At 38.7% G+C, this 72089-nt stretch overlaps 1 protein-coding gene across 1 annotated transcript; it reads right to left on the minus strand.

The window, feature by feature from the left end:
- Positions 1-4662: 4662 nt before the first annotated feature.
- On the minus strand, positions 4663-55675 carry ghitm (growth hormone inducible transmembrane protein). Its single transcript, XM_028795487.2, has 9 exons — positions 55546-55675; positions 42904-43059; positions 25848-25950; positions 18107-18218; positions 14142-14283; positions 12354-12462; positions 10178-10366; positions 9261-9432; positions 4663-5383 (listed from the first exon to the last, which is right to left on the minus strand). Exons 2-9 carry the CDS (start codon positions 43033-43035, stop codon positions 5299-5301), a joined length of 1044 nt encoding a protein of 347 aa, XP_028651320.1. The 5' UTR covers positions 43036-43059; positions 55546-55675; the 3' UTR covers positions 4663-5298.
- Positions 55676-72089: the final 16414 nt, after the last annotated feature.

Raw genomic sequence — 72089 nt, forward strand, 5'->3', positions numbered from 1 at the left:
TGCTCTTTGAAAGTTTAATATACAATTAATGGATACTTTAAAATAAAAGTGTGCTTAATGTTTATTAGGAAAAAAAACTCAAAGGCACACAAACATACACAAAGTATGACATTTTTTGATTAGTTTGCCAAGGCACAATGAAAAGGATAATTTGATGTAATCATACATAGAAGACATTAACAAACAGATACTACCGTGTTTTCAAACAGTGTGTTGTAGCACAGTGGTGCACTGTGAGAGCTACCCAGATGTGCCACTGAAATAACAGCATAGCACATCTGGGTCTGAACAAGAGACAGACAATCTCCTCAGGTTGGCATAAAAGCAGTTCTACAATCGTTATGTTGCAGACACAATCCTCAAAGCTCTTCAGACATGTCATCCTGGTTGCTACAGTCCATCTGACTGGATATGTGGTCACCAGTGAGTCTCACAGAACTGGTGAATAGTGGGCATACAAGCTGCCTCTGAGACAGAGAGGGGTGGGCAAAGGGATGAAGCTGTTGGGAGATGCCACGAAAGTGCTCACTAAGTGCTGTGTCTGTGAACCTTTACATATGAGCTTCTTTTTTTTACCGGTTTCTCCAATATCACAACCCCTTCGGACGTTGTGCATGTGTATGAGATATATTTGTGGTTAGCAGAACAGTAGATTTTGGTTACAAAAAATGTGCCACCACAGAAAAAAGGTTGGGAAACACTTAGATATTAGTTAATCAGAATGACTAGGACCTGTGTGTTTCTTTCTCTACTCATTTTCTCTGGGTATTGAAGTCATATTACAATGACAAACACTTAAGTTTATGCAATTGAGTTTAGAGTACATGTCCTCATTACAAGTTCTTGGACAATTTTGACATGAACTGGACATTCAACCCAACATATCAGCCAATCCAAATTCACTTAGATTCTTCAACAAAAAGAGATGAGACTTGAAGGTCCTGAAAGTCCAACTCTATCACATTAACTGCTAATTTATTCCATTTCCATGTGTCTATGGTTCTTTGTGTGCAGAAAATTGTTTGGCTTTGTTGGTATTTTTAAAGTCAGTTACTTCTTTATAAACATGGTATACTGTATATGCATTTGCCACATGAAATTGTGTTGTAAAGTTGAGCAAATTAAAAAAATAAAATAAAAAAAAACATAATCCCGTCCTGGAGTTAGCTTTGGCCTACTCCATTACCCAGAATCGGACAAAGTGGGTTTCAAGCACCTGAGAATCAAGTGATAATATTTGGAATATTTTGTTACAAGAAATAAAGAAAACATTAACATACAAAATCCATTTTGCTCCTCAAGTACTGGTTAGCCAACACCTAAAATGTGCTATCCTTTCCTAATGCTTCTCGAAAGATATCAGGGCACCAGTCATAAGAATAACATTAATCAGATGTTACTACTCTGCAAAAAGAAAACCTGTATTATGAACTTTTAAGTTTAAAACAAAAAAAAAAAAAAGTAAACATATGTAATATATGGGATTCTGAGGTACATTTTAAGTTCTCTAAATGCAGGGAACTCAAAATCAGAAGTACTAGCACAAATTAAATGGTGTTCCAACAGCCAATAATCATAAAAATGTAACGGCCGACCCCTTATCCTGCCAGCAGCCACATTACCAGGTCCTGTGGCCTGGTTAAATTACTGAGGTAAACCTAAATCTACCAAGACGTACCTCTCACAAATAACATTTTCCCTCAATCGATGGTTAAACACGAGCAAACAATATCCAAATGGAAATCAAGTGCAGTAAAATATTAGATGTAATAAAATGAAAAATACAATAATACAAAACCCCGGCAAAATATATATATATCCTTCCACCAGACCACCAAAGTGAAAGGCAATATATATACATACAATAATACAGTTCATCCAGAAAGTATTCACAGCGCATCACTTTTTCCACATTTTGTTATGTTACAGCCTTATTCCAAAATGGATTAAATTCATTTTTTTTTCCTCAGAATTCTACACACAACACCCCATAATGACAACATGAAAAAAAGTTTACTTGAGATTTTTGCAAATTTATTAAAAATAAAAAAAACGAGAAATCACATGTACATAAGTATTCACAGCCTTTGCCATAAAGCTCAAAATTGAGCTCAGGTGCATCCTGTTTCCCCTGATCATCCTTGAGATGTTTCTGCAGCTTAATTGGAGTCCACCTGTGGTAAATTCAGTTGATTGGACATGATTTGTAAAGGCACACACCTGTCTATATAAGGTCCCACAGTTGACAGCTCATGTCAGAGCACAAACCAAGCATGAAGTCAAAGGAATTGTCTGTAGACCTCCGAGACAGGATTGTCTCAAGGCACAAATCTAGGGAAGGTTACAGAAAAATTTCTGCTGCTTTGAAGGTCCCAATAAGCACAGTGGCCTCCATCATCTGTAAGTGGAAGAAGTTCGAAACCACCAGGACTCTACCTAGAGCTGGCCGGCCATCTAAACTGAGTGATCGGGGGAGAAGGGCCTTAGTCAGGGAGGTGACCAAGAACCCGATGGTCACTCTGTCAGAGCTCCAGAGGTCCTCTATGGAGAGAGGAGAACCTTCCAGAAGGACAACCATCTCTGCAGCAATCCACCAATCAGGCCTGTATGGTAGAGTGGCCAGACGGAAGCCACTCCTTAGCAAAAGGCACATGGCAGCCCGCCTGGAGTTTGCCAAAAGGCACCTGAAGGACTCTCAGACCATGAGAAAGAAAATTCTCTGGTCTGATGAGACAAAGATTAAACTCTTTGGTGTGAATGCCAGGTGTCACGTTTGGAGGAAACCTGGCACCATCCGTACAGTGAAGCATGGTGGTGGCAAAATCATGCTGTGAGGATATTTTTCAGCGGCAGGAACTGGGACACTAGTCAGGATCAAGGGAAAGATGACTGCAGCAATGTACAGAGACATCCTGGATGAAAACCTGCTCCAGAGAGCTCTTGACCTCAGACTGGGGCGACGGTTCATCTTTCAGCCGGACAACGACCCTATTTTTCTGTAACCTTCCCAAGATTTGTGCCTTGAGACAATCCTGTCTCGGAGGTCTACAGATAATTCCTTTGACTTCATGCTTGGTTTTTGCTCTGACATGAACTGTCAACTGTGGGACCATATATAGACAGGTGTGTGCCTTTCTAAATCCTGTCCAATCAACTGAATTTACCACAGGTGGACTCCAATTAAGCTGCAGAAACATCTCAAGGATGATCAGGGAAAACAGGATGCACCTGAGCTCAATTTTGAGCTTCATGGCAAAGGCTGTGAATACTTATGTATATGTGATTTCTCAGTTTTTTTATTTTTAATAAATTTGCAAAAACCTCAAGTAAACTTTTTTCACGTTGTCATTATGGGGTGTTGTGTGTAGAATTCTGAGGAAAAAAATGAATTTAATCCATTTTGGAATAAGGCTGTAACATAACAAAATGTGGAAAAAGTGATGCGCTGTGAATACTTTCTGGATGCACAGTAAATTCTCCCTTGTCCCTGCTCACGAATAACAAACACACAATACAAACAATGACAACGAATGATTACTGAAATTATAATGAACGTGAAAATAAGTCCAGGTAAATAACTGTCCAAATTACTGATAGCTGCCCCAAAATGTTTGTGTTTGATTGTTCCGAATGAAATACCGGAACATTCTCACTGTGATTCCTCAGCGATAGTGCAAAATAATGTCCAACCCCGGGATTTCTGGCAATGAATGCATTGCAGTAATCCAGCTGAGTAAGAAGCAAACTGGAAAAATGTCACGATGTGAATAAAGGCAGAAATTGATGATTAGTTGCGGTTAGGTGAATCTCCTTCTCTCTCCTCTCTTTTTTTCTTCTTTCCCTCCTTCCCGTTTAAATAATAATGAGCCGGATGTAATGGAAAAACCTCCGGTTCTGACGTTTCCAGGTGGTCGCTGCCTCCTCGCAACAGCCTTCCCCGTTTCTTCTTACGGGGACGACATTTGAACAAACACATACTTGTTTAAATGGGGTGACGTGATGAGATGCAACAGAGTGCAAACACAATAAACAACAACACTTATCTGGCCCTGCTACAAACAGAATTAAGCTGGCTTGAGAATGTTCTAATAAATGTGCTCCTCCAATATGTACCCATTCTAAAATATTGGCCTTTGTAAACATTTAAGGTTTGCCAAGAATTATGCTTTATAACATGGGTTCATAAGTCTTGCTTTTAAAATGTATTAAAAAAAAAAATATTAAATATATATCTTCTCGCACAAAAACATTAACTATTATACTGTTCAAGACAAGACATCTACCTCATTTAAATTCTCTGTACCTTTATTATAAGGTTAAATTTTAGTCAATAAACAAAGACTCTTAATATTTGTTGAAGCTTCTGAATGTCATTTTTGCACAGATCCAGAGTCCCACCTAGCAACACTCTATAAAGTTAGAAAGCAGCTCTGCATTAGGCATGTAAACCCAAGCTGAATTACTACTAAGATCTATGACAGTCACATTAAAATGGATAATGACAAGAAAGGAGTTTACAATAAAAATAAAAATGAAACTCAGAGTGATCAGTCCATATATGTGTGGGAAAAAGTAAAACCAGCTAAATGCTATAAATGCTAAGCTCTATATTTGTTAATACAAAAGCCTTTCAAAATAAAGAAAATAAATGGTATTAGGCACTTCTTCATAAACAACAGTAATCAAAAAATATTACTTATTTTATTTCCAACACACAATAAAAATTAAAGTACATACTGTAATTTTACAGATGTAAATAAATCAACCTAAAAATCTTAATGAATGCGTAACACATTCAGACAGAAAACATGTTAATATAGCTCAATGAGTACAACAGGTAACTTTAAATAAGAACACTGTTTAATAGACTTAGTTGTTTATTATACAAAGAAGAAAACTAGGTATTAATTGAAAAACAGATGATGAAAGTTGCATAGAAGATGGTGATGGAACATATAGGACACTGGATTAGCATTTACTCTTGAAGACAGTTTGCTACTCTCTCTCACTGAACTGCATTGCCAACTATATCATAAACAAAAACAAATGGACAATATTTAATTCATAAGGTATAGAATAATTATATACATGTCTGGTATTTTATGTGTGATTTAACTTTAAATACACTACAAATTTAAATGAATGACTTCGTTTTTGCTTTGTTTTTCAGTACATAATAATATAATTAAACAAATGAAAAAAATATTCAACATTCTCTTCCCAATGACAGCATTGCTAAAATTGTCTTATTGAGAATGAATGGCAAGTCCCAGATAAATTTTTTAAAACTTTAGCATTTTATTTCCTTCTTGAATTGCTGTTTGATAGAATGGTTGCAACTCTCATGAATATATTCAGGGTGTCAATGTAAATTCCCAGGCACCTAGAAGAAACACAGTAAGATGGATAATAAGAAAAAAAAATGGAACCATACACAAAAATCATAATTGAATTTACATATAAAGTGTAAATTTACTTATAAATGTACTTATTTTTACAAGTAGTAAATTTAAACATATAATCACAGATATGTGCAAAATACTATTACATATAAGAAAGACCTCTACAGATTTTCTACTGTTCATGCAAAGGTAAAAAAGGCAAAGAGTGCAAAGTTAAAGAGTAAGGCAAAAAGTTGGGTAAAGAGGTCCAAGAAAGCACCATATTCCAAAACTGGAGCCTATATTGGTAAAAATAAACTTCTTCCAAGTGGCAGAGTGGGTGAAAGAACTGATGATGCAGAAGTAAATATTGCAATAGTGGTCAACTAAGAGGTCATGGGGGCAAAAGGGGAAAAAAGACAAATAAGAGGCTACTATATATTAGTAGGGAGACAATCTATAAGAGGCTACTATATATTAGTAGAGAGACAATCTAGTTAGTACAGCTGTTTCACTGCTCATGTAGAATGGATCTGAGTTGTGGCCCATTCTGTATATGTGTGGAGTGTGCATAGTCTCTTGCTACCCTACTGCATGGCAAATACAAGCAGTTTGGGTCTTCTGATGAATATAAATTAACCTTGCTAGAGCAAGTGTGATAATCTGGCAACTCAGCCTGAGATGGCTACTGCTTCCTGCGTAGTGCATAACACTAACCTTCTAAATCTCCACAGATCTCTCCTATTGACTATAGCTGAGCCACACAGCTTTGATAGGAAAAAAAAGTTGCAGCTGAAAAGAAAACACCCTAAATGATCATTTTTATGCTGAACATGGTGAATTAAGGGCCTATAATCTCAAATGCCTGAATTGAATATCTGTGCCTTTCCCCCTCATTAACTTGTCAAGAATTCTGTCTACAATTCAAATACACAGTATAATGGAAACATACCTTTCCTGGTTATTAAAATTATTTTATTTAATCACATTTTGACAATTTGAATGGATAACAGACATGAATTATGAAATACAAATTATGTAAGAACTTTTTTTTTCTTTTTTCATGGACCTTTTTCACATCATTTGCCGTTGACCAGAGTTTGTCAACATTGGGTCTCGTTCAACTGGAATCTCTGTTATGTCTCTTCTCCATAAAAACATGAGATTAAAAATTTTTCACAGCCATCACTACATGGGGTAACAAAGAAAAATATTTCTACATGGAGCATTAACTCTTAAAAGGTGCAAAAATTTCTCCTAACTCTGCAAAATGCATTCAAGTCTAAGGAGAAGGAGAAACTGAACTAGTTTTAAACAGATTATAATGGTGCAAAGGTACTTTAACTGTTACCGAGGTATAGGGATCGTCTGCCAACTCTAGTGGATTGTTTATTTTATCCCAAAATGTGACCTAAGCTGCAAAACAGCAGTGCTAACTGCTTCCCTGAGATAAAATTATGTCACATATCAGGCTGCATTGTTGTTTTCTAGATTCAATTCAGACACAGAGAAAATAAACTTTTACACAGACAGAAGTCAGAGAAATGCTGGATCAACGTTGGCCATGCACAAGTCTCATATCTCACAGGAATAAAAACCTTTACAAGTGATTAATTGTGTGATGCAATTGGCTTAACCTGTCTGAGATGCCTGCATCAAGCAGCCCCGCCCCTCAGCCATGGGATTGCTGTTTAAAGGATGCCTTTGAATTTTTTAAGGAAGACACAAATAATAATAATAATTTAATTTTAATATAATACTTTCAAACTTGCTCAAATTGTTTTACATAGACAGTGGGGAACCACTTCAATCACCACCAATGTGCACCATGCAGAAGGATGATGCGACGGTAGCCATTTTTGAACCAGTATATTCACCACACTTTGAGCTATTAAGCATTATGGGTGTGAAAGAAATCAAAAGGGACAGACAAGGGACCCATCTAGTCCCTGGAATCTTCAAGTAGGGTGCTGGAAATCTTTGCTGATCCAAAACTCTGAAATAGTACTCTTAATGATAGATGGGGGTCTGCCAGTTGGGGATGCCGAAACTCATCAACTGGCAGAAGGGGCCATGTCCACCAGCAAACTGGGTAAGAGCTGAAGAGAGAACTCTGCTGGGGGCCCATTTCAATGCAGTTTTAGGGGTGCCTGGGAGGGAGAGACCTCTTTCACTCCAGCATCTGGGTGATGGTGGGCTGGTAGAATATGCTAGCAGGAGAGGTAGGGGAGAGCATGGAAGAAAAAGAGCTGCACGCCATTCACCTCTCGAGGTGAACCTCTGCTCTGTGTTCTGCAGCTGAGGATTGGTTTCCACTGGCAGACTATCAGTGTTACATACAGTAAAACCTTGAATTGCAAGTGACTTGGTCTGCAAGTGTTTTGCAAGATAAGCAAAATTTTTCAATAAATTTTATCTTGATAAACGAGTGAGGTCTTACAATACGAGTAGTATGTATATGCTTTGTCTGCCGAAAGTCGTATGTTCCCAAAGGAGCTGATGGTGGTTCTCTCTCTCGCTGTGGGATTGTGGGTAATCGTCTCCCATGTTCGGTCTCAGTCGGCGTGCCTCATTCGTACAGTCAACATCCATATGCATGTATCCTGTTTAATATAGCATTGTGACCACATGTGTGCGTAAAGAATTTTTTTATTTTGTGTGTGAGCTATGAATCTGTTTAACGACAATGTAACGTCACATTTCTGCGAAATCCTCAAAAGGAGGCAAAAGCAACTGTCATTGGATAGGTTCCTTGTTAAAGTCGCAAAAAAATGAAAAAGATCCAGTGAGCTAACAGATAGCACAATAACCTCCTTTCCCCTCTCTTGTCCCCCTTCACACCAGCCAAGATTCTTTTCAAAAGTAAAGTGTAGGTTAATTTCTTTTATGTATTTTTACTTTATATTTTGTATTTATCATTTTTATATAAATATTTTTGGGTTGTGGAACGAATCATCTGAGTTTCCATTATTTCTTATGGGGAAATTCGCTTTGATATATGAGTGCTTTGGATTACAAGCACGTTTCCAGTACTAATTATGCTCGCAAACCAAAGCACCACTGTACTCAGGAAGCTGGCTCATCCAACATTGGCTGTTACAGCTCTGTGAGATCCGGCTGACTTTGTGAAGTATCATGGGCTGTGGGGATACGAAAAAAATTCCCTAAGTCAGCCACATTGTGAATTTTAAGAGAAACTTTAGCCAACAAGGTCACCAACAAATTCAATTCGAAGTACACTTTCAATTAATTTCGATGATCAACACTGTTCATTAACCAGTATCAATTATACACTTGGCACTTTTTTGTAAAATGTGTTATTTTTCAGCACCATAAGCATTCTAACACATTCTACTCAATTATTGATAACCAGTTATTTGCCATTTACCACTACCTAATTTTGCTTTCTCTGCTGGGAGAGCCTGGCCAAATATGTGAGAGGTTTCCTTTTTGGATAACACTATGAAAGACAATTCTTTCTCTCTGTGCTTTACAGGCACTACTAGAAGCTACATACTGCTTTTAGCATAGAATGCAACTTTGTTGTTGCAGTACCAGAGAGTACAACCAAAAATTTACAGGGGAAAACAATATAGTTTTATTGCATTATTGTGCATATGACTTGTAGCACTTAACAAAACTTGATAGTTGCGACCAACCAATTACAGAGGACAATATACTGTTATGGTATCATTACATATTTTTTTCTGTTTTGTGTGTACCCATCTGGATGCAGGACTCAACTTTGGCTCCATTTTAAAGTCTGAATCCGTAATGATGCAGACAGAGGATCTTGATGCACCAGAAAGTGAACAACTATAACTTAATAAACAAATAATTGATAATTGAAATGTAAAGTTTTAAGTTTACTATACTTACGAATTGATTGGGTCATACTTCCTTACACCGTAGACAGGGTAAGACTCAGCACGCTTTATGACTTTCTGGGTGTCATATAACAGGAACATGCCAAACAAAATCAGTCCTCCATAAACAGCAATTGAATAAACCCCAGCTCCCAATGCAGTAGTTGGAGGCAAAAACATAGATCCTAGAAACAAAAAGCAGCACTATTTCAATATTACTGAAATCTATTATTTTCAAAAAAAAGAAATACACTGTACAAATGTCTACCAAAACAGAAAGATTAAAAGGAGAATATAAATCAAATTATTAGAAGCTGATACAGTTTAATGGTGATGACAAAAAGAAAAAAAAACAGTATCTGAAGACAATACTTTAGTAATGAGCATTGTTCCATCATTATGGTGAGCCAAGCCACCTTTGGCGGAAAGAAGTTGCTCTGTAATTCTAATTCTCCGACAGTATGATTTAGCTGAAGAAAAATAATTCATCCCTGCTACCATTTCATTATGTATTAGACTGTTCAAAGCAAGCCGAAAGTAGAAATGAACACTCAATATTTTAACTACACATTTGGTTGTGTATAAACTGTTTACATTGAGATAAACTACCATTTCTATCTACACACTCATTTACAAATTACTTTATCTTCCTGAATTTTGCCATCAATCTATACAGCAGTATTGCCAGTGTGAGTAAAACAGAAAATGTTTGGTAATGATGCAAAGTCAGACCACACCTGACTGAATGACATATATACAGCTGTGGTTTGTAACAAAAAATGGCAAAATGTTTAAAAACATTATTTCAAAACCTCAAATTTGTTTCCTAATTAGACAAAAAATTTGCATTAGTGTGATACCAATCATTGCATACATTTCTTGTAAAATGCTAGTTAAGTAAAGACATAACATGTTGTTCTTATAACTTACCAACTGATGATGCAAAAACCAGGCCCAGTCCCACAGCCAACGGACCACCCATGTTTAAGAATTTTTCACTGGGTGCACACATTGCCACTGTAGACAAGCCACCAACAATACCTGCAGTATACCAAGCTGCTCTGATCAACAATGGACCACCAAGCAAAGTCAAGGGAGCCACAACAGCACCCATTACACCTAAATGAGATAACAGTTGGATAAAAAAAAAAGTTACATCTTACAACAAAAGACAGTGAGCACAAAGTAGAAAAGTATTACAAGTGTACCATTGTGACTTCACTGGGCAATTCTGCATATTTTTTTTTTTGTGTCAGAATAGCTAGTGTTCATGCCTCATCTGAAGCTTGGGCTGGGGATGGATGTTATTTACTTCACAGCACATGAAGGATTAAATGTACTTGGCTAATTTAGAAGTATAAGTGACACATTTCCAGTATTCAGAAGTTGCACTGTAGCACCTGTGTTAAAACAGGTAATTATACGCAGTTAAGCGTACACTCACTGATATCAATTAATCCACAGAGGCAAGAGGAGTGCATGAAGACCCCAGGCAGACTCTGGTACTGAATGAGACAGTAATGCTAGATTTGAGCTACATCCCTGTCTATGTTAAAGCATCTGTACTAAACTTTAACCTGATTAAAACTAAATGTATACCTATAATTTTTATTCATTTCTTGTCACTTGATTGCCGGACAAGACAGCCAGCAATATCTTTGTAAAATGACACAATAAATGTATTTTTTTATGGTGGAAATAAGCTTTTAAATGACCCATTGCAGACTTTCACACTCCAAAATTTTCAAAGCAAACTTATCTTGCTCACACATGTAACAGTGCAGCATAATGTAGCAAACTTTTGATTATCACCATAAAAAACTTAACTTATTAATATATATTATTAGTGCACTGTGTTTAACATATGACACTGAAAATGATGGAAATGTTTCACCAACTGCAAATTACCATCCCTTTAGAAAAAAAAATAAACTGTGTTTTTAATAATAATGTCAATCATTTGTGACCTGGTATAGAGGCAATACCTATGTATTTTTTCACAAATGCATTCGTGCTGATTTCCACTTACTCCTTAATCATGAACTTACTATCTACTCTTCGAAAACAGACATATAATGGCACAAGATATTGTCTTTAAAAGGACACATGGCAGCTGTCCGTATTAAGTAAAAGTAATTAACCAATGTTAAATTCTGTAGATAGATAGATAGATAGATAGATAGATAGATAGATAGATAGATAGATAGATAGATAGATAGATAGATAGATAGATAGATAGATAGATAGATAGATAGATAGATAGATAGATAGATAGATAGATAGATAGATAGATAGATAGATAGATAGATAGATAGATAGATAGATAGATAGATAGATAGATAGATAGATAGATAGATAGATAGATAGATAGATAGATAGATAGATAGATAGATAGATAGATAGATAGATAGATAGATAGATAGATAGATAGATAGATAGATAGATAGATAGATAGATAGATACTTTATTAATCCCAATGGGAAATTTATATACTTCTAAGACTATGTAAACCCTGAGAGTTACCTTAAGCTTTTTTTTTTCCAATGCCTTGGGGTAAGGCACAAGACTCAAATGGTACTGATCATTTTGCCTCACATGCATTAAGTACATAAAATGGTACATTACACAAAGTAAAAATCTTAACATGGGAATTACTAATGGTGTGACATGAAAATAAGTAAACTTATTTTTCCACATGTACATGGGAACTTCTCCATGAACTTAACACCACTCCCGATATCCTAGAGAAATGTATATTAACTGTTTGCTAAATACAACTCAGGACACAATGTGTTCACATCCACTACCATGGATTGACATTTTGTCCAGATCCAGTTCCTGTCTTTTGTCTCGTGATTCAAGCATAAACTCCAGTCCTTGTGGATTGATGTGAATTAACCAGGTTCAACAATAGGTGGAAGCATATTTTCTTATTTGATTTTACAACAGGTGAACTGTACCTTTTAATAAGCAATTTGGTTTAACATTTTTTTGGCATTTAATGATACTTTAGGATTTATTTCTGCATCACACTGAAATACAAGCACGACTTTTTCAAAAGAACAGGAACTTAGTTTGGGAAGGCAAAGTGTCATTTATCACTTACCTGCATGCAACATCCAGGCAAGGTGTTTAGTTCCAGGGTTCTGGTCATAAGGTATTGACCTAACTAACATACCAGCTCCTATCATTGCAGCAAATGTTGCTCCAATTGCCTACACACAAGCACAAAAATACAGTATAAATTAATCAGATCTTAAAGAATAAATGCAATTATAAGCAGAAAAAGATCAAGCAAAACTCTTATAATTCAGCTTCAAAAGCTTTATTAAATGTTCAGTTTTTAAAAAAACCTTAAAAGAAAATAGTTGATATTGTACTATACTGTATTTAAGGTAAGGGGTGTTCACTACTAATTTTACACACACATTACATTCATTCATCTTCTGAATCTGCACCCTCCAATACAAGTTCACAGGGGTTAGATCCTTTCCTTGCAGAACTGAACACAGGGCAGGAGGTCCCTTTGGATGAAGTACAAGTACATTGTGGGATACACTAATTCACATCTTCCTTTTAATACTAAGAGATGTCCGATTTAAATTATTTGGATTGTAAAATAAACCTGGAATATCTGAAAAAGCCCAGGGAAACATGGAGAAAATCTATAGATGCAACACAGACAGTGCCTGGGAAGGGATCTGAAACCAGGATTTTCAAGAAGTGAGACAGCAGTTCTAGAAACTGTCATTGTGTCATATATAACATTTTTTCTCAATAATATCCAAATTCTTAAATAGGCAAAGGTTTGCATAAAACCTTGAACCATAAAACAACAGCATATTTTAACTTACTTTATATAATATACTTGAATTTTATATTTTCTACCATTAAAAAATGTTTTACACAGTAATTATTAGATCATAAACAAAAATAAAACATTAAGTAAAAACAGAGCAAGTAACATTTCATTAACTTATTTATGTATTAAAGCAATGTTATGCACCACATTATGTGCATGTGAAAGATAAAACAGCCAACTGGACTTGATAATTGTGGCCAGTTGCTTCCTGTATTTATTGACTGCTTGTCACCGCAATACAGGGGAGTAGAACAAAACTCCTCAGCTCTATCACATTTGGGTTTTGAGAATGAACCGATTACTTTAAATCCCATCACAAAAAAAATCAATTAGCTTGTTATTTGCTGCTGTTCAGCATTTGTCATTGGGAGGACTATTGTAACAGGAATGCTGTTACCTTTGTAAGTCATAAAAACTTGAGATTAACAATATTTCTCAGTCATCACTACAAGCAACGCATGACAATTAACAGATGAAAAAAATGTGTAGTTTTTCAGATGAGTAGTACTTGGAAGTTTTGCTTTACTGTTTTCGGTCTGTCATGCATTTTATTCATTCTTACTTTTTTTTTTTTGGCATTCTAGATGTCTCAGAGATAGGCTCCAGTCCTTCAACAACCATGGATCAAGTGGATTGGACAATGTAATAAGTTTTAATTTAAAGATGCATTTAAGATTACATGGCAGAAAAGGTACAAGAAAAGATTAGTTCCTAAAGAATAGGTAATTTGACATCAGCTGATCAATAAGCAATGAGTTTATATTTAGTTTCAAATTAAATGTGAATTAGCTATAGCTATTAGCTCAAAAACAACACATCACTATAGCCTTATTATCTGTAGGAGGATGTATTTTGTGAAAGAATTTTCTGTAAATTTCATGCTTCGAGGTGTGCACTGACTTCACAAATTATGTGCATAAAGTAAACAATGCTAACATGATCCAAAAAAGTATTTTGTTGATGCAATACTTCCCCCACCACTTTATTACTGTATACATGAATGGTTCAGATGTTTATAAAAAGAACACTTACCAGCCAGGATCCTTTCATCATTAAGTTCATAAGCAATGGTGACCTACTGACTGCTACAGCTGATAAGGCAGTAAGGCCAACACTTCCTGCAAAGTACATGTAAGTAGACTGGATTCTATCTTTAACATACTGAGGCCAAATGCTAAAGAGAAAAATAGAAAAAAAAATTTTAAAGAAGGAAAGAGGGATTTTTTTTTTTTACATTTTTGAATAATTAATATTCCATTCTTTAAGTAAAAAGCAGTAAGCAAAGGCCCAAATAGCTAAACAAGGGGCTTGCTCTGAATGTGAACCCCATTAAAAATAAATGGGCAACTATGCCCATGCTTGTTCTGCCTCCTACATAATAATATTTTAAGATTTTTCCTCATGATTATATGAGTGATTTTATGAATAGGATTTATCAGTGATTAGTAGAGAAAAAGTAGTATGCAATCCAACTACAGCTCTATATCATCAGTAGGCTTTTCAGTTAAATCATGCCTAAAGTCTCTTGTATTTCTATTTACTTACTAAAATACTGCATTTCAGTAATGAGATAATTCAGAAATAACAACTCTTTATTGAATGAATTATGTAGTAGGAATTTAAGTGTCCCTGAAGCCTACGAAAAAAGTCATAATCCCGGGCCACCTTAAATTCCTTCGCACCTCTTCATCAGCGCCTTTGTTTTGCAAATGTGTCAAGCAGCCTGTTATCCCATCCTCCACTGATGCAGCTGAAGTCGTACAGAAGATTCTCAGAGCTCAAGGCTGTTTATTTGAGTGTGAGGTTCCTTATATTATTTACCCTGTACAATTTATCATCATTTGAAATACATACATTCCATGTGTGTTCCGTGTCTACGATGATCTATGTAAACGTAGGGTGACAGAAAATGTGAGGCAGGACATGCTGAACACAAAACTAACACAGAAACCTTTTTCATGTTTTAGTAATAATTGACAAATTGTTGACATGAAGTGATGTGTGAAGACTGAAGTCCAAATATCAAATAAACATGTTCACAAAATGTACAATGTAAAACAAGTGTGCTTTTATTCAAAAATGTAACCAAAGAAAAATAAATTGGGTTGGGTATAAAGCAGTATGTCCGCTTGGTGTAGTGGTAACAACCGCTGTCTCATAATCAAGAGTTGCTTGTTCGATCCCGGGTCCTCCCAACATTTACCATTTTGAGTAGTGAGCTGCTATTTTTATTACTATTATATAATAAAAATACAGTAATCCCTTGCTATATCGCGCTTCGACTTTCGCGGCTTCACTCTATCGCAGATTTTATATATAAGCATATTTAAATATATATCGCGGATTTTTTGCTGGTTCGCGGATTTCTGCGGACAATGGGTCTTTTAATTTCTGGTACAAGCTTCCTCAGTTGGTTTGCCCAGTTGATTTCATACAAGGGATGCTATTGGCAGATGGCTGAGAAGCTACCCAATCAGAGCACGTATTACATATTAAATAAAACTCCTCAAATATATTGTGAGCACAGGGGCTGTTCGCACCCCTAGAGCAGGGGTAGGCAACGTCGGTCCTAGAGTGCCACAGTATGTGCAGGTTTTTGTTCCAACCCAGTTCCTTAACGAGAACTCAATTATTGCTGATGAAGCATATATTGCTTAAGTGACATTTTAATGCTTCATTTTAGTGGTCTCGCTTGTTAAGGTTCTCCAACCTTAATTGCTTATTTCAATCTTAAACTGCTGCATTCAGTGTTTTAATTGCTCCTTATTAGCAATAAGATGTAAAACAGGGGTAGACAATGTCGGTCCTGGTGAGCCGCAGTGGCTACAGGTTTTCATTCAACCCAATTGCTTAATTAGAAACCAATCATTGCCAATCTCAGACCTTATTTAATTTTATGGCTTGTTAGTCTGTGCAATGTAAGGCTATTATATCGTAGATTTTTTTCCTTTCCAAGGATATCATCCAAATGATTTGAAGCCTAAAACAGATCATTTTCAGTCTGTCACATTTTTCTATTAAGTGTTTTATTAAATCAAACCGTGCATGATGAACACACACAGATGTAATTGGAAAAAAGCTAGCTGGAGAACTGCTGGCTGCTTTGTCTTTTACATCTTATTGCTAATAAGGAGCAATTAAAACACTGAATGCAGCAGTTTAAGATTGAAATAAGCAATTCCTTAACAAGCGAGACCACTAAAATGAAGCATTAAAATGTCACTTAAGCAATATGTGCTTCATCAGCAATAATTAAGTTCTCGTTAAGGAACTGGGTTGGAACAAAAACCTGCACATACTGTGGCACTCCAGGACCGACGTTGCCTACCCCTGCCCTAGAGGATACGGCCGCTCCTCAAAAAACGCTGAAAGATTACCTTCACATTGCTCCCTTCCTTGCTGGGCTTACATGTGGCTGCTTTGTCAAGCGATATGCTTCCCGCTGGGCGCTTCACATACTTAAAAGATCAAACAGCACATATTGATTTTTGATTGTTTGCTTTTCTCTCTCTCTTGCTCTGACATTCTCTGCTCCTGACGGAGGGGGTGTGAGCAGGGGGGCTGTTCTCACCCCTAGACGATACGGACGCTCGTCTAAAATTGCTGAAAGATTACTTTCATGTTGCTCCCTTCCGTGCAGCTGCTTTGTCAAGCAACATGCTTCCCGCACGGTGCTTGGCATACTTAAAAGCTCGAATGGCACGTATTGATTTTTGATTGTTTGTCTTTCTCTGTCTCTCTCACTTTCTCTGACATTCTCTGCTCCTGACGGAGGGGATGTGAGCAGAGGGGCTGTTCGCACACTGGCCTAGAGGATATGGACGCTACTCTAAAAAATGCTGAAAGACTACCTTCACATTGCTCTCTTCCTTGCAGCTGCTTTGTCCGGCGGTGCTTCGCATACTTAAAAGCCAAACAGCCCTATTGATTTTTGTTTGCTTTTTTCTCTCTCTCTGACATTCTCGGCTCCTGACGCACACTCCTTTGAAGAGGAAGATATGTTTGCATTCATTTAATTGTGAGACAGAACTGTCATCTCTGTCTTGTCATGGAGCACAGTTTAAACTTTTGAAAAAGAGACAAATGTTTGTTTGCAGTGTTTGAACAAAGCTCCTGCCTCTCTACAACCTCCTGTGTTTCTGTGCAAATCTGTGACCCAAGCATGACAATATAAAAATAACCATATAAACATATGGTTTCTACTTCACGGATTTTCACCTTTCGCGGGGGGTTCTGGAACGCAACCCCCGCGATCGAGGAGGGATTACTGTATACATTTGATTTGAATCTGTAACAGCCGGTGTAAATTTATGATACAAAAAGTGTGTTATACCACGACTTATTTGAAAATGAACAGTGTCAGATCGGGGGGAGAAGTATTCAGTCATGATCACATGCCCCCCGATCCTGCCTCACATTATCTGTTATCCTACATTTACACAGATTGTTCTAGACACGGAACACACATGAAATGTATGTATTCCAAATGATGATATATTATTTACCCCCTACAATTCAAGACAACTCACACACAGACTTGAACTCTGAGAATCTTCTGTGCGATTTCAGCTGCATCAGTGGGGGATGGGATAGCAAGATGCTTGCTGCCTGTGCTGCTTTACACATTTGCAAAATGTGGCACTGATGAAGAGGTGCAAAGGAATTTAAGGTGGCCCGGGATTACGATTTTTTTTTTTTTTGTAGGCTTCAGGGATTCTAGTGTTAAACAACTAAAAACCCACTTACTGTGTGTATTGATATGCACCTACAGTATATGTAATTAAATTTGCATTTTAAGTTGCAATGCAAAGAGACAATATCAATAACATTTGCACGTGACATACTGTTTCACCAGTACTTAGTAAAGACATTACATTTGTTTCTATATGCTGCCATATTCATTAAACATTTTGTAATCAAGGTCAACTCAAATTATATAACTTAAAGCAAATGGTGCACATTACAATATTACTTAAATAAAGTGATCTGTTACTTACACAGCTTTTTCAATGGCTCCTATTTCATTTGACATTCCCAGTCCATAATAGCATAAGGCTGCAAGGCCTACAACAGCTCCCCCTGCAAGAACTATTCTTCCCATATTGTCAACTGTAGCAGAACAGGAAAAAAGTTAATTTAACTTAAGCACCATGTCTGCTAAGGAAAAATATTACCAATTGTTTTTGGTATAAATTAGTTTTGAAGGAAACTTATGGATAAACAAAAACCAGTTTGTAAAACTTCTCATGTCTTTAAAGCTTGATCATCTATGACACCCTGTGGAGAAGTAAATTATTGCAACCCAAAGTTGAACACTTCTAATCACAGGACATGAAAGAAAACAGGAAAAAATAAGACCAACAGTGAAGTACGATGTTAAAACACAAGTACAAATACCACAAAACATTTTAAAATTATTAAGTGGAATTCATTATTGAGCATAAAGCAATACTCTCTTTATGTTCTGAACCTATTTTATCTAACAAAGTGTGACAAAATGCCAGAGCTCATCAAATTTAGGTTCAAGTTTACTGTCACTTGTACATAGCATGTCATTCATAGCTGCATTCCACTTAATCCAGTAACACTACAATACAAACTAAACACAAAAACAAAATGAGTACCATATGATTATACATTGTATGCAAAACACAGTATACAGCATTTTAGCTTTCCCACTTTACTTTTCCTTATTTCCATGTTTGCCTGTATATATCAGGGGTCGCCAACTCCAGTCCTGGAGGACCACCGTGGCTGCAGGTTTTCATTCTAACCCTTTTCTTAATGAGTGACTTGTTTTTGCTTCCAATTAATTTCTTTTGAACTAATTTTAATTGACTTGCTCTTGAAGAGTCAGACCCCTTAATAGTTTCTTTTTCCGTAATTAGCAGCCAAACAATAATGATACAAAATGAGCCAAAACAACTGGTGTCTATCATACAATATCTGAAAATAAAGAAAGATGAAGGTCTCAGGAATGCTGATCTGCTCAGGTCCACAAAACATTTTACCAGTGCTCTTAGAAAAGAGAAAAATCAATAATCTTGGAAATGTCTGCTATTGCACAATGAGAGCAGCAACAAGCCATGGAATTAAAGAATGGGTTTCATTAACAACAAGAATCGGCACCTCATTAACCCCTTCACCGCCCTCTGCCGGATATATCCGGCACCGCTGTTTTAATGCTAACGCCATACTGCCGGAATTATCCGGCACATTTGCCTGTGGTTATATGAATGCCTGGCAAGTAGTATAACTGACGGTTTGGCGTGGGTATTATTACTACGTTGTATTTCGACAAGTCTGTGGTTGTTTTGGCCGGTCATGTGACGTGATTCGCATGTAACAGCTGTGAATATGGCGAAACGTAAACTGACTTCAAGTGAGGCTTTGCAGGCGATTTTGGACAGTTCTGATCATGATTGTAGCAGTTCTGAAGAAGATTTTAGTGACAGTGATGAGCAGCAACGTGCGCTGCATGATATTGTGAATGAAGACGCATCGGATGACGGCGCTGAGTGGGTGTATCCCCAGCATCTCAGCTGGGCTGCTGCCCGTGGTAAACTACCTTTTCTGCATTCGTTTGAGGGAACGTGTGGCTTTATTGTTGATGTAAACAATTACACTGCTGAGCAGTTTTATGAGCTGTTTGTGTCACCTGATTTGATTAGACATTTTGTTCATCAGACAAATCTGTATGCAGCACAGTTTATTGAGAAAAATCCCAATTTACCTCCACATTCCCGTGTTCGTGCTTGGTTTGACACTGATGAAAACGAAATGAAAAAATTCATTGGGATTTTGATGTTGATGGGAATAATCAGAAAACCAGATATTGAGATGTACTGGTCTACAGATCCTATGTATGCAACACCTATTTTTGCAGCTGTCATGACACGTAACCGATTCTCTTTGCTGCTGAAATTCTTTCATTTGAATGACAACAGAAACGAGCCAGATAAGAAAGATCCAAACCGCGACCGCTTGTTCAAGCTACGTCCTTTGATTGATCATTTATTTGAAGCATTTCAGTTGCCCTACATGCCAGGACCGTCAGTTGCAGTTGATGAAAGTTTATTGTCGTGGAAGGGCCGCTTACAGTTTCGACAGTATCTACCATTGAAAAGGGCACGGTTTGGTATCAAGATGTTTTGCTTAGCTGAGAATTCAGGTTACATTTATAGATTTCGTGTATACACTGGCAACTTGCACAACATTTAGTGGTCAATACTGCTTGAATAAATGTAAAAAATGTAAAAAAGTAAAAAAACAAAAATTGTTCAGATTTCGCCTGGCTTGGGGAATATTTAGGGAGTTAGCGGTTAAAGGGTTAAGCAGCTGGTTGGAGTGAAACTGGTTGGAGTTTGTGGCTCTGACTTAGTTGGTCTTCTGTTGGATCTCTCGCTTCACATTACATTTCTGTTTGGGTGCCATTTAAGGAAAGAAATGAAGCAATTCAGAGGAACAAATCTTAAAAAAGCAATTAAGTTAAAATGAATTCACGGGGAGTTAATTAGCAGCACAAACAGGGCACTCATTAAAAAAGGTCAGAGTTGGCAACCCGTGGTATATATCATATATTCACAAATAATAATCTGCGTTTGTCAGTGTGAGTGAGTGTTGATTAACCTTATGAACCGCATTTTAAAGGAAGCATGTGTTACATATGTTCTATTATATATTGGGGGTAGGGGAGAAAGCAAAGGTTACTTCCATGCGGAAATACAAAAAAAAAGAAACATAACTGACACTGGCTATATGGCCTTCTCCAGGTGTGCGACTGAAAAGGAAAAAACAAACTATATTTATTGCAGGGGAAAGAGGGAACAAAGCCAGATGGGATGTAAGAAGTGAAAAATATAAAAAGGTGAAAGAAGCAGCCATTATCGAAGAAGGACAAAGACATTAACAAAGTTAGCTGCTTATTTAATAATGGAGGAATGGTTGAGCAGGGCAATGCAAAGTAGGAATTTTGAAGAACTAAGAATGTACATAGTAATAAAGCCCTTCATTAAGTCTGATATAAAATATGTTATAAATGTCATATACTGGTGACACTGAATCTCTGGCCAGGAAACCAATCCATTGTAGGGTACACTGATACAAACATCCATTATCACTCATTAAAAATGCTTACAAACTAAATTACTTTAATGAGAGCATGAACGCATTATTAGCAATTATATGTTTCACCTAACATTGCCTTTTTTGTCACCATCTATCACGCATTCAAATTCTGCATATCAAGAGTAATACTATTGTATGCTTAGTGAAAAGCAGTGCAACAATTATTTTTTAACACTAGAATCCCTGAAGTTTATGATTTTTTTCGTTGTCCCTGACCTCCTTAAATTTAAGGTAGCTCCTTATCACTGCACTAATAGCCCGCTTTTGATTTGCAAATGTGTGGTTTAGCAGAACACAGCCTGCTACACCCCATGCCCAAACCCCCAAATTCAGTCAGATGAAGGCAATTGCCCTGCTGCAATCCTCATAGTTCAAGTCTGTGTTGAAGCGTTTCTCTGGTAATGCGTTTTTAAGGAATTACAGTGGAACCTCGGTTCACGACCATAATTGGTTCCAAACCTCTGGTCGTAAACCGATTTGGTCGTGAACCGAAGCAATTTCCCCCCATAGGATTGTATGTAAATACAATTAATCCGTTCCAGACCGTACGAGCTGTATGTAAATATATTTTTTTTAAAGATTTTTAAGCACAAATATAGTTAATTACACCATAGAATGTACAGTGTAATAGTAAACTAATGTAAAAACATTGAATAACACTGACACAAACACCCAGACTCCCTGTTCAGCTGCTCGTGCAGGCTCGCTCTCTCTCTCTCTCAGCAGCACGGGAGCCCCCTCCCCCTCTGTCTCTCAGAAGCACGCGAGCCCTCTCTCTCTCTGTAACATTGAAGCAGTTCGCGCTATAGCCTTACAATCTGATCGTTGTATAAACACTTTTTTTTAAATGAGTTTTAAGCACAGGGGGGAAAAAAAGGAACATTTCAACAAATCCGAACTTTATTTAAAAGCCAACCAAGACAGTAACATTGCAGGAGTTCACGCTAATAGCATTACAGCCCAATCGCTGTAAACACTCTTTTTAAATGAGTTTTAAGCACATGGAAAAAAATAATCATTTGAAAAAAAGAGAAAAGTAACATTGCAACACTTTCTTCTCACCACTCTTCACTTGCTTAAAAGCCATGGTTAACTGCAAAAGCAACGAAATACTGTAGAGCACAAAGAGTTCACAGGTAAAGCACGCACGTCAGACTGAGAACAATGAACAGGGAGAGGCTGAACACGTGCTTAAATACAGTAATCGGCGCGCACGAACAGGAAGGGAAATGAAATAGAGCACAAAGCGTTCACAGCGAAAGCACGCACGTCTGACTGAGAACAATGCAACAGGTGCAGAAATCATCGGCGCACACAAACCGAAAGAGAAACTGGCTTGTTCGTATACCGAGTGTGTGGTCGTGAACCGAGGCAAAAGTTTGGCGAACGTTTTGGTCGTAAACCGAGTTGTACATGTAACGAGACGTTCATGAACCGAGGTTCCACTGTATATAGGTAATGAAATGATTTGAAATGTGTACATTTCAAGTGTGTTACATGTGTACAATGATCTGTGAAAATATAGAATGATATAGGGAATGCGAGGCAAGAAATGCTGAACACACAGCTAAAACAAAAAATGCTTGCATATGTTATAGTAATAACAACATCATTTTGATGTGAAGTGTAGGATGTGTAAAGCCTAAATACAGTGGAATCTACAGTGACCTGAAGTAATTTCCCCCATAGAATTGTATGTAAATACAATTAATCCATTCTGGACCGTACGAGCTGTATGTAAATATATATATATGCTCGCTCGCGCTCTTGCTGGCTCGCCTCTCTCTCTCACTCTAAAGCCTAAATACAGTGGAACCTTGGGTCACGACCGTAATTCATTCCAAAACTAGTCGGAACCCTATTTGGTCATGATCCGAAATAATTTCCCCCATAGGATTGTATGTAAATACAATTAATTTGTTCCGGACCGTACAAGCTGTATGTAAATATATATATGCTCGCTTGCGCTCTCTCTCTCTCGCTCTAAAGACTAAATACAGTGGGACCTCGGGTCACAACCGTAATTCGTTCCAAAACTCTGGTCGCAACCCGATTTGTTTGTGACCCGAAGTAATTTCCCCCATAGGATTGTATGTAAATACAATGAATCCGTTCCGGAGCGTACGAGCTATATGTAAATATATATACGCTCGCTCGCTGCACAGGGAATACACAGGGAGAGACTGAACACATGCGGAAATCATTGGCGCGTACGAACCGGAAGGGAAACTGGCTTGTTCGTCACCCGAGTGCGTGGTCGTGAACAGATGCAAAAGTTTGGTGAACTTTTTGGTTGTAACCCAATTTGTACGTGGTCTGAGACGTTCGTGACCCGAGGTTCCACTGTATCTAAGAAATACTTTCACAAAAGGTGTTACAAAACAATACTGCTTTTATTCAAGAATAAAACTGAAGAAAAAGAAACTGCACAATTGACAAGTTGCTGAAGCCCAGTATCAGTCAGTACAAAATAAAAGGCATTCCCATGCGTGTGTGTTTGCGCGTTTCATTTTCAAACAGTTGTCACAGTGTAAACGCTGCTCCGTCACAGATTTATGGAGACGGTGCAGTGGATAAGCTACCATTTACAATGGCGAGGTAATAGGTTCAAATCCTTTTTCTTCCCTGTACTTAGCGCTTCAGTAGTGAACTGCTATTATTACCATATAACAAAAACATACATTTGATGTAGCATCCTGTGTAAATTTATGGTACTTGTAAAAGATGTTACTTTTTCTCGCACACAGACATTTATATCAAGAATATTTATATTCCTGGACTCTTGAATAAAACTGAATTTGAACAATTTTTTTTAATTCAGTTTCATTCTTAAAAAAAAAAAAAAAAAAAAAAAAACAAAATCATTCAAATTAAGATTTATTCTGTGTGTGTGTAAAAGTAATATCCACCATAGACACTGTGGTGTCTGTTTGCTCAACAAGACAACGAGAAGACACATTTGAGCTGCATTTGTGTGTCTGCTTTTATCCTTTCAGCGCTAACTTTTACAAGTACCATACATAAATTTACACCGGCTGTTACAGACTCGAATCAAATATACTGTATGCTTTCATTATATATTAGTAACAATAATAGCAGCCCCTACCCAAAACCATAAATGTGAGGAGGACTCAGGATCAAACCTACAACCTCTTGATTATGAGGTAGTAGTCCCTACCTCCACACCAGCCAAGCTGACGTGTTTGTTATGTCAATAAATATTTGGGCTTTGGTTTTTACACATTGCCAGTAACATGTAAATTGAGCAATTTCTTTTTCTTCGGTTATATTCTTGAATAAAAGTGCTCTCGTTTTGTTATACATTTTGTGAAAGTGTTTGATATTTGGACTTCAGTCTTCACACATTCTGCCAAGATGCCTGTTCTGTTTGTTGCTCTGCGCATTCTGAAGGGGTGGGGGTGAGGGCTGGAACGCACGCTAAGGAGAAGTGCTCTGATTATCTGCTGGCAAGCTGTGTGTTCTGCTTGTTGTTTTAAGAGCTGGGAGCACCTGGAGTTTGTTTTCCAAAAGCATTCCCACAACTGCTAGGTTAGATGTCAATGAACTTGTTTTAAATTGTTTGTAACTAGGGAGTGACATGCAAAGGTCATCGTTTCACGGTTTTTGCTTCCTTTGTGCTGCTTCTGCCAAGATGGCTATTCTGCTTGTCACTCTGCGCATCGATCATTTAAAAGCCTGTATAGCAGCTGTTCTTCTGTCTCACTGCCTTGTCTTGCGTGACATTAAAATGTTTTATAATGGAGAGATGTTACTCATATCCTTAGCCCGACATCCACATATCATATGAGTTTACAAAGTGTGTTTTAATAAGTTTACATGTGTTTAAAGCGTGTGGGATGGGTATTTTAATTTAAACTATAAAAAAATGTTTATTTATATGGTCTTTCTATATAGCGGATTTTCACCTATCGCTGATGGGTCTGGAACATAACTTCCGCGATAGGCGGGGGATCACTGTACGCTTAAAAAAACAAATAAAATTATAATTTTTACACCAAAATATTCCAGTCTACCCGGATGAGGCAGTAGTGTTAGCAAGCATTTCAATGGATAAAAATGGCACCTATGTGTACAGTTTATTACTAATACATAACTTTGTTAAAAAAATTCACTTGTCTAAAAAGCACATCTATCAGTATTTACCAAAATGCCCCAAATCCTTGTCTCTTTCTGCCTAATTAATAAATACCGAAAAACTAAAATTAATAAATACCAAAAAACACTATAAAAGCAAAAAGGAACAAGTCTCTGCACTACCAGAATTGCCTTTTAAACAGATACAAATTTTGTGTTGTTCTAAACTGCTTCAAGAAGAACACTGCATAACAATACATTAACATAAAAAAAGTCTTTGGAAATCATTACTAAGGCATAATAACTAATAACTTAAACTAGGCTTTTTTGATGGGAATAAAATAAATAATTTTGGTAACTATGAAAATGAAATTTACATTGCTTACTAATTAAAAATGCGGTGTTTAAGAAAATTAGACACAACAGTAATAAAATTTCTTGTGTATTTTTTCATATTTCAAACTAGAATAATTATTATATATACACATATGAAAGCCAGACAATACAATGCCGTACTTCTAATAGCTGTTTCCATTGCTGGTTGAAATGCTGCTTCTTTTATTTCATCTTTAGCTGTTCTCCCACGGCGGAAACCCAGTCTTGCTTTTGAGGCATAGCCCTAATCAAAAAAATAATAATAATAATATAGTTAAGACAAGCCTATGTAAGAAAGCATAGTTATCTGAACAGTGCAACATGTTTCTGATTGTGACAACATATTTTTAAATACTTTAAATTGTCAAAAGATTTCTTTTTATATTTAGTGTCAGAGAACATACCACTGATTTACTAACGTCAAAATGAATACATCTTCTCGTATAGTTTTACCTATGCAGCATTTAGTAGAGTTTAATTTATTAAAATGTATTTAAAAATCAATACACTTTTAAAATAACTTTGCGGTTACTGCAAAGGTGATGGCATTTATATGAAATCCACAAATCAGAAAGACTCTTCCCTTCTTGATCAGACTACAAAGATAGGTTATTAGAATACTAAAAAATCAATTCAACATACCACAATAAGAGACCTACACAGAGGTCAGAAAGAAGAATTATAAAGAATGTCATATACAAAGCAAATGAAGACAGTATTTTTTTGAACAAAGTGGAGAATAAAGTGGTTTAAATTACCCATGTATTGAAAAGAATGGTACTTTTATCTTTTTCTTGACCTCATGTGAAAATTTCCTGGAATCTGTACAGTAACTTTATAACTGACAGTAGTTTTAACATGAAAGTAATTAAACATTGACACTAGGCAATTTGTTACAAACTATAAGATTTATAACAAATAACAGATTGGTTAACAAACATTTTTACGTCATTCACACAACATCTACATTTTTCATCCATCGCGAAAGACCTCTGGCAAATTCTCAAATCTCCATCTGATGTGATGACAAAATAAGTCACAACCAGAAATAAAGCTAAAACACCATTTCATAAACATTTCTGTAACTGATGCAATCGAGCAGTTGCATGTACTGTTTAAAGTCTTACATTTTCTCCCAAAATTGTGTTTCACAGCAATGCAACATTTTATGCCAAAGTCATTGTTTATAATATTATTTTTTAAATTTGGGCCAACTGGCTAGTTTTGATTACCGTTGTTATTTAAAACCTTGCTTTCTTCATAATCCCAAACATAAGGTTATTGAAAATGATCTCTAATCATGTATGCAGCCACTTGAATAACTGGTTTTATGACTTCAATGCTTAAACTTTACCTTATTTTTCTAATTTTCACCTGCTTTAAAAACGTACTTAATATTTATAAGAATTTAATTAACTATTTTTTGCTTTCTGGTTTATTGTATTGTTTCAGTTAAGCAAATTAAAATTTCCTAACATGTTTAACTTCTACTTCAGTTGAAGTTGAAATTTCAGAAATACTATGGGAATGATACAGAAGCTATTCAATATTTAATATTAACTTATATTAAAAATATGCATATCCAAGTCTCACACTCATTTTAAAAAATAATGCACTGAAATTATCAGAAAAATTATATACGTAATATATATTTTCACATCCAAAAGTAAAATGATAAAAGTAATTATGACTGGGCAATAAGATTTTTCACTTAATTTAACTAAAAATTTAAAATATTCCAAAATATTACAACTTTTCCTCTTATAAAAATATTCTTTAAAAAGACCTAATGACATTAGAAAAGTGGAATACACGTTCATTTTCAATACACACATGCAATCAAGATGTCTGTACTTACATTTAATATATTTAGGACTCATATTGTTGTGTAATAATCTCCCATTTTTCTGCAATCAAAGTACCAGAGACTTTGTGTTTACTTCACACACCACAGTAAAAGAGCAGAGAAACATATTTTTCTGAAAAAAGGTTTCCATTGTTTATAATGTAGCTGCTATAGCTTTGTCTATAAATGCAACACAGTTACTACTTCAACTGGCATCTTTATACTTGAACAAAGACCAGCATTGCTCATTCCCACTTTCATATGCAGGACAAGACATTCTAAAAATCAAAACCTACACACAAAACAGGAAATAAGTGGATGTGTTTGTTAAGTTTTTTAGGCTTTTCCTCCGTGTCCCATACACTCCACTGTAAAGTACCAGTGCAGGCAAGATATTTGTTTTTAATTTACAGAAAGCGCTTGACTTTAGAACACAATTTTGTGTGACAAAAGCATATGCCAAGTCTGTGAAGAAATAACTTTGATGAGAAAAAAAATGAACATGTGCTTTAACAATTTCTTTGAAGTGGCCTACAAAAAGTATTAAGTCAACTGAAAAATAATCAAGTGACAATATTTTCATTATATGGTGTGGTCTCTTTTCTGAAATTGTGAAGCATAATATGAAGGTAGCATGACATTGTGATCTAATAATCAAACAAAACAATCAATAGCATTTTTGAATAAGCATTTAAATAGAGGATGCTGATTCTCTCCCGTCTTTCTTATTCTATTTATTTTTATCCATTTATTAACTTATCTGTTTGCTTATTTTTTTTTTTACTAGTTTAAAGTTTTACTCTGCTGGCCTTGCTCTTTCTAATGGGTGGGGGCTGATTTGTTATTGTTAACTTGACTTGTTTGTATATATAAAAATGTTATTTGATTTTAATAAAATCAATTAAATACAAAATAAATAAATACATAAATACAAATAAAATATGCATATAACTGGATGTGTTGTTTCGAAGATTAACACTATTGTAATGGAAAACATTACCCAGCATAATTGTTTACTAAGGCAAGGGCAGTCCTTTCAAAAGCAAGAAAAACAAAAGCAGAATAAGACAGCAAAGAGTATCACGTGACAGTACAACTTAAAGTTTATTCTCTTTCAATCTGTAACTTTTTTGCAAGCCTTAAATGAAATAAATAAATTCAATGATGTACTTAAAATTCCCCTCACTCCATTAGATGGTGTGTACAATGTGTTTATTTCTTGAATATACAGTTAGGTCCATAAATATTTGGACAGAGACAACTTTTTTCTAATTTTGGTTCTGTACATTACCACAATGAATTTTAAATGAAACAACTCAGATGCAGTTGAAGTGCAGACTTTCAGCTTTAATTCAGTGGGGTGAACAAAACGATTCCATAAAAATGTGAGGCAACTAAAACATTTTTTTAACACAATCCCTTCATTTCAGGGGCTCAAAAGTAATTGGACAATTGACTCAAAGGCTACTTCATGGGCAGGTGTGGGCAAGTCTGTCGTTATGTCATTATCAATTAAGCAGATAAAAGGTCTGGAGTTGATTTGAGGTGTGGTGCTTGCATGTGGAAGATTTTGCTGTGAACAGACAACATGCGGTCAAAGGAGCTCTCCATGCAGGTGAAAGAAGCCATCCTTAAGCTGCAAAAACAGAAAAAAAACATCTGAGAAATTGCTACAATATTTTACGAGTGGCAAAATCTACAGTTTGGTACATCCTGAGAAAGAAAGCAAGCACTGGTGAACTCAGCAACGCAAAAAGACCTGGACGTCCACGGAAGACAACAGTGGTGGATGATCGCAGAATCATTTTCCATGGTGAAGAGAAACCCCTTCACAACAGCCAACCAAGTGAACAACACTCTCCAGGGGGTAGGCGTATCGATATCCAAGTCTACCATAAAGAGAAGACTGCATGAAAGTAAATACAGAGGGTGTACTGCAAGGTGCAAGCCACTCATAAGCCTCAAGAATAGAAAGGCTAGACTGGACTTTGCTAAAGAACATCTAAAAAAAGCCAGCACAGTTCTGGAAAAACATTCTTTGGACAGATGAAACCAAGATCAACCTCTACCAGAACGATGGCAAGAAAAAAGTATGGAGAAAGCGTGGAACAGCTCATTATCCAAAGCATACCACATCATCTGTAAAACACGGTGGAGGCAGTGTGATGGCTTGGGCGTGCATGGCTGCCAGTGGCACTGGGACACTAGTGTTTATTGATGATGCGACACAGGACAGAAGCAGCCAAATGAATTCTGAGGTGTTCAGAGACATACTGTCTGCTCAAATCCAGCTAAATGCAGTCAAATTGATTGGGCGGCGTTTCATGATACAGATGGACAATGACCCAAAACATACAGCCAAAGCAACCCAGGAGTTTATTAAAGCAAAGAAGTGGAAAATTCTTGAATGGCAAAGTCAGTCACCTGATCTTAACCCAATTGAGCATGCATTTCACTTGTTGAAGACTAAACTTCAGACAGAAAGGCCCACAAACAAACAGCAACTGAAAGCTGTTGCAGTAAAGGCCTGGCAGAGCTTTAAAAAGGAGGAAACCCAGCATCTGGTGATATCCATGAGTTCAAGACTTCAGGCTGTCATTGCCAGCAAAGGGTTTTCAACCAAGTATTAGAAATGAACATTTTACTTCCAGTTATTTAGTTTGTCCAATTACTTTTGAGCCCCTGAAATGAAGGGATTGTGTTAAAAAAATGCTTTAGTTGCCTCACATTTTTATGCAATCGTTTTGTTAACCCCACTGAATTAAAGCTGAAAGTCTGCACTTCAACTGCATCTGAGTTGTTTCATTTAAAATTCATTGTGGTAATGTACAGAACCAAAATTAGAAAAAAGTTGTCTCTGTCCAAATATTTATGGACCTAACTGTATAATAGTAGCTCAAGTCCAATGGAATGAAAACAAAGTATTTTAGTTAGAAACTGATGAATAAAACAAAACAATTATTTCAAAACAGATGTGATGATAGCATGCATAACATCCACATCAGCCTGGTATAAATCCTCTGACCTAAGGTAAGAAAATTTTATATATCCAAACCCCATAACTATAATATCAATGTTGTGCAGCACTGCACAGGTAGCTATTCCCATGTGGCAGGGTTGATGGGAAAAGCTGATGCTACCCAAGGACTTCATGAAGACAGCAGAAGTGAATTTTCCATATAGCTATGCCTATTGCATTGCATTGATTTTTCGTCAGTTGCTGAGGATTAGTTAGAAGTGAAGACAAAGTCATCATTGTCCATTCTGCTAGGCTTTAGTCCAGGGGTGGGCAAACTACGGCCCATGGGCCACATCCGGCCCGTTGGTCTTTTTAATCCGGCCCACCGAAGATTGGTACAAAATTGCCCAAATCAAATCATATATCATATCATAATTATGACTGCATGACCTTGTCCTGTAATGCCTGGCATTCCACCAGGTGGGGCATTAGGCGCAGTGATACATTGACTTGATTTTGCGGAGCCCGGGTTACTCTCTGTTATTACTCTGCTACTGCTCTGAACCCATCTGCAACAATGAGTGGGCCAAAGAAAAGAAAAGTCGACAGTGAGTGCCGAGTGTTAAATAAGGAATGGACAACTAAATACTTTTTCACTTAAGTCCGGTCAAAGGCTGTATGTCTTATCTGCCAAGAAACCGTTGCGGTTTTAAAGAAATACAACATCAGCCGTCACTTTTCCACCAAGCATGCTAATTACTCTAACAACCAGTCAACGCAAGAATGGACTGCTACCGCTCAGAGGTTGGCAGCTAGTTTGCAGGCTCAGCAAAACACCTTTATCCGACAAACTGCCATCCAAGAATCAAGCACGAAGGCAAGTTATGTGCTGGCATTCAAATTAGCAAAGACCAGCAGGACTTTCTCCAAAGGGAAGTTTCTCAAAGAGTGCATGGTAGAGAGCACAGGTATCTTGTGTCCTGAGAGCAAGAACAACTTTGAAAAATTAACTTATCACACAGGACAGTGACTCGCCGTGTTGAGCTAATTGACGAAGACTTAGGTAGCAAGTTAAACAAAAAAGTGGAGTCATTTACATTATATTCCTTGGCACTGGATGAAAGTAATGACATAAAGGACACCACTTAGCTTTTAATTTTTATCAGAGGGATTAATGACAATTTTGAGATAATGGAGGAGTTTTTGGCCATGGAATCCCTAAAGGGGAAAACGTGGGAAGAGGACTTGTATGACAGCGTGTCGGGGGTGATAAATAGGCACAAGCTACCTTGGTGTACGCTCGCCAACATTACCACAGATGGATCGCCAAATCTGACTGGAAAAAACGTTGGGTTGCTCAAAAGAATCCAAGACAGGGTGAAGGAGGACAACCCTAAGCAGGAAGTAATTTTCTTACACTGCCTAATCCACCAGGAAGCACTGCTTAAATCCGTATTGCAGCTTGACTATGTAGTGAAGCCAGTTGTAAAACTCGTTAACTTTATTTGAGCGAGGGGACTTCAGCATCGTCAGTTTATTAAGTTTCTTGAAGAAATTGACGCTGATCACCAGGACTTGCTTTACCACTCCAATGTCCGCTGGTTAAGTTTGGGGAAAGTATGTCGACGAGTGTGGGAGCTCAAACAGGAGATTATTTCATTTTTGGAGCTACTTGAGAAAGCCGACGATTTTCCTGAGCTGAGTGACACAGATTGGCTTTGTGATTTAGCTTTTGCTGTGGACATAATGACACACATGAATGAGCTGAACGTGAAGCTACAAGGGAAAGACCAGTTTGTGCATGAAATGTACATAAACATCGAGCCTTCAAAACCAAGCTAGCTTTATTCTCAAAGTAAATATCAAACAGCTCATTCGCTCATTTCCCCACACTGGCTACGCTAAAAGAGGCCCCTCGACTTGTGAAAAAATACCGGAAATCACTGGACGACCTGCAAGGAGAATTCTGCCGTCGGTTCTTAGATTTTGGAAAAATTTACAAGTCACTTCAGGTGGTGTCACGTCCCTTCACACAGGACCCTGAAACGGAGCCACAGGAGTTGCAGTTGGAACTGACTGATCTCCAATGTGACACCGTCTTAAAGGAGAAGTTCAACTCTCTTAAACTGGATGAGTTTTATGCTTCATTAAACACAGCCAAATTTCCAAACATGCAGAAGATGGCACAGAGGACGCTGGTGTTGTTTGGCTCTACATATGTGTGTGAACAGACTTTTAGTGTTATGAACACCAACAAAGCACCCCACAGATCCCAGTTGAGCAATGAACACCTCAGATCTGTTCTGAGAATTGCCACAACAAAACTAACACAAGACTTCGATGCACTGGCAAAAAAGGGTGATCAACAACACTGTTCCCACTAAAAGTGAATGTAAATATTAACACTGTAATGCCTTTTTTATGTTTATGTTTGATATGTATGCATCTAGTGCTGGCCCGGCCCGTCTGTCAAATTTTAAAAGTCAATGTGGCCCCTTAGCCAAAAGGTTTGCCCACCCCTGCTTTAGTCTCCCACCAGACCTATTAAGGTAGCAGATTTAGCAAACATCCAGCTGCACTTTCCTCAATTTACATTGCAAGCTAAGTGAACTCCAGCTTGTACCAGGATCAGCCTGTACTACACTTCAGTCATATGCAAAGAGCTGCAAATGAATAAATAACAACTCTGATGGCCAGAAGAACTCTCTATATTTTATAACAGAAGTTAATTTAATCCAATTAGGAAAAGTTACACATTCTGTTAAAACTTACTGCACTATCCTGAAGATTCATTCTCACTGGCTCTTTCAGGTTGCTTTCTACAGGGAACTCTGAGGAAAACACTGAGGGGATTCCCTAGGGCACTATGGCCAGGGTCACTCCTGAGTACACTCTCCAAAAATGATTGAAAATCTCTGAAACAACCTCTCTCTCTCTCTCTCTCTCTCTCTCTGTGCAACCAAAAAGCTGCCACTTTGAGGATCTGAAAGTTGGGATACAATCTGGCATTGAAGCAGTAAGCCCAGTCTGAAAGGACCGAGAACCGGGTATTACTTCAAGAAGGGAACTTCAGAATCTGAATTGTTGTGCCATAATGAGTAATGCCTTTCCTTATGAAGTTATAGACAATGTAGTAAACGGCCTAACTAAGCAAAGCACTGCACATTCCTGACAAAGAATCATGCAGCAATGAGAAACTGTGCATTCCAATGCTAGAAGAATCCTCCACTTAAATCAGTAACAGCAACAAAGAAAAAATCTCCACACACCATCGGACATTATCTTTAAAGAATTGGTTTCATAATACTGTTCTTTTATGCCAAGAAATTATAGCTCTTCTTTAGCCACTCTCTGTACTGCCTTATAGATCAACATATATAGGCAGTTATATTTCTATAACCCTTGTGTTTATCAATAAATTGTTATTATTCCATTTCTTAAAACAAGCGTACTTCGTTTACCTTGATATTAAGTCTAAAGGCTGGATACCAGCCTCCTACAACAGAAGAAAGTAAGAGCCTTTCCAGATCATTTAATCAGTTACTGGCATTCCTGAAGACAAGACAGATAATCGATTAACCAAATTAAATCTCTCCTCCTTTTTTACATTATTATGTTTGTGCCTTGATGAACAACTTAAAATTCCTTTTACCTACACTTTACACTTATGCATGAAAGGGATTATCCAGCAGTCATCCACCAACACACTCACCATTTTTTACCTTTGAACACAAAGCCAAATTGACCAAGAGATGAAGACATCATCAGAACACAAATACGCAATCAAGGTTGTGCATTAAGGAATTATAAAAAAAATTCATTGGTAAAATTGTGCTACATAACATGCATTTGCACATTAGCCCTTAAATGTTACTTTCATGTGTAACACGCTTATTTTAAAGTAGCTAAATGCAAGAGTGATCATGGCCGCCATGTGATCCCAGCGTTCCTTTGACAAGTTCACTGAGCACTTCGTCAGAAATTAACGTGACACGTGTATGAGTTGCAGTACTAGCACAAATATGGGTGGTGTGTGTTCAAGTTTTGATATGTGATGTCAACATGGTTATTTGCTATCAACACGTGACAGCAGGCTTGCAGCTCCAACAGGATCAATCTGCGTTCTTTGATGTTTAATGAGTGGATCGATGTGGTGAAGCAAGTCATCAAACTTAAATATTGACATACGAATTGAGAATATACGTGTTGTATATTCCTAATCGCAATGATGCAATACATTTAAAGGTTTCACATACTGTGTCAACATTTGTGTCGCTTTTTTTTTTTTTTTTTGCACCTTTGCAACAGCATTAGAAAACAAAGAATTTTTATTTTTAACATCTTTCTTCCTTCAACTCACAACACACCAAAACCGGATGTTGTTTTCTCACCAAGATGACTTCTCACTCTGCCAAATTTACTAGATTACACGGCCTTAGGCACTGCTTTAGGGAACAGAAATGGTATATGGGGTTTATCATTCTCATGCTTTTCATTTAATTATCATTTCTCATGCTACTAGGGGGCTCCGCCCCCTGCTCGCTTCGCTCGCCAACCCCTGGTGTTGGGAATGACAAAGAGCATGATGTATGAATGAGATATAGAATAGTGTGAAGGTGTAGATGATGCAAATAGAAAGCAAACAATAAAGTGTGTGGCACAGTGTAAAGGTTTATTGGAAAATTTCTTTGTACACGCCGTTTAAGTGTAAAAGGTAATTCCAGGTCAGAACTTGTAATGTCAATGAAGATGGTTATTGTTGTGATCAGAGTCAAGTTTGTCACAGCTTAGAAAGAGTTGTGTCTCTCCAGGAAGTAATGGAATGACTTGGGTATTTATGTTTTTCACATTAATATTTTTTGGACATAATATAGTGCGTTGTGTTAAAAGGGGCATTTGGTCTAATGAGATTGCTGTTCCAAATCTGTCTGTAACTAAGTCGTCGCAGATAAAGGCTTGAGGAATTGTAATAAAATGTGGGTGAAGTCCATCTGTATTGGTGAGCGTATCATCTCCCAGTTGTAATAAGCAATTGTTATGATCTGGTTCTGGACATCGTATGTTTTGTACTAACTGTATCTTTTGAAAGCAATGCCAATTGTCTGCGTATTTTAAGGTGCACTGAACAATAGCTGAGCGCATGGCATGTGGAAGAATAGCTAAGCACTGTCTAAAATCTCCTACTAATAAAAGTACCTTTCCTCCAAAGGGAATATTATTATTCATAAACGTTTGTAGAAGTTTATGAATGGTGTTGAGTAAGTGACTGGATGCCATTGTACATTCATCAATAATTAACAGTTTTGCAAGACGGATGTCACGTGCAGTGCCACTGTTAATGTTCATAGTGGATACCGATTTGTAGGATCTAATGCAGTTCATAAAGATTTCACTTTCAGGTACATCGTTAGTTAGAAGCTTCTGTAGATATTCAGGATATGAATGTAAAGGAGGCAGTCTAATTTGACCCTTTTGACAACAACGTGTAAATGTATTACTTGTATTGCCAGTTGTTTCTTCAGGGAAGTGAACTGAATGACAATGATTGCAAATGACATTCATTAATCCGAATGAATTTTCCTGGTGTATGTTTTGCTTGTGCCGTTTGAGAGGCGCGTTGTTGCATGTGTAGTATTTGGGACGTGTTGTTTTGGAGCTGTAATCGATTTGCCTGTGCTGTGTGAGAAGCCCGTTGTAGCCTTCGCTGCCGTTAACGTATGTTTGAGACGGGAGGTGTTTCGTTTTGAATCCGTGCCTGTTGCGATGCAGCACTTTTGGAGCCGAGACATTTTTTCTTCTAGAAATATGGATAAGTAATAAGGAGTATTGCACTCACTGTTAATATGGAGCCTTTTCTGCGGTTGAACGGTTAATAGTGCCTTATTGTAATGAGATCCACCTCTGCTGCATAGTGTGAATTGTGTTTGGTCCCGTTATCCGAGCGGTATCGTTTTGTACCTGTGATCGTGAATTCATGACTTGTTTGTTCTTGAGCGTGAGAAATATGGATAAGTAATAAGGAGGATCGCACTCACTGTTAATATGGAGCCTTTTCTGTGGTTGAACGGTTAATAGTGCCTCATTGTAATGAGATCCACCTATGCTGCCTAGTGTGAAGGTGTTGAGATGACGTATGTTTAATATGGACGTTTCCTTTAGATATGTGGCTTTGGGTGTCACTTCTTATTGATGGGGGGGGGGGGTTGTGGGTGAGGATTGTTGTTGCGTGAGCGTCTTCTTTCTTTTTGTGTTCCAGGGGCTTGTTGAATCCCCCTCTTTGTGTGTGTCCCGTCCGTTGCTTGTAGGGTGTGTGGGGTGGTTTTGTGTTCTTTTTTTTGTGTTCCAGGGGCTTGTTAAATCCCCCTCTTGGTGTGTGTCCCGTCCGGTGCCTGTAGGGGGGGGGTGCCTTGCTGTTGTGCGCGAGCGTCTTCTTTTTTTTTGTGTGCTAGTTTCGTGTGCAATGGGTTTCGTGCGGCGCCTGCGTTTGACTACTTTTTTCTGTGCCTTTTCCTTTTTTCTGTGCTCACTCCTTTTTTCTGTGGTCTTGTCCGCCTCTCGCGGCCCCTCATCCGCTTCTCGCAGCCCCTCATTTCTTGGGGCGCCTGCGCAGTACGTCTTTTTGCGGCTACGGCCCATGGCCGGATGTCCCTGCGTCCATCCGGTTTAGCATTCTCGGTTAGTAATATGGATTCTTTGACTACAAAGTGCTCCAACTAATGATGAAGGTGATCAAAGTATTATTTGGCATTTACATTGTCTTCCAAAGGAATAAGTGAAATTCAGCAATTCCAGATAAAAAGACATCTCAAAAAACACCAGATTTCTTTTTATGGAAAAGTAGCATTCTTGGCATCAGAACTTTCTCTAATGTGTACCACACATCTGCTTGTTGGGAATAACTCAGGGCTATTCAATTACAAATTCAGCTGGGCCAGATTTTCAAACCAAGAAATTTTGCTGGGCAAGACATTTTCAGCAGCCAGAAAGTAGCAGGTAATAACAAATTTTAAAGCAACACAAATGAGTGCATTGAAAAACAAGTAATGTTTATTCACTGTTTACCTTTTAAATTTGGCTGCACGTCAAAAAGTGCATAAAAACAAAATAGTGCGGAGTATGAGCAATAATATTTGTTTCCCTTTATATTTTGGTCATATAGGGCTATGAAAACAGTTTTATTTATTCACAAATTCCGTTTTATTTTTTTTGATTTTCCATTTTCACCATTTTATTTTTCCTTGATTCATATTTTAGGGTTTTTATGTTTTTTTTTTTTTACTGTAAGAAAGTATTGTAACAAAACAATAATGAAATGGCACTTTACATTCCCTTTAATGAAACAGAACACAAGCACAACTGAACCTTATTTTGCAGTTCCATTTATCAGGTAGGAGCCCAGATCCTCCATGATGCTGCATGCTGAGACTGCAGTAGGATAGTGAGTGCCCTTCAGAATTGTAAGAGTTTTTAGTAGTTTGATGCATCCTTCTGCGATGAAGGTTAACTTCACTGTTAGAAAAAAAAGTGACCCGCTATTAAGGGCTCGTTGCATCAGAGGAAAAGCCTGCTCTTCTGCCCAGGTTTGTAGGTGCCGAGTTTATAAAAGAAGAGTCAAAAGTGGACCTTGCATGCCTCGTCACCACGAGGCAAAACATTTATTAAATCCCGAAACATTGTTGTTAATTTTTAAAAGGGAACCCGTTAACAACCAGTTCTGTTCACTAATAACATTTTTCGATGGTAAAGACTGTTAATACCAGTTAAATACCTGTGTAATTTAATCGGTTAAATGATTCACATTAAATACATCGCGTACAATTAGCACTGCCTACATAAAAGAATTACCATACAGTCAAATGTTTACTCACCTATCACTGTGATGAGAACTATGTGGTCTTGGCTATCTGTGGTTTCATCAACTACAGCATATATTTTCTTGCCACGTATCTTTCAAAGAACGGCGTCCATATGTTGTTCAAAGACACGGGGCTAATGAGTTTGACGAAGACTGCTCTCGTTTTTCACAGCACGCCTCCTTGTTTACAAAGTTTAATAAAGAAAGGACGCATCTTGCATCTGACGCTTTTGTTTTTTCCTCTGTTGTTACCTGAATGGGAAACCTTTTGATCTTAATGTTCTTGAGATGGATTTTAGATTTCACGTGGTCATTGCAAGTATCTTTTTGTGTCCAGTCTATTGTATGCTGCAAAACTTACAGAAAAGTTGTTCTCCAGATTCGTAATAGTGGCCGGGATATTGTTGTGCCCTCAATTTTGCAGTTACGCTTGTTTTTCTTAGTTTTTTCGACATAGGGTATCTGATACCACGCGCTTTGACATTTCTGTCTCGTGCAGTTGCCGAATTCACATGCATTTTTACAAGAAAACATACAGGAAACGTGCAAAAACAGAGAGGCACACCTGATTTCTACAAAGAATTGCATTCGCTTCAAAAACAACAAACTAGAAAATATTATCTGAATAACATAACTACAAATTATTTCATCGTTTAATTTATTCGGATGTTTTGTAACAGTCACCCCTTCAGTCTCTAAATTCCGCACATTTCCGTTTTTAAAGCTAAAATCAATTTTAAGCATTAATTACGTGATTCCATCCGTGTTTTCCGCATTGCGGAAATCATACAGCCCTAGCCATATACAACCCAGACAAATCACAAAGTGCATTTAACAGAATAAAAAAAGAACTATCAATGCTATCAAAACTGTCAGTGCACAAACCCATACCAAGTGAGAAAAGTTAATAACACACATAAATACAATGTCTACTGTAAGGATGCAAATAATTATTTTGATAATTGATTAATCTGGAGATTATTTTGTCGATTGATTTTGTTGTATAGAACTTTTCACCAAGTCAACAGGTTTGTATAAACTTTTCAGAAATGTACTCTTCAAAATATTGAACTACTTCTAGATATTTTATACAGAAGTTTTTATATGAGATCTATATAATAATACATTGAAAATAAATAGAAATAAAACACTGGTTGTGCAATGAATACACACACAAAATTTCCATAAAAACACGTTTTCTCAATATGGCTTATGTATTCAGAATCACATTAAATACACACTTCAAAATTTAACATGAAATTTTAAGTTTTTTTTTCCATTTTCAGTGAAAGAGATGGTTTACTGCCAATGCAATATGTAAATACCTGAGCACCACAATTTTCCACCGAAGAATCTGTTGCATCATCATGACTTTATTATTTATTTACTTATTGTAAGTATGCAGTAATGTTTGAACACGGTTGACATATACAGGCAGTCCCCGGGTTACGTACGAGATAGGGACTGTAGGTTTGTACTTAAGTTGAATTTGTATGTAAGTTGGAACAGGTACATTATTTTAACAAATGCTATTGTTGACCGACTGTAACCAAGTGCTCTGAGTGTTTCACCTCTTTCTGACCTTTTTATTATTTCTACTTTATTTTCAAAGGTGATGGTTTTTCTCTTCTTTACTGTATCACCAGCACTTGCATCAGATTTGTGTTTCAGAGACATTGTTGAAAGGTGAAGACAAAAGGTTAAAATGAGCTCTTCTGCACAGCACTGTACAGCTATCACAGCAGGAAGGCACCAGTCGTCAACACGTCTGATGTATAGGGTGGTACACATCTAATTATGCAATTTTCATTACGCTATAACTTATTCAGTTTATTACATAGAAAATCACCCGAAAAATCCTGGACCATTAAGAAGTGTGCGAACTGACGACATGAAGAATCGTCTTCGCGCCGAACTGCAATTGTCCCTGCATAAATTAAAGTCATCCAGACGATCTGGATCTGCATAATTAGATCTGGACCACCCTGTACTGACAAGAGACAACTTCCTGCTATGTGCGTAACAGTACAAGCAAGCTTGCTATTGAGAATGAATGGGGGCAGCGAGGGGCGGTTCATCACCAGCCCACCTCACAGTCACCTCCACTACAGTATGCTGCCTGCAGTGTACGCAGGAAACACCACTGCCCCCATTCAACACGCAGCCATCCGAGGCACACTACAATGCTACCCTCCGCCACCCTGTTCAGCCACAACCGGATCACCACTTGCAGCATTACCAGCCGCACACCTAGAACGAACAGGGCAGTGAAACCGCTTGCCGCCAGGAGCCACCGGAGGGACACTACACTGCGCAAGCAGCGAAATCGCCCCTCTCTAGCCTCCGTCCAGCCACTGCTTGCAGCGTCCACAGGCTGAAGATGACGGAGCGGCAGTTACTGAGGCGCATGCGTCGCAGCTGCGGCCCCGTTTGTATGTTGTAGGTCGAATGTCCTCAACCTGGGGACTACCTGTACTGGGGAAATGTCCAGACTATTTTCGTTTGGAAGAAAAAAAAACTAGTGGTTTCACTTGTGTGAAATTCGGTTCTCCCTTTGCAATGTAATATGCCGAGTTTATTTTAACTGAAAGTTTATCTTATTTGTATTATCATACATCTTTTTTGTGTGTAGAAACCTTTAATCACCATAGATTCATTGCCACATTTGCTTGCAGCCAACACACTGTCACAGGTAGCTGCATGTCATTTATTGTTGAGAGTGTGCCGTTAGATTTTCATATTAGAAATTGTATGACTGTGCCACAAAATCTGTTTTATGGACTATGGTTGGCTTGTTGCAGCAGTACTTGCGTCTTCCTCCAGACTGTATAAAAGCCAGCTGAAGTCCAATAGTCTGAAACTTTTCCTTTTTCACTATCTTTTTACTCGGAATGAGCAACACCCACACACACAAAAAAGTTTTCTGCTTGGAAAGGGACTTCATTTTTTTTTGCATTCATTGTTTTGTAAACATGCACTCTAATGTTACACATGTATGCAAGTATGTAATGCAACACCATAATTTAGCCAAGTGACCACATCAAAAAAAAATTACACACGTTTTTTTAGTTGCCTATCATTAAATTCTGTTGCATATGCGGGTGTTTTATTTGTACTGTAGAGGGACGGATAATGACTCAAAATATTCCTCACTTCAAACCGAAAGTCACATCATTATGCCTAGCCTGGCAAACACTGCGTTACATATGCTGAAGTAACGTTCAACTTAACTGGGATAAAGTCAAGTCTTACTCCTCCACAGTGCCTGTAACAGCACGTTTCCAATTGAAATGTAATCAAAATGTAATTAACAAATCAATGGAAACTGATCTTTGTCAATGTTTTTAATAACTTGATTATTATCGACTATGATGGTTAGTGTTGCAGCCTTAGTCTACTGCACACTGAGGGAATACAGGTTTGTTTTAAATCATCATGTTATTAACAGTGATTTTTTGTAAACAAAAAATGTGGCATTATGCATATGTTGCATTTGGATCAAGTATGAGGTACTGTGAAGGTATACTGAGGCAGAGAGTCCTGGCGCTAAATCTTTTGTTTATTAGGTGAAAAAACATAACCACAGGTAAATAACAAGCTCTACATTCTATAAAAAGTTGTTATGTAGTCCCATAAAGCAATCAGTGCTTAATTTGAGTTTTAAAGAAAATTCCAAACTTTTTCCATGTTTTCATTAAATTAATTCTTCCTAATTCATTCTTTTGTTTGTGTGTCATTGGCTGATCATCATCCTTGTAACAGCCATGAATCCGCAGGATCGAAGTGAGTGAGTGGAGGGCCAACCAATCATATAAAGAGAAGTGTGGAGACAGTGCTTGTTAGTTCATTTGTAAAAACCCACATTCACACTCACTTGAAACTGAAATACAACAAAGACTGCAAACAAATGATTATAGAATCATATAATATGTAGTCAATGTCACAGCCAGCTCTAGCAGCTAAGGCAGTGTGTACCGTCACAGGGGGGGGAAAAAAAAACAAACAATGTATCATAGACTACTAGTACCACTTCTTGATACACAACAACACAATGCATTGGGGGTTGAATGTTGCTAGGCTATGTGGAGTTTATGTAGGAAATTCAGGAGGTTTGCAAAATGTGTTTTTCTTGGAGTTTCTCTGTGTTTCTGTCGGGAGCATGGGTGGGACCACTCAGTGTTACTTCTAGGCTGCATGTGGCCTCTGGGCTACCATTTGAATACGCCAGGAATAGGTGATGGATGACTTTCTTTTTTTTGTCATTGTTTATATTCTCTCCACCACATATGCTTACTAATGTAATATGCATAACAAATTTACAACAGCATTGCTCACTGTTACACTGTCACTAGTAAATGACTGACATTTTTATACAAGGCCAGAGGCATGCTGGAAAAATATTTATCTCAAATATCTCAATGACCACACCAAAATGCTTTAAGTATTATTTTTATCCCTCATTTCCTAAAATGGTTTTATTTTGTAAGTTACTAGTATATAAATGATTCAGAATCAAACTACTATATTTAAGACATACCTGTTTAGTCTGAAGCTGTAGCTGACTGGTCTTTAAGCAGGAATTCCTTAGACCCAGAAATCCTTGGGTGAAAGCAGAATGCAACCCACTTGTGGGCAAACTACGTAGACAGGCAAGCCTAGCCACCAACATGGTGTCAATAAATTAATTGAAAGTCTGTATAAAAAAAGGTAGAAACAAATGTTTAAAATTATTAGGTGGAAACAAGAAGAGTTTCAATACAAGTGTTCACTACTTAATCTTTTTTTATTTTTATTTTTTTTAAAGTAGAATTTTTCATTACAAGGACATGTGGAATTGCTTAGTGTAGCACAAACATAACAGAAGTCAATACTGATTAAGATGAGAGTCAATTACAATACATCACAAACCTATATTTACTCTTAATGGAACAATTCAGAATCACAGAAGACACTTTCATGAAATGTGTGGAGTCTGTGCAAATTCTTAAACAATGATCAGACAGGTTACCAACTATCCAGGTCCCTTAAGAGATTACAAAGCAGTACATTATTAAATGACCAAAATAACTTACATTTAAAAATTAAGATTCATTTCAAAAATACTGTTATTAAATATAATTTGTATTCGAAAGCTTAGTCGTAAAGAACAAAAGGTTCTTGATAACAGGTTTCAACAAGAAGACAACACTTTTTAGTATCAGTATAAAAAAGGCCCACCTATTCTAATGCTATAGTAAGGATCTTTAGCACTAACTCAGACTGAGGAGGCCACTAAGCCTCAATTTACCCATCAAACCTAGTGAGGTAGAATCATAAGGCATGAAGAAGCCCTGGGCAGGACGCCAGCTCATTACAGGTTACACTCAAAGAGACCATCTAAAAGTCTAGTAATCTATTATGTATGTCTTTTTAATTGGGGAAAAACCTGAGCTGTGAAGGAACATACTGACATGAGGAGAATGTGCAACCATCATAATAACAGTGCCCTGGCAGGATTTGAACAGCACCTCCCTATATACATTGGTCAGAGATTTTAAACTTGTCATAATTTAACTATGTCCTTTAATTGATACATTACAGGAAAAGTATAACTTTTGGATTTCAATGCTGCCCATTTGATTTACAACAAATGAAAAAGGAATGAATGTAAGCTTCAGATGTTATGATCATTTAGACATAAACGTGTAAGACTCAAGTTTGTGAAAGTAGTGTTAGTGTGCATCTGTAAGAGGGGCGCAAAAAGGCTAAAGTTTTTTTCCCCAGTTAAAAAAAACAAAGTTCGTACTATACAGCAAAAATGTCAGATCTTCAACTATTTTTGTTTTCCTCATATAGAAAATTAATTGAAATAATATTTGGATTAAAAGTTTATTTTTTTCTGGTATTAGTTCAGTAATTACAACAAATGTATCAGTATGATTTAGCCACAATAAGATATTACTAGATGTTTTACCCTTTTTGTCCGAAAAATTTTCTAAGATAATGGGCCTCAGTTACATTGCAGTCGGTTAACCAGGTGTATGTAACCAAGGAATATTGTTACTGGCAGGCAGTGTGGTGTAGTGGTTAAAGTTCTGGACCCTGAGGTTGTGGTTTGAAATCCCTACTGACACTTTGTGACCAATTGCATGTGAATTCATCTATCTGTGGTCTAATTGGGGGGAAAAAAAAAGAAATGTAACAAATTGTATCTCAAATGTAGTAGGTCACCATGGATAAAGGCAACAGCCAATTAATATTATTAGGTCACAGGGGATGCTTACTTTTAAAAATGCTATACACAACTGTCAAGGAGTAAAGCATTCCTGTATTGAATCAATTTTATTGTAAAGTGTATTCTTTTGAATTGAAATGGGTAACCAGTAGGAATAATGTGAAACTTAAGTATATATTATCATTATTTGATGTTTATGATTTTCATTTGTTTATGTATTTGTTAAGTATTTCTTTTAATGTTTTTCGTCACTTGTATGTGGTTCCCCATAAAAATCAGTAGATACGAAATAAATATAAGAATTCTGTAGAGAAGTGGAGTGTCACAACCCCACTCAAAGTAAGCAGACACACATTTAAATGAAAACAGTTTCAGAGATCAGAGTTCCTTTTCAAAGTCTGTAGATGCAAATCTATTACTAAAATGGAGTAACTCATGGGGGATTCATTACATATAAACTGACATACTGGTTCAGGCTTGTCTTGGACCCAAGGACAACCACAGCACCCGACACTCTCACTGAAATTTCATAACACTTATTAACCATGTCTTCCATGTGGTTCGCTGAACTTTCTCTTTACATTTTACACCTCACTGAACATGCCAAATGTGATCATGTCTCTATTTTTCCTGTCCAGGACACCTCTTCTTCAGTCATCCATCCACCCAATTACTTACAGTTGTGCTTGAAAGTTTGTGAACCCTTTAGAATTTTCTATATTTCTGCATAAATATGACCTAAAACATCATCAGATTTTCACTCAAGAACTAAAAAGTAGATAAAGAGAAATCAGTTAAACAAATGAGACAAAAATATTACACTTGGTCATTTATTTATTGAGGAAAATGATCGAATATTACATATTTGTGAGTGGCAAAAGTATGTGAACCTCCAAGATTAGCAGTTAGTTTGAAGGTGAAATTAGAGTCAGGTGTTTTCAATCAATGGGAGGACAATCAGGTGTGAGTGGGCACCCTGTGTTATTTAAAGAACAGGGTCTATCAAAGTCTGCTCTTCACAACACATGTTTGTGCAAGTGTATCATGGCACGAACAAAGGAGATTTCTGAGGACCTCAGAAAAAGAGTTGTTGATGCTCATCAGGCTGGAAAAGGTTACAAAACCATCTCTAAATAGTTTGGACTCCACCAATCAACAGTCAGACAGTTTGTGTACAAATGGAGGAAATTCAAGACCATTGTTAATCTCCCCAGGAGTGGTCGACCAACAAAGATCACTCCAACAGCAAGGCGTGTAATAGTCGGTGAGGTCACAAAGGACCCCATGGTAACTTCTAAGCAACTGAAGGCCTCTCTCACATTGGCTAATGTTCAAGTTCATGAGTCCACCATCAGGAGAACACTGAACAACAACGGTGTGCATGGCAGGGTTGCAAGGAGAAAGCCACTGCTCTCCAAAAAAAACATTGCTGCTCATCTGCAGTTTGCTAAAGATCACGTGGACAAACCAGGCTATCGGAAGAATGTTTTGTGGACAGATGAGACCAAAATAGAACTTTTTGGTTTAAATGAAAAGCGTTATGTTTGGAGAAAGGAAAACACTACACTCCAGCATAAGAACCTTATCCCATCTGTGAAACATGGTGGTGGTAGTATCATGGTTTGGGCCTGTTTTGCTGCATCAGGGCCAGGACGGCTTGCCTTCATTGATGGAACAATGAATTCTGAATTATATTAGAGAATTCTAAAGGAAAATGTCAGGATATCTGTCCATGAACTAAGGTGGGTCATGCAGCAAGACAACGACCCTAAGCACACAAGTCGTTCTACCAAAGAATGGTTAAAGAAGAATAAAGTTAATGTTTTGGAATGGCCAAGTCAAAGTCCTGACCATAATCCACAGGTGTTGAACTCCAGTCCTGGAGGGCTGCAGTGGCTGCAGGTTTTCATTCTAACCATCTTCTTCATTAGTGAGCCGTTTTTACTGCTAATTAACTTCTTTTGCTTTAGTTTTAATTAACTTGACTCAGGCCCCTTGTCTCTTTTTCCTTAATTAGTAGCCAAACAATAATGAGACATCAAATAAGCCACCATATGACCAGCTCACCTGTGCCCATCACACAATATCTGAAAATAAAGAAAGGTGAAGGTCTCAGTAATGTTGATCTCTCAGGTCACCAAAACATTTTGACAATGTTCTTAGAAAAAATAGAAAAATCAACAGATTTGGAAATGTCTGCTGTGGCAGAATGAGAGCAGCAACAAGCCATTGAATTAAACAACGGGCTTAATTAACAGCAAGAATCAGCTTCTCATTAAGGGACTGTTTGGAGTGAAATTGGTTGGAGTTTGAAATCCCAGTTTAGCTGGTCATCTGTTGGCTCATTTCACGTCTCATTTCTGTTTGGCTGCCATTTAATGAAGAAAGGAATCAATTCAGAGGACTGAATCCTTAAAAACAGGGCTATTGAAATGAAGGGAAAATGAGTTAATTAGCAGTAAAAACTACTCACCGATTAGGAAAAGGGTTAGAATGAAAACCCGGAGTTCGACACCCCTGCTAATCCAATCGAAATGTTGTGGAAGGACCTGAAGCAAGCAATTAATGTGAGGAAACCCACCAACATCTCAGAGTTGAAGCTGTTCTGTACCGAGGAATGGGCTAAATTTCCTCGAAGCCAGTGTGCAGGACTGATCAACAGTTACCGGAAAAGTTTAGTTGCAATTATTGCTGCAAAGGAGGAGTCACACCAGATACTGAAAGCAAAGGTTCACATACTTTTGCCACTCACAAATATGTAATATTCGATAATTTTCCTTAATAAATAAATGACCAAGTATAATATTTTTGTCTCATTTGTTTAAACAGTTTCTCTTTATCTACTTTTAGGACTTGAGTGAAAATCTGATGATATTTTAGGTCATATTTATGCAGAAATATAGAAAATTCTAAAGGGTTCACAAACTTTCAAGCACAACATCCTCCTTTGCCTAAAGCCCCTGCTCTGCCTAGTGCAGAGTATGTACACTAGCACGATATTGATCAAAAAAACAAAAACAAACGTGGGCCTGCTAATTTTCTTCTTTCTATAACATAATTAAATTATCAAATCAGTCAAAATATTTTTGAGATTTTCGGGCATTTAGTTTTTCTATCATTGGGTTATTTCTTAGACACCTCAATTTTTCCAGTTTTTCTTCAAATTTAACTGGTTGAAATGCAATTAATCACATAAAAGGGTGAACAGGTAAGCAGTAAACTGCCAGAGCTTTAAATTTAAACTTTAGGTTACCAAAAACTGAAAAAAGGAAATTTCACAATATTACAAATGGGTCTTCTTCTTCTTTCTTTTATGTGGATTCGTTCCCTGGACACTTTTACTTTTACAACGTGGACATGGATTTTTACACGCCGAGAATCGTCTATTCAAGTGGTCAACTTCAACCGCTGAGAACAAATGCCAGTCAGTGTGGTTCCCTATTTAGCCAACGAGGTAAGAAAGTGGTATCGTGGCAGCAGAGCCGGCACTAAGCTAAAAATGAAGCGGCTTGCGAGAAAGTGGCGTTTTAAGCCTTCGGTGCCTTCTGTGATCATGGGAAATGTGAACTCAATATCAAATAAGATCGACGATGAAAATCAAAGATCAATGGTGAAAAATGTCAGGACCTACAGAGAATGCAGTTTGTTGTGTTTTTGTGAAACGTGGCTAACTACCACCATCCCAGATGCTAACGTGGAGCTACCCGGGTTTAGCACAGTTAGAGCGGACAGAGACGCAAGTACCTGTGGGAAGCACAAAGGAGGAGGTCTAGCTCTCTATGTCAATACAAGATGGTGCAACTCTGAACATATTAACGTCAAAATCTCCACTTGCTAAAGGGATATCGAACTGTTGGCCGTAAGTTTGCGTCCCTATTACTTACCCAGAGAGTTTGGACACGTCATTGTTGTTATTGTTTACATCCCTCCTCGGGCGGACGTGGAAATAGTGAGTGACATCATCCATTCTACTGTTGCTAAGGTACAAACGCAGCACCCTGAGGCGCTTGTGCTAATCTCTGGAGACTTTAACCATGTGACGCTGGACAAAACATTACCTGCCTTCTCCCAGTATGTGGACTGTAACACCGGGGGAAATAAGACTATTGATTTACTGTATGCAAACGTTAAAGACGCATACAGCGCTGCCTGCGCTTTGGAAAACAGATCATAACCTGGTTCTGCTTCAGCCTCACTACAAACCAAGAGTGAGGGAGCTACCTGCAACCACACACTCATTCAGGAAGTGGTCCCCTGAAGCAGAGCAAGCTCTGAGGGACTGCTTTGGAACTACGGACTGGGATATCCTGCAGGGATCTTATAGTGAGAACATTGAGGAGGTTGTTGTCTGCACTACTGACTACATCAACTTCTGTATTGACATTGTTGTTCTAGTAAGAACAGTACGCTGCTATGCTAACAAGAAGCCATGGATTACAAGTGATATCAAGGGCCTTTTGAACCAGAAGAAAAGGGCCTTTAAAAGTGGTGATCAGCATGAGCTCAAGCTCGTACAGAAGGAACTCCGAGTCCAGCTCAGGGCAGCGAAAGGAGCAGTACAACAGAAAGCTGGAGCAGAGTAGAAGTTGCAGAGTAACAGCATGAAGGAAGTGTGGGATGGGATGAAGATCATCACTGGCTGCAGCTCGAAGCGGGGTGCCACCATCGAGAGAAACGTGAAGAGAGCAAACCAAATGAACAACTTCTTTAACAGGTTTGACCACCCTAACTCACTCTCACCTCGGAGTACTGCACCCTCCACCCATCCTTCTGCTGATACCAGCATAGGAAAGACATCCCCATTCACAATTACAGCAGCCCAGGTGAGCAGAGAGTTGAGGAGACTTCGTGCCAGAAAAGCAGCAGGTCCAGATGGAGTATCGCCACAACTGCTGAAGGCTTGTGCGCTGGAGCTGGGGAGTCCTCTACAGCGCATCTTCAACCTGAGCCTGGAACAGGGTAGAGTCGCAAGGCTTTGGAAAACATCTTGTATCACCTCAGTCCCAAAGGTATCACGTCCTAGTGAGCTGAACGACTTCCGGCCTGTCGCTCCGACATCACATGTGATGAAAACCATGGAGCAGGTGCTGCTTCACCACCTGAGGCCACAGGTACGCCACGCCTTCGACCCTCTGCAGTTTGCACACCAGGAGAAGGTGGGAGCGGAGGATGCCATCATCTGTATGCTAGACCGATCCCTCTCCCACTTGGACAGAGGCAGTGGTGCTGTAAGAATTATGTTTCTGGACTTCTCTAGTGCCTTCAACACCATCCAACCTCTGCTCCTTTGGGACAAGCTGACAGAGATGGGAGTAGATTCATACCTGGTGGCATGGATCGTGGACTATCTTACAAACAGACCTCAATATGTGTGTCTCGGGAACTGCAGGTAAGACATTGTGGTCAGCAACACAGGAGCGCCGCAGGGGACTGTACTTTCTCCGGTCCTGTTCAGCCTATATACATCGGACTTTCAATACAACTCGGAGTCCTGCCACGTGCAAAAGTTCGCTGACGACACTGCTATCGTCGGCTGCATCAGGAGTGGGCAGGAGGAGGAGTATAGGAACCTCATCAAGGACTTTGTTAAATGGTGCGACTCAAACCACCTACACTTGAACACCAGCAAATCCAAGGAGCTGGTGTTGGATTTTAGGAGACCTAGACCCCTCCTGGACCCCGTGATCATCAGAGGTGACTGTGTGCAAAGGGTACAGACCTATAAATACTTGGGAGTCCAGCTGAATAATAAATTAGACTGGACTGCCAATACTGATTCTCTGTGCAAGAGAGGACAGAGCCGGCTATACTTCTTTAGAAGACTGGCGTCCTTCAACATCTGCAATAAGATACTGCAGATGTTCTATCAGACGGTTGTGGCAAGTGCCCTCTTCTATGCCATGGTGTGCTGGGGAGGCAGCATTAAGAAGAAGGACGCCTCATGCCTGGACAAACTGGTGAGGAAAGCAGGCTCTATTTTAGGCACGGAGCTGGACAGTCTGACATCTGTGGCAGAGCGACGGATGCTCAAAAGGCTCCTATCAGTTATGGAAAATCCAATGCATCCACTAAACAGTGTCATTTCCAGACAGAAGAGCAGCTTCAGCGACAGAATGCTGTCACTGTCCTGCTCCACTGACAGACTGAGGAGATCGTTCCTTCCCCAAACTATGCGACTCTTCAATTCCACCGGGGGGGGGGGGGGGGGGGGTATTGGGGGGTGTGGTAAACGTTAACATTATTCAAAGTTATTGTCTGTTTTTACCTGCATTTTTATTAAAGTAAATTCAGCCTTGCAAGATGAAGCAAACAATTTGCACAGGTGTCCCAACTTCTGTTGATTACTTAAAAGCCCTTTCTCTGTCTTTAACCAGAGTTGGAACAGACTGTTACTACTCACTCTGAAGTGTTACTTGGACAATATTACACTGCAAAAAGTTGCAAATTCCTGTATTAATGACAAGAAAATGGCAATTAACAAATGAAATGAGACAGAGCATTATTACCCTAAGAAGTGTAGGCCTTTCATTTAGAGAAATGACAGCATTATGGTGTCCTACACAATCTAAAGGCAATTGGAAACTGGAAGAAACTTTAGTAGGAAGAGACCTGACAGACTCAAAAAGTCACATCCCAATCAGAAGACTGAAGTTTCTGAGGGTCACCAGTTTGCGTGATAGGCACCTCACAGTGAAACAATTTAAAGCACAGCTTAACAGTGGTTGAAAAAAAAAATAAGTCTTGGTTTCTACTGTGAAGAGGAGACTTTGTGCTGTGGGGTTTGACAGGGCAAGTGGCAGTAAGAATGCCATTCCTTCAAGGACAAAACAACAAAGCAAGGGTTACTCCAGACTGGAAGAAAATCACGCGAACTGATGTATCAAAATTTGAAATCAGTTAATTACGCAGGGTGTGATGCCATCGAGTTGGTGAAAGGATAGTTCCTTAGTGTGTGACGCCAACTGTCAAACACTGAGGAGGAAGTATAATAGTCTGAGCTTTATAATAGTCTGGATTGGTGACTTGCATTCTGAATCAAAAGGGTTACTAGAGCATTTTGCAGCACCACGCAATACCTTCTGATCTGTGTCTAGTAGGTCTGGGGTTCATCCTACAGCAAGACAATGACCCAAAACACACCCCCAGGCTATGTCAGAACTACAGTAATCCTTCCTCCATCGCGGGGGTTGCGTTCCAGAGCCACCCGCGAAATAAGAAAATCCGCGAAGTAGAAACCATATGTTTATATGGTTATTTTTACATTGTCATGCTTGGGTCACAGATTTGCGCAGAAACACAGGAGGTTGTAGAGAGACAGGAACGTTATTCAAATACTGCAAACAAACATTTGTCTCTTTTTCAAAAGTTTAAACTGTGCTCCATGACAAGACAGAGATGACAGTTTTGTTTCACAATTAAAAGAATGCAAACATATCTTCCTCTTCAAAGGAGTGCCCATCAGGAGCACAGACTGTCAAAGACAGAGGAAAGCAAACAAATCAATAGCGCTGTTTGGCTTTTAAGTATGCGAAGCACCGCCGGTACAAAGCTGTTGAAGGTGGCAGCTCACACCCCCTCGTCAGGAGCAGGGAGAGAGACAGAGAGAGACAGAGGAAAACAAACAGTGAAAAATCAATACGTGCCCTTTGAGCTTCTAAGTATGCGAAGCACCGTGCAGCATGTCGCTTCAGGAAGCAGCTGCACAGAAGGTAGCACCGTGAAGATAATCTTTCAGCATTTTTAGACGAGCGTCCGTATCGTCTAGGTGTGCGAACAGCCCCCCTGCTCACACCCCCTACGTCAGGATCAGAGAAAGTCAGCGCAAGAGAGAGATAGAGAAAAGTAAGTTGGGTAGCTTCTCAGCCATCTGCCAATAGCGTCCCTTGTATGAAATCAACTGGGCAAACCAACTGAGGAAGTATGTACCAGAAATTAAAAGACCCATTGTCCTCAGAAATCCGCGAACCAGCAAAAAATCCGCGATATATATTTAAATATGCTTACATATAAAATCCGCGATAGAGTGAAGCCGCGAAAGGCGAAGCGCGATATAGCGAGGGATCACTGTACATTAAAAGAAAAGAAGGTACACTTTAACACTAGAATCCCTGAAGCCTGCGAAAATATTCGTAATGCTGGGCCACCCCCTACCGAGGCAGCTGAAGTCAGACACAAAATTCTCACAGCTGAAGTCTGTTTATCTGGGAGTGAGGTGTCTGGCATTCAATGTCTACAATGATCTGTGCAAATGTAGGATGACATTTCTGTTATAGGAATAATGACAAAATGTTCACATGAAATGTATAATGTGTGAAGACTGGAGTCCAAATATCAAAAACACTTTCACAGAAGGTACAACAAAACAAGTGTGCTTTTATTCAAGAATAAAACCAAAGAAAATGAAATTGTTCAATTAATATGTTGCTGTCAGTAAAGATGTCTGTATGCATGTGTGCATTTCTGTGTTTTACAGTGGAGGTTGTGCAGAGGTAAAAACTGTTGCTTTGTAATCAAGAGGTTGCTAGTTCGATCCTGGGTCCTGCCCACATTTAGCACTTTGAGTAGTGGGCTGCTATTATTATTACTATTATATAATAAAAACATACATATTACAATTTATTATTTTTATACATTATCAGACACTCCACTCCCAGATAAACAGACTTTATCTGTGAGAATTTTCTGTTGACACATTTGCAAAACAAAGTAGCTTATCAGTGGGCAATTGGCACAGTGATGAGGAGCTGCGAGTAAAATTAAGGTGGCCCGGCATTACAAATATTTTCGCAGGCTTCTTGGATTGTAGTGTTAAAATATGGACTGGTCAGCACAGTCTCCAGACTTAAATCCCATTGAGTTACTTTATGGATGAAAGCAACCTGCAAGTGCAACAAGTTTGTGTCAGTGTTGGGAAGAGCTTTCTGACCAAAATGTTATTTCCCATATAGAAAGAATGTCACAAGGGTGTTTGGCTGTTGTATCAGAAAAAGGTGGCTAACTTTAGGTCAGGTCGGGGAGCATGCGCTGCTACAGCTCGTTGCCGCAACCACCACACAACAAAACAGCTCTGGATCCCGGTTGGCAACCCCACAGGCAGACACACGGTCCAATCCCACCCATCAGAAATGACCATCTATCTGCTGCAGCCAGGTGTTATGTGTGCAGCCCCTTGGCCTGGTCCAAACACTCAGGTCCTCAACAATGAGGATTCTGCAAGCTGGATCACCATCTAGGAATTGTGTCACATGACTGTAGTACTGTGACTGACACTCCCTCACAATGCAGGTAATGAGTCTCATTCAAGACTCCGTGAGCAACCACTCGTTCAACACAAAATCAAACCCACAGTACCCAAGAATTCTCTGTAGACATACAGTACCAAAGGAATCTAGTCTTCATTTCAGGTCACTGGATTGTGTCTATGTCTTGCAACCATATAACAAAACAGGAAGTACCAAGACTCTGAAGACTTGGACCTTCATCCTTTGACAAAGATATCGGGAGTGCCACTCACCCCTTTCCAGCAACCTCATTACCCACCATGCTCTCCCAATCTGTCTACTGACTTCACAGGAAGAGTCATCAGAGATGTGAATGTCACTGCTGCGATAAGTAAACCTCTCAATGCGGTCAACACTCACTCTCCGCAAACAAATATATTGCTGATGGCTATGCCCAAGAGGTCATTAAAGGCCTGGATCTTGGTTTTTACCCAGGACACTTGCAAGCCCAAACAGTCAGACTCCTCAATCAGTCTCTCATGAGCCTCCATTGTCTCTGCGAAAATCACAGCATAAAAAGTCAAGATCAGTGAATCTTTCTTCACCAATAGATGCTCCACAGCCAGTGGACCCATGACCCTGCAAAACACCCAGTCCATGCAAACACTGAAAAAAAGTCAAGATCAGTGAATCTTTCTTCACCAATAGATGCTCCACAGCCAGTGGACCCATGACCCTGCAAAACACCCAGTCCATGCAAACACTGAAAAAAAGATCAGTGAATCTTTCTTCACCAATAGATGCTCCACAGCCAGTGGACCCATGACCCTGCAAAACACCCAGTCTATGCAAACACTGAATGAGGTAGGAGCAAGAACACACCCCTGACAAACCCCAGAATCAACTGGGAAGAATGCAGAGGATCTGCCTCCACTCTGCACAGCACTCACAACACCAGTTGCAGGCCAGCTATGACATCCAGCAACTTCGGAGGGATCCTTTGCCTTCTTCGATGAATCAAAATTTTGAATTCTGTACAATCAATGATTCCTTGACTTATTTTTTATTCGTCATTGTTTATTTGTTCTACGTCTTGCTGTCCTAAAACTTTAGACCAGTAATGTGTGTACGTATATTATATATATTTATTATATATAAAATATACATACACATAGATAGATACTTATCCTAGGTGTTAAGTGATGCATTTTCAAATTGGAACATATTTAGCATAATAGGTATATATATGTATATATAAGTGCAAAATGGTTAGCTTAATTGGTAGATGGGGAGTCACAGCCTGTCCAGGCTGTATGCTCTTTTCAAGGCTAGGGGGTTGCAGGCCAACTCAAGGTATACACACACACTTATTCTCTTAACTGTTTTCATCTTTGAGTAAAAGCAACCCTCTAGTAATAACCTCCTTTCTCTTGGAATGTCCTTCGGTGCAAATAAATGGTAAATAAATATCAGCCTCACTGCTAAAAGATTTTTTAATTATTCAACGGATGCCTTTGAACTTTTAAAAATAGCGCTATTAATCCTTACAATGTAGCTTTACCTGCTTCGAAAGCTGAAGTCTGTGTTACACAGCATCAGTTGGTTAATTTATTCAAATAATTTTTAAAAGGTAAATCGACAGCAATTTCTGTTTAGAATAGTCAAGTTAATAAAAGAACGCAAGGATTGCCAGTTAACATTTACGATGTACTACTGAAATAAAATAATAGATAACGCCTCTTACCTCGCAAAAACAAATATAAATATACGTGCGCAATACTTCACTGAACAACCTTCCACACGCTTCTACTATGTCAGCTTCTGATGTAATCCGCTTAACCTTCCGGAAACTTCTTCGACAACGTCATACTAAGGCGACGACAACGCGAGCATTGACCTATGGGATTTGTGGTTTGTATTAATTTGGTTTCATGTCAAAAACAAGAAGCTTGCTTTCTGTTACATATGGTTTTTATTTTAACAACTGCAGTTGCATGTGATATCATTATGAATTCTTAATAGTACGAAAAGTATGAAACACCATAAGATATTGTTTGAAGCAGTAATCTTTGTAATTTGCGCATCTTAAAAGATTTATCGAAAAATAGGAAATAGTACATAGGACGTTCCATGAAGTTGAGGTATGCTTACAATTAAGTTCTATTAAATTTATTTTGGATTAGGCACTGTCCCACACTGACCCATTTATGAAATAAAAGTCTTCAAAAAATAAATAGTCGCTTAACTTTGCACAATCTGACAATGCACGTTAACACCAAACATACCAACAAAACCATATGTAATTTTTCTTTCTACTATCCGATACTCATTTAATGAGTAAATCCGTTTTTGAGTTATATTTCTCATACCAGTTTTACTACGGAGTTACAGAGGACACCACTTTGATGAATAAAGACTAAGTGCTGGAGGTGAGGCGAGGACTGTTTCACATTTAATGTCTGCCACGACTGCAAAATGTATTGCAGGGAGCTTCCAATTAACATTTTACAATAAAAAAGGTTATTAAAACATTAATAAAATAGGTGTATGTTCTTTTCAACAAGAAACCAGGTGTTTTTTACTTTTAGTGTGTTATTGACGTTGTGGAATGCGACAAATTAAATTTTAAGTAATCATGTCTTTGGGTTTGTTTTGTTTTTCCATTTACTAAAATGCAGCAGTCTCAAGAACAAGCCAATAAAGACATCTGAGTTATTTAACATTTGTTGCAAAGTGTTTGTCGTGTAGAACAGAATAGGATTAAACAGAACAGACTTTCATTCATCTATATACCCGTAATTTGGACACATAATCAAAAATGGTAAAAAGACTATAGCAGTAAGACTGTTCTTATACAAATGAGTATGTGAGTGCTTCCATACACTAAATAGTATGGTCAATGATGTTAGTGACAGTCAGATTATTTGAACAAAGGGTGAGAATAAGAGCATATTTGTTTGTTAAGAGTGCAGCTCAATGGGTTGGTGTCCCATCAGGGGCTGAATACCGACTTGCACCTAATGCGGAATGGGGAACAGCTTCCAGGACCTAGAAAAGGAAGCTGGAAAATGGATACGTATGGATGGATAAACAGAATGACTGAAATAGTGTAAGCACTCAACATCTAACAATAATCAAGCATGATAATTTATTCAAACTGGCAAATTTATTGGCAATGTCCCTAGAGAACTGGTAATTGTGTCATCTTTGAGATTTTCACAAAGTTATTGTGGTTTTATGATAATTACAAATAGGTATATGATCCAACACAATTTTTGTTACTCTCATAAACAGCTACACACTTAAGTAAATCTGCCCTTCTAGTAATGAAGATGCTTTACGGACAGCCAGCCCTTTCCTGTCTGTAATAACAAAATATCTTTATGTGTAGGCAAAATGAAAAAAAGTATGCAATTAAAAACAATTTACTTTTAGAATGATACTCTGCTTGGCACATTCTAAAACCAGTCCAGTCACATTCTACAACAGTAACAACAACAACAGTAATTTCTATAACAAATTTTAAAGTGTTTTACAAGATGTCAAAGAAATAGTTTCAAGAAAAGAAAAATTAATTAAATTAGGTAAGAATAACAATGAATAAGTAGCAAAAAATAATTAAGTACTCACTTAGATGAAATATATACCGGACATGATTAATAGAATAACAGAGTCCTTATATGGTATACAGTATGAATTTATTTTTAAGCCTCTAAAAATACGTTCAGGGAGGACAGAAAATTTTTTTTAAAAAGGGCAAGATGCATAAAAAAAACAAAATCTGCAGGGGTTTAAGGCCAAAAAACTGCCCAACCCCCATTGGACATTCATCCTAACAGAAATGTACTTAAGTAGTTCCTTCTTGTTTTTTAGACTTCATCCTAGAGGAGCTGATGCAGTGGGTCTCATGGACAGCTGAGGTATCTGCTTTTGTACAACCATCATAGGTGGCCGCACCGTGCTTTGAACAGGTGGTGGTGTCGCAAAATGTCACAGAAAAACTTGGAAGGAAAGCAGAAAAAAGTAGAGAGATTAATGATTATATGATAATGATATTAATGATTAATGAGATTAATAATTAATTAAAGATTAATGAGAATATGATAATTCTATGCATGTATAGTTTTTTAGTAGTAGATTAAAATGTAACTACAAAGTGCCAAATTTGAAAACAATGTTTCTGTTTTGTTAATTTCGACTTGATTGTATGGAATGTTATTTTCTTCAAATAAAATTAAAAAATATATATCTTTCTAGGGTTTTTTTTTAAAGTGCTTCATGGTGTATGTCTCTGCTGGTACAATATTCCAGATTTTTAGTGCGTAACCGCAGGCTGCCATCAGAAGATCTTTGGGTTATGACATAATATTGGGGGACAGGCACTACAAAAGATAGAAAGGAGAAAAATTATTTAATGCTTTATTTACCATTAGTAGTCTTTTAAGGTAAGTTCTAAAGGACAAAGCTAATCAGTGTAACAAACTGTGAAATTTTCTTTTTCTAATTAAGATTCCTGCTGCTGCATTCTGAGCTAAATGCAACCAGTGTCTTTTTTGGGTAATCTAGTTAGGAGTGCATTACAGTAATCTGTTTGACTAAAAACAAAAGCGTGCACTAGTTTCTTAGAATCTTTTCAATTTGCAATCAATTTTAAATCTGACTTAAACGTATCAAGAAAATAATTTTGGTTCAAATGGTCATTTAAATGCAGAAAAACTTTTTCGTAGAGTTTTACTTGAAAGGGCAAGTTAAAAAATATGTTTAATGTTGTCTAAGATGAAGGAGTCTAAATCATTTTTCTTGTGCAGGGGTTTAAGTACTACTGTCTTTAGAGAATCTGGGAAGTCCCCCATATCTAATTAAGAGTTTGGTATGTCAAGTACAATATTAATTAGCAAATTAGACATCTTTAAAAAAAGCTTGTTAGGACTGGGTCAAGTGCACAAGTGAAGGATTTTAGCAGAGAAATTATTTTACAAAGTTCAGATAAATCTATTTGAGTGAAGGAATTTAATTCACTAAAAAGAGCATACTGACGTTCAACAAGATTCATTTTAGAGGGATGTATTATATTACATCTAATACTGTTTATTTTGTGTTTACAAAATGCAGCAAAAGCCTCATAAATTGCATTAGAAGTTTTCAAGAGGCATTCTTTTTATTGAGCTGGGTTTAGAAGATATCCAGTAGTTGGAAATTAAACTCTTATATTTCCAGCATTTTCATTTATAATTTAAAAAAAATAGGACTGCCTCTCAAGGCAGACTGCCTTGTTCTATTCAGTTTTATGTGCCTTGAATATTTCATAGTGGTCTGTTCATTTAGTTTTCCTCATTTATACTTAGGTTTGCAGCATTTTCTCCTAAGTTCAGACACTCTGCAGGCACCTTTAATGTCAGATATGGCATTTTACCACTTTTGGTGCTTTGCCATATCGTTTAAATGAATAAGAAATATAATGCATTGTTTATTAAACTCTGGACAGTAATTCAAAATAACGGCATCTCTGTGGGCCTATCATCTAATTCTTTGGCATAGCTGAGAGGTTGTGGGCTGTTAATACATTGTAATGTGTGTGATTTTATTTTTGCCATTAAGATAGATCACTGAGTTATAGTTTGCAAGAAGCAGAAAGCAGTCATAGATATAGTAAAAGACAGAAGAAGCTGAGCAATATGTTAGGAATGACAGAGTATGCATAATGTGAGTGGCCTTTTGATGGGGCCGCTGTGTAGAAATGAACACCTTATGGGGGCAATGATCTTTTCAAATATAAGAGAAATTTGATGCTTTATGGGGTTCTTTTCAATATATACAGCAAATTTGTAATTGCATTATATGGAATAATAAACACTTTCAGTGATAGACAAATGATGTTAGGTGCTTTTATATCTACCACTTTAGCACTTAGTGGTCTTTTATCACAAGAACAGAGCTACTCTTATTCGTGGTGATTGTTTCATTTCAGCAGATTTTTTAAATCTGTCTATATCAATACAGAGTCCCATGACCCAGGGCCTATCCTTGCAGAATAAAGCACATTAGTAAGGTTACATAAACTTGTCTGTGATGCACCTGTCCATCTTTCAGGGTTGCTTTGTACCTTATTCCTGATGTTTTCAGGATATGGTTTATCTTCCTACGACCCAGTAATGGCATTAGTGGGTTGAGAAAACCAATGAATGGCTGCATTAAAGCTTATAGCTTATTTCATATGTCAAAGTCTTAACATTTTTTAAGATCCTTTGCTTTACTTTTTCTTGGCTATAATTTGTACTGTACTTCTTTACTTTGTGTTTTTCTTTATTTTCAAACCATATTTCTTTCTAGAATGACTTTCTTTCTGTCTTTATTTAGTTGTCTCCAATTTTACATCTTACTTTTAATTGTGGCTGAGGCAGGTCTTGTTGGCTGTTGTTTTCACTGAATGTCTAAATGGCTACACTATACCCAAAACTGAAATAAATATAAGAAAAACTAAATGGTTCTGCTGCTAATGAAAAAAAGCCAATTACCATTACTAATGCAAATAACAGAACAATATGCTTTATGATAATAGTAATGTGTTCACATCTAATGCATGTTTATTTAGTTGTCTTCTGTTATTTATTGTGTTTGTTTATTCTTATTTACCATTATTATCTTCCATGGTCTTTGATTTAAATGGAGAGATTTAATTACAGGAACTACTTCTGTACTTTTTTTATAAACTCCAATTAGTTTAAGTGAAAGAGCAAGCCATCAATTCAATCTCTGTGGAATAGAATAGCTAACTGACTGACTGTGCGTTAGGATAACCTGAACCAGGGAGAGAACACTGCCAAAAAAGAAAAGATATACTTATTGGATTTATAGAGAAAAACCTTCCGGAAGGCAAGATTAGTATTGAATGATATCTTTAAGCAAAATGGTTATTTAAGTAAAGACACACAGAAGGAAACATTCCAGCTATAATTAAATGCCATCAATCGAAGCACTGCCTGTATAGCCTATGTCCTATTTTTACTGTTCTCTCTTCTTTTGTATACTTATTACCGAAAACTCAGAAAATGTATTTTCTGATGTGCACCCTAGTCCCTCGTCTTACTTTTTTAAGATACGTTTTTATGTTAGGATAAGTTCTCTTAAAATAAAATGAAATATATCAGGCTCTCTCTTCATTTTAATGAAAAATGAGCAGATCGCTTGACTCCTGTTTCTGCTTTTTTGTTACCACACTGCAAACCTACTGTATACAGTTTAATAATTTTATATACATGAAATATACACACTAAAATGCTACAGAATAAAATTTCCATTGTTAAACGAAGATCACTTTTTATTTTTTTGCAGCTGGGAATATGGTCCCAGACATTTAAAACAAGCCATAGTCATCTAAATAAATGCTCTTTATCCAATTACCATGTATATATGAGCAAACAAATGAAATAATCATCACTTTTCCATTGAGCTGGAGGTTTTTCAAGATTTGTATAGATTGCACAACACATTGCACAATTATGAACTATCACAAAATTACTTTGGATGTTGTTTGATATTTTTAAGACATGTCTGTTGTTTTAATATCCTGTGTCATATTTTAGGTAGATTATTTATTTATTGCTTGATCTATTTACTTTTATGTGCTGTTCATTTAATGATGGACACACTTAGTAACTTTGTTTTAAGTTTTAGATGTAAGTTTGAGTTTTCTTTGCATGAAGGTAATAAAATGAGCTAGATGAAGTACTTTAAATGTACTTTATAATATTAATTTCCTTTTTTATGTTTATTTTTTCCAGCGCTTCCTGAATCACCAATAAAGAAAAAAACTCACATATGCTATACTGTAAGACTCATGTTGATGTCTAGTTATATGAGACATAAACCTTTTTGGAGTTCCATCCTATTTTTGGCCCTCTAGACATGAAAAATCCTAATTTATAGACAATATTTTGTGCAGATTACACCCTTATGATAAAGAGTAAACCAATAGGTGTCTTCAGCAAAACTCATCTGAATTACTTGACATGTGCATGCCATGTCAACCCACCCAAGAGTGCATCTTGCCTGAAGAAGGGGCCTGAGTTGCCTCGAAAGCTTGCATATTGTAATCTTTTTAGTTAGCCAATAAAAGGTGTCATTTTGCTTGGCTTTTCTCTACAGTTGCTCATTAGATAGATAGATAGATAGATAGATAGATAGATAGATAGATAGATAGATAGATAGATAGATAGATAGATAGATAGATAGATAGATAGATAGATAGATAGATAGATAGATAGATAGATAGATAGATAGATAGATAGATACCAACACACTAAGGTCTGAACTTACATCAGAATGACTAAAAGAATTAAAAAGAAAGAAAAAACTGGGTAGTTAAAGTCACAGTGGGGGATTATGCAGAGTTGCTGTTGGTATAAAGGAGCTCCAGCATCCAGTTTCTTGACAAACTTCTACTGAATAATTTGCTAGCTGAAAGTACTCAGTGTTAGTGTGTCAGAGAGAGAGGATGTGAACCATTGTTCATAATGGTACTCAGTTTTGTTTTAATTCCCTCCTTTGCTGCTACCTTCAAGGGGTTCAGGGTGCATTCTATATCTAAGCCTGCCCTTTTAATTATCTTCTTGATTTGGTGGGCCTCTCTTGAAGTGATGTTACCATGTCAACACAGTGCAGTGTAGAAAACTGCACTGGCCATCACAGAGTTGTGGAAGATGTGAAGAATGTTACTATCCACATTAAAAGGATGCAGTCTCCTAAGAAAGAAGAACTTGCTCTGCCATTTCCTATATAGTTCCTCTGGTTTATGAAACCAGACCATCCTGTATTTGATGTGGACCCCTAAGTTCTTGTAGGAGAGGAGCACCTCTGCTTTACATCCACTCCCTAAAGAGTGACCACACATAGAAGCTCTTTTGTGATGCAAATGTCTATAACCAGTTGCTGATGTTTAGTTGCAGACAATTCTTTGTGCACCACAAAATAAATTTCCCAACTTGACTCCTCTCTCTCTCATCCCCCTTATGGATACAACTCATAGGTGCAAATATGTAATGACATGACCTGGTGTTATATTTATAGTCTGAAGTGTACAAAGTAAAGTGAAAAGGAGACAGGACTGTTTCTTATGTTTCTTCAGTGTTGCTTACATACAAATCAGAGATACAGAGGGTAAAAAATGACAGATTTCTACTACAATCAAGAATGTTTAGACTTAAATTTAAATTGCAACACATGTTTTAGTATTTCAAATATATGACGCAACTATTATTATTCACTTCTGCCTCATGAAGTAGATTGTTACACTTTTATGAACACCCTAAATTAGGGCAAATTTTGCTAATTCAGACTGTGACATCCTGGTAACAAATTTCAATGTATTCAATCATTCGTTATCAATCTCACTTAATCCAGCTCAGGCTTGCAGGACATATTGATATATGCATTAATAACAAATAAAGAAATAAATATATTTAGTGGAACTGTATGTACACTCCAAAGTGTTAATTAGATATTTGCAGTTATGGTGTTTAAAGTCTAAGAAATATGATGGAAACAGTAGCAGCTGAAACAATGGGATTTTCACCTTCTTAATTGAACTCTAAAATACTTCACCAATTCCTTTATTATTTTCTTACTGTTGTGAAATAAATAGCCTCAACACACAGAAGAAGGTTTGGGGCAGCCACCTATGTCTTGAACCCTGGCGGCAAAAGGCAAAATGAATCTGTACACATCAGTGCAACTAGAGTCCACCAGTGAACCGAGGAAACATAGGAAGTGGCCTTGGTTTTAAGGCAGGGAACTGGAAGTGATGTCAGGCTGGCTGGACCTGAAAGTGACGTCAGGGTGGCTGGACACAGAAATGACATCAAGGTGGCTGGACCCGGAAGTGACATCAAGGTGGCCAGAATCAGGCAGAATTTCCTGTGTTTAGTCAGCAGGGATAACAGAGATAGGGTTAGAGCACCCCGCCACCCCCTGGCCTGGCTGGAATTACGTTCATTTGGTCCTTTTAGCTGCCTGCCATGCACACCCTCCCCCCCTCAGCCCAGACCCAACAGCATGAAAACTTGTATGGCTGTAGGTCTAAGAACCACCTCGTGACTCATGGGTTTGACTCCCTGTGCAAGGCCATCCACTGTAAAGGCGCATGGTCCATCACCAGGGTGAACCCGTGACCCAAGAGGTAGTACCTCAGACTAATAATTGCCAAGGCCTCTCGCTCCACGGCCTCATACCTGGTCTCCCAGTCCAGCAGTTTCTGACTCAGGAACATGATGGGCTGTTCAATTCTGTTGACGCTTTGGCTCAGCACAGCTCCAAGACCTTTGTCCAAAGCATCCATCTGGAGGATGAAAGGCAAAGAAAAATTAGGGGCTTTCAAAACTGGAGTTGACATAAGGGCCTGTTTAAGTCACAAAATGCAGATTCTGTTTTATCATCCCATACCACATGATTCGGTTTCCCCTTCCTTGTGAGATTGGTCAAGGGCATTGTTTTCTCGGAGAAGCAGGGTACAAACCGGCGATAGTACCCGACAAATCTGAGAAAGGCCACAATCTGCCTCTTGGTTATCAGATGGGGCCAATTCAATATGGCATCAACTTTGTAACACTGTGGCCGCAAAATACCCTGGCCCACTTGGTAGCCTAAATATTTGGCTTCGACCAATCCATCCCTTTTCTTCCACTGTTACAGCAGATTTACATGATAAACCCACTCACTTGGTCGATGATTTGGTTGTTTAATCAAATAATCAACCAGCCCCTTCCTCTCCTTAAGTTCATATGGGCCTTGTCAATGTGCCAGTAGTTTGGAATGCTATGTTGGAGCAAGAACCAAGACCCAATCTCCCAGGCGGAACTCTCTCAGAGACATACCATGGTCATAGCAACGGACCTGCACTCCTTACATCTTCTTCATATGAAATTTGAGAACAGGTCGAATCTTAGCAAGTCTGTCTTGTAATTGCGCAATATACTCTAGTATATTTATGGAGGGGAATGCCTCCTCCTACCAACATTCTTTTAGAATATCCGGGGTTGTCATCCATACAATAATTCAAAAGGTGAGAACCCTGTGGAGGCTTGTGGGACTTCCCGATATGCAAAAAGGTCCTTCCATCCTCATTGACTAGTTTGCGCAGCATCTGTGTGAGGGTCTGATTAAACTGCTCCAATAGACCATCGGTTTGAGGATGATATACTGAGGTCTTCTTTTATTTTCAGTTACTTGGCTGTCAACATCTCTGAGGTAAAGGGCATCTGTTGATCCTTTAGGATAGGGTTGCCAACTCGTGCAAATACCCCTACTAACTCCCATGCGATAGCTTTTGAAGTTGCTGAGCAATGAAACATAATCTACCAGGAATATTATATATTTATGTCCCCTGGCTGAGGGCTATAAGGGTTCCATCAGGTTGACTCCAATGCGTTCAAATGGGATATCAATTATCCCATTTCAATCCCATATCAATTAAGGGTAAGGGACCTAGAGGAGCATGGTCCCTCCTAGGAATCTGCCACAATGGACAATTCCGGACAGGACACACAAAAGCGGTGGACCTCCTCATTACTTCCTGGCCAAAAAATCAGAGCTTAATACTCTTGAGTGTTTTCTGTGGGGCCAATTGGGCTCCCAGGAGGTGAGTATACACCAGTTCACAGACTTGTCACCGGTAAGCCTGTGCCACTAACAGCTGGGACTGTATCTCCCCGTCATATTCAGCTACCCGATAAAGAAGGTCATTATTTAGCACAAAGTGGGGACCCTGTGGCATAGAATGTAGTGTACTGTGTGCTATGGCCATCTATTAGCATCTATTCTTCGCAAACTTAAGGGAATCATCATTCCACTGCTCCCTTTTTAAAAGAAGCAGGAGTCTACTTAAATTGAAACTACAGTTGGGTGAGAGGATCAGATTCGACCTCAAGGGGCATGGTTTCATCCCGGGACGTCATTGTTAGAGGCCAAGCTTCATCTCCCTTCCGGGTTCAGACATGGCATGGAGGCAGATGAGGACATGGTTTCAGTGACCATGATTAGGTCCAGTGTTTGCTTTGAAATAGTGATTTTTATACCGCTTTTACTATTTGATCAATCTCTATTGAATATTACCGGGAACAGAGGACTTTTAAGTACCGCCACAGTCAGCTTTTTTACAGACCCATCATGGCTGATATAGCAGGCGGCAGACTTATAGTAAGGGACGTCACTGTGTATACAGGTTCGATTGGTCTCAGTTTTAAGCCATCGTCACGGCAACACCAAATGGTGAGCAACAACTGAAACATTACGTTTCAGTCGAATAAGGCTGGAAGCTTGTAGCCGTTCACTGTTGCTACTCCAGTATGAGAGAAGGCCAAAGGATTGGCTAGAGCAGAGCACACCACTCCTCCCTCCATGTCTCTCCGCCTACCTCTTTGTCACTGAGCAGAGACCGTTGTCATATATCAGGAGTCTCTGGTGTTTGCTCAGCAATTTAGAGATGGGGCTCAAAGGCAGAGACGCTGGTCCATCAGGGTTCACATGGGTCCCATTCTGGTTCCCCCGAGTAGGTTTCAGCTCGTAAAGTTTCCATGATCTCTATCAAGGAGATCAAGTTCTTGACCAGTCGTCCCAGGCCAGCTGGGCGAGCAATAATGCGCAGGCTACCTGCTCTACTATCTGCCGGGTGTTGTTTTTCTCTGGCCTTACCCAACACCCGACTTTAGCTCATAATTTAAATGCTTTGGGAGCAGCAGGCAATTGTGGATTAAACTCCCATGTTGTTTACTCGCCTGCCAACCAGGGGTACCCCCACCTTTATCAAAGGGATTTCCCTTTGTGGGGTTTATCTGAGCAGAGCCTTCTCCCAAGAGCCTATAATAAATGCCCAATGTATTCCCTTCTGAGCCTGGCCCCTTACCCACATGCCCAGGTGTCTATGTTTGACTTCCAGGTCAAAGTGCCCCTCACATTCCCCTTACCCACACAGACTGACTCCAACCTGGCAACTTGGGAACGGTACTCTCCTACCTGACCCCTTTTGGGTTGTCGAGGCTTCTGTCTGGTTTGGCTGCTGGTTCTACAAGGAGGCCAACATCCTACCGACTATGCCACTGTGAAATAAATAGCCTTGACACAAAGAAGAAGGTTTGGGTCAGCCCTGGCTGCAAAATGCTAAACTAGTTGCACTGATATGTACAGATTCGAGTCCACCATTGAAACGAGGAAACAAGGAAATGGTCTGGGTTTTAAGGCAGGGAGCTGGAAGTGATGTCTTTGTAGCCGGAATTGGGAAAAATTTCCCGTGTTTGGTCTGCAGAGATAAACGAGAAAGGGTTAGTACACCCCGCCACCCCCTGGCCTGACTGGAATTACCTTCATTTGGTCCTTTTAGCTGCCTCCCATGCGCACGTGTGTGACACTATTAAAAGAGTGACAATCTTCCATAGATGCCTTTTGACACTCATGATTTTTTTTTTATTTACAGATCTTGATTATCCATAGGCCTCATAAGCAATATTTAAATATTTTTGTATCATTATGTTAAATAACTCCAGTGTAACTGGGTATTAGTTTGTGTGAGTACATCCATATCTATGGTTGGTTGTTACCTTGTACCCGATACTAACAGGACAGGCTCTGCCCCCAGTGACACTAACCTTCAATTAAGTTTGTTTAGAAAGTGAGTCAGTGAATATTGTAGTGATTCCATGTTTCTGTTTCTTATTGACTGACTCGTCCATTTTTTTAATGATCTTTTGAAACATTTTAAATTATCTTGGTATTTATGGAAACAAACATAAGTGTTTAACAACAATGGATTTTCCAACATCATGCCAACAAAACTATTGAATTGAGCCTCCAGTATACACAAATTAAACACAAGACAATTCAATTAAGATGCTAATGGTCAATAGACAACAGATAAAAGATAATCCACAATAAATACAGTAGTGCAATGTTGTTGTTGTTGTGAATTTCCCATTGGGATTAATAAAGTATCTATCTATCTATCTATCTATCTATCTATCTATCTATCTATCTATCTATCTATCTATCTATCTATCTATCTATCTATCTATCTATCTATCTATCTTGTTATCCAAAGCACATTTTGGTTAAACTATAGTACAATAATTCCTTGTTAGTGCAATCAAGATTTGTTTCTTTCAATAGATGCTTAGTGTAGTTGAGAGACAAATGTAAAGTACACATTTGTCAGTAAAGTGAAAATAAAAGTAGCATCTGCTCATATTAGCGCAGCTGTTAGTAAGGTTTTGTTGTGTGCAGGATTCATTGCAAGTCAACAATGCATTTTTATAGTGGTGTAAAAAAAATATAACCACATCAAATTAAGAGAAAAAACAAAGCACTCAAACTCAGCTGGATGATATATTTGAATAATTTTAAACTACCTTAGAAAAGACAATTTTATGCAAGAACGTATTTGTGTAAAAGTTCAAAGTACTTAAACTCTTGATTAATTCTTGCTTTTCAATAAGTACCTTGTAGGTAAAAATAAACTAATGGTTGGATAATTTCAAAACTTAAGTTTGTGAAATATGTAAAGCAAAAGTCATTTTTTTAAAATAGCAGGGATACCGCATACAGCTTGGAGTGGGGACAACAACTAAATTTTGGAATCAAACATAACCTGTGCTGTTCCTCTGTACAAATGGAAAATTTGTGCAAATTGTTGTGGTGGTAGGCTAAATGCTGTGCATTTGCATGCTAAACAAAGACATTCAGCTTTACATATTAGATTAGATGGCATTTAATTATGTGATACCCTAGTTGATAAAAATAGCATATTTGATCGATTCATTGTATGAAACGATTAAAGTACACTAATCTCTGTGTAGTAATTTTCAGTCCCAACATACCTTTTTAATAATGCTGCCAATGTAGTAGTATACTTACATGAAAAACATGCTGCATAATAATTTGAGAGATTTTAGAGTAAGAATACAAATAATAATGTAACGTGTGGTCAGACAAAACCAACTGAATGCTTTTTATACGTATACAGATACAGTACTGGATTTCTTGCATTACAAGACAGTTTTTATAGGACAACTTTGAATTGAATGAATGAAGTGACTGAAAACTAACTTAATGTTTGGTAAACTAGTGACACCCTGTGGCTAAACTCATGCAGCATTTCTAGTGAGATCAATGGAAAGACCTTCGACTACCCATCTGTTCACTCAGCTCAGGGCCATTCAGCACCACGTCAGCAGTGTTGTGCAAGTTCATACCTCACAAGATGTGGCTCAAAGTTCAGTTCACACAGAATAAAATGAATAAATTCACGTTCATAATTCACCATTTCAAGTCTGAACTAGTTCATGTTCAGTTCATATTGTATTTTTTAAGGAGTGAGAATAAATGACCCACGAGTTGACATTTTTCAATTTTGCATGCCTTATATTAGGCTAATGCAGTGTTCTTGAATAAAATACAATAATTATGAAGACTTTTTTAAAAAACACATTTTATTGAGTTATACCCAGCAACCCCCTCCTTTAACCGTCACCTTATCGTGGTGGAGGGGTTTGCGTGTCCCAATGATCCTAGGAGCTCTGTTGTCCGGGGCTTTATGCCCCTGGTAGGGCCACCCAAGGCAAACTGGTCCTAGGTGAGGGATGAGACAAAGAGCGGTTTAAACAAACCTCCTATGAAGAAAAACCATTTTGGACGGCGTTTTTCCCTTGCCCGGACGCGGGTCACCGGGGCCCCACTCTGGAGCCAGGCCTGGAGGTGGGGCTTGATGGCGAGCGCCTGGTGGCCGGGCCTGCACCCATGGGGCTCGGCCGGGCACAGCCCGAAGAGGCAACGTGGGTCCCCCTTCCCATGGGCTCACCACCTATGGGAGGGGCCAAGGAGGTCGGGTGCAGTGTGAGTTGGGTGGTGGCCGAAGGCGGGGACCTTGGCGGTCCGATCCTCGGCTACAGAAACTGGCTCTTGGGACGTGGAATGTCACCTCTCTGAAGGGGAAGGAGCCTGAGCTAGTGCGCGAAGTTGAGAGGTTCCGGCTAGATATAGTCGGGCTCACCTCAACGCACAGCTTGGACTCTGGAACCAATCTCCTTGAGACGGGCTGGACTCTCTACCACTCTGGAGTTGCCCCCGGTGAGAGGCGCCGAGCAGGTGTGGGTATACTTATTGCCCCCCAACTTGGAGCCTGTACATTGGGGTTTACCCCGGTGGACGAGAGGGTAGCCTCCCTTCGCCTTCGGGTGGGGGGGACGGGTCCTAACTGTTGTTTGTGCGTATGCACCGAACAGCAGTTCGGAGTACCCACCCTTTTTGGAGTCCCTGGAGGGGGTGCTAGAGGGCATACCTTCTGGGGACTCCCTCGTTCTGCTGGGAGACTTCAATGCTCACGTGGGCAATGACAGAGAGACCTGGAAGGGCGTGATTGGGAGGAATGGCCCCCCTGATCTGAACCCGAGCGGTGTTTTGTTATTGGACTTCTGTGCTCGTCACGGATTGTCCATAACGAACACCATGTTCAAGCATAGGGGTGTTCATATGTGCACTTGGCACCAGGACACCCTAGGCCTCAGTTCGATGATCGACTTTGTGGTCGTGTCGTCGGACTTGCGGCCACATGTCTTGGACACTCGGGTGAAGAGAGGGGCGGAGCTGTCAACTGATCACCACCTGGTGGTGAGTTGGCTTCGATGGTGGGGGAGGATGCCGGTCAGGCGTGGTAGGCCCAAACGTGTTGTGAGGGTCTGCTGGGAACGTCTGGCAGAGCCCCCTGTCAGAAGTAGCTTCAACTCCCACCTCCGGCAGAACTTCGACCACATCCCGAGGGAGGTGGGGGACATTGAGTCCGAATGGGCCATGTTCCGTGCCTCTATTGTTGAGGCAGCTGACCGGAGCTGTGGCCGTAAGGTGGTCGGTGCCTGTCGTGGCGGCAATCCCCGAACCCGCTGGTGGACACCGGCGGTGAAGGATGCCGTCAAGCTGAAGAAGGAGTCCTACAGGACCCTTTTGTCCTGTGGGACCCCGGAGGCAGCTGATAGGTACCGGCAGGCCAAGCGGAATGCGGCTTTGGTGGTTGCTGAGGCAAAAACTCGGGCGTGGGAGGAGTTTGGGGGAGGCCATGGAGAACGACTTTCGGACGGCTTCGAGGAGATTCTGGTCCACCATCCGGCGTCTCAAGAAGGGGAAGCAGTGCAGTGTCAACACCGTATATGGTGGGGATGGTGCGCTGCTGACCTCGACTCGGGACGTTGTGGGTCGGTGGGGGGAATACTTCGAAGACCTCCTCAATCCCATTAACATGCCTTCCAATGAGGAAGCAGAGCCTGGGGAGTCAGAGGTGGGCTCCCCCATCTCTGGGACTGAGGTCACCGAGGTGGTCAAAAAACTCCTTGGTGGCAGGGCCCCGGGGGTGGATGAGATACACCCGGAGTTCCTCAAGGCTCTGGATGTTGTAGGACTGTCTTGGCTGACACGCCTCTGCAACATCGCATGGACATCAGGGACAGTGCCTCTGGATTGGCAGACCGGGGTGGTGGTCCCCCTCTTTAAGAAGGGGGATCGGAGGGTGTGTTCCAACTACAGAGGGATCACACTCCTCAGCCTCCCTGGAAAAGTCTATTCAGGGGTCCTGGAGAGGAGGGTCCATCGGATAGTCGAGCCTCGGATTCAGGAGGAACAGTGTGGTTTTCGTCCTGGTCGCGGAACAGTGGACCAGCTCTATACCCTTAGCAGGGTCCTGGAGGGTGCATGGGAGTTTGCCCAACCAGTCTACATGTGTTTTGTGGACTTAGAAAAGGCATTCGACCGTGTCCCTCGGGGAATCCTGTGGGGGGTACTCCTAGAGTATGGGGTACCGGCCCCCCTGATAAGGGCTGTTCAGTCCCTGTATGATCAGTGCCAGAGCTTGGTCCGCATTGCCGGCAGTAAGTCGAACCCGTTTCCAGTGAGAGTTGGACTCCGCCAGGGCTGCCCTTTGTCACCGATTCTGTTCATAACTTTTATGGACAGAATTTCTAGGCGCAGCCAGGGTGTTGAGGGGGGTCCGGTTTGGTGGGCTCAGGATTGGGTCACTGCTTTTTGCAGATGATGTTGTCCTGTTTGCTTCATCAGGCCATGATCTTCAGCTCTCTCTGGATCGGTTCGCAGCCGAGTGTGAAGCGGCTGGGATGAGAATCAGCACCTCCAAATCCGAGACCATGGTCCTCAACCGGAAAAGGGTGGAGTGCCCTCTCAGGGTTGGTAGCGAGATCCTGCCCCAAGTGGAGGAGTTCAAGTATCTCGGGGTCTTGTTCACGAGTGAGGGAAGAATGGAGCGTG

This window comes from Erpetoichthys calabaricus, chromosome 2 (genome assembly GCF_900747795.2).
Source record: "Erpetoichthys calabaricus chromosome 2, fErpCal1.3, whole genome shotgun sequence".
NCBI classification, from domain to species: Eukaryota; Metazoa; Chordata; class Cladistia; order Polypteriformes; family Polypteridae; genus Erpetoichthys; species Erpetoichthys calabaricus.

Excerpts from the sequence above, each read along its gene's own strand:
- ghitm (XM_028795487.2), bottom strand. The coding sequence starts at position 43,035 with ATGTTGGTGGCTAGGCTTGCCTGTCTACGTAGTTTGCCCACAAGTGGG. Across the intron at positions 9,433-10,177 it reads GGTTTTTGCATCATCAGTTG|GATCTATGTTTTTGCCTCCA; the intron begins GTAAGTTATAAG and ends TTTTGTTTCTAG. Across the intron at positions 5,384-9,260 it reads AAGTATGACCCAATCAATTC|GTGCCTGGGAATTTACATTG; the intron begins GTAAGTATAGTA and ends TGTTTCTTCTAG.